Source organism: Juglans regia, chromosome 8 (assembly GCF_001411555.2).
Source record: "Juglans regia cultivar Chandler chromosome 8, Walnut 2.0, whole genome shotgun sequence".
NCBI lineage: Eukaryota > Viridiplantae > Streptophyta > Magnoliopsida > Fagales > Juglandaceae > Juglans > Juglans regia.
In genome coordinates, this window is record NC_049908.1 from 28,816,897 (window position 1) to 28,888,038 (window position 71,142).

The 71,142-nt window shown below is 36.3% G+C and overlaps 6 protein-coding genes across 10 annotated transcripts in view; 3 read left to right on the forward strand and 3 right to left on the reverse strand.

Moving 5' to 3' along the window:
* The first annotated feature begins 17,155 nt into the window (after positions 1-17,155).
* Positions 17,156-17,566, forward strand: LOC109009737 (nuclear transcription factor Y subunit B-4-like). The gene has a single exon (XM_018990337.1). It carries the CDS (start codon positions 17,156-17,158, stop codon positions 17,564-17,566), a length of 411 nt encoding a protein of 136 aa, XP_018845882.1.
* Positions 17,567-26,378: 8,812 nt separating this feature from the next.
* On the reverse strand, positions 26,379-33,199 carry LOC109009746 (cyclin-H1-1). Of its 2 annotated transcripts, XM_018990355.2 has the most exons (14): positions 32,870-33,199; positions 32,507-32,557; positions 32,345-32,423; positions 32,078-32,196; positions 31,910-31,983; positions 31,558-31,678; positions 31,369-31,437; positions 28,938-28,979; positions 28,520-28,597; positions 27,558-27,616; positions 27,218-27,302; positions 26,923-27,011; positions 26,741-26,824; positions 26,379-26,652 (listed from the first exon to the last, which is right to left on the reverse strand). In XM_018990355.2, exons 1-14 carry the CDS (start codon positions 32,927-32,929, stop codon positions 26,649-26,651), a joined length of 1,014 nt encoding a protein of 337 aa, XP_018845900.1. In that variant the 5' UTR covers positions 32,930-33,199; the 3' UTR covers positions 26,379-26,648. The 2 variants fall into 2 exon arrangements, with proteins under 2 accessions (XP_018845900.1, XP_035549121.1); XM_035693228.1 differs by lacking the exons at positions 26,379-26,652; positions 26,741-26,824 and having other exon boundaries at positions 27,218-27,342; positions 32,870-33,184.
* Positions 33,200-33,922: 723 nt separating this feature from the next.
* On the forward strand, positions 33,923-40,226 carry LOC109009745 (cullin-1-like). Of its 3 annotated transcripts, XM_035693227.1 has the most exons (10): positions 33,923-34,013; positions 34,154-34,359; positions 35,166-35,265; positions 37,202-37,639; positions 37,773-37,958; positions 38,089-38,136; positions 38,225-38,434; positions 38,523-38,600; positions 39,094-39,180; positions 39,623-40,226. In XM_035693227.1, the coding sequence occupies exons 2-10, from the start codon at positions 34,229-34,231 to the stop codon at positions 39,704-39,706; spliced, it is 1,362 nt and encodes a 453-aa protein (XP_035549120.1). In that variant the 5' UTR covers positions 33,923-34,013; positions 34,154-34,228; the 3' UTR covers positions 39,707-40,226. The 3 variants fall into 3 exon arrangements, with proteins under 3 accessions (XP_035549120.1, XP_018845898.1, XP_018845899.1); XM_018990353.2 differs by lacking the exon at positions 37,202-37,639; XM_018990354.2 differs by lacking the exons at positions 34,154-34,359; positions 37,202-37,639 and having other exon boundaries at positions 33,936-34,013; positions 35,213-35,265.
* A 7,393-nt stretch (positions 40,227-47,619) lies between these two features.
* LOC109009736 (sucrose nonfermenting 4-like protein) lies at positions 47,620-56,112 on the forward strand. 2 transcript variants are annotated; one of them, XM_035693244.1, is made up of 13 exons: positions 47,620-48,456; positions 48,624-48,711; positions 50,894-51,076; positions 51,736-51,858; positions 51,983-52,042; positions 52,146-52,235; positions 52,900-53,037; positions 53,716-53,857; positions 53,929-54,096; positions 54,387-54,450; positions 54,552-54,621; positions 55,277-55,391; positions 55,472-56,112. In XM_035693244.1, exons 1-13 carry the CDS (start codon positions 48,332-48,334, stop codon positions 55,561-55,563), a joined length of 1,458 nt encoding a protein of 485 aa, XP_035549137.1. In that variant the 5' UTR covers positions 47,620-48,331; the 3' UTR covers positions 55,564-56,112. The 2 variants fall into 2 exon arrangements, with proteins under 2 accessions (XP_035549137.1, XP_035549138.1); XM_035693245.1 differs by having other exon boundaries at positions 48,375-48,456; positions 48,571-48,711.
* A 6,305-nt stretch (positions 56,113-62,417) lies between these two features.
* LOC109009744 lies at positions 62,418-68,166 on the reverse strand. The gene is made up of 5 exons (XM_018990350.2): positions 67,409-68,166; positions 66,220-66,337; positions 65,302-65,654; positions 64,851-64,949; positions 62,418-64,277 (listed from the first exon to the last, which is right to left on the reverse strand). The coding sequence occupies exons 1-5, from the start codon at positions 68,059-68,061 to the stop codon at positions 62,993-62,995; spliced, it is 2,508 nt and encodes an 835-aa protein (XP_018845895.1). The 5' UTR covers positions 68,062-68,166; the 3' UTR covers positions 62,418-62,992.
* Positions 68,167-69,258: 1,092 nt separating this feature from the next.
* The window catches only part of LOC109009743 (probable linoleate 9S-lipoxygenase 5), a 5,821-nt gene continuing 3,937 nt past the window's right edge, over positions 69,259-71,142 (reverse strand). The window contains exons 7-9 of the mRNA XM_018990346.2: positions 70,752-71,059; positions 70,400-70,666; positions 69,259-70,161 (exon numbers count right to left, since the gene is read on the reverse strand). Of these exons, the coding sequence (XP_018845891.1) occupies positions 69,408-70,161; positions 70,400-70,666; positions 70,752-71,059 (1,329 nt within the window). The 3' untranslated portion in view covers positions 69,259-69,407. The remainder of the gene's footprint in view (positions 70,162-70,399; positions 70,667-70,751; positions 71,060-71,142) is intronic.

A 71,142-nucleotide genomic window follows, 5' to 3' on the forward strand; every position in this document is an offset into this window, starting at 1 on the left:
TATCACTTGAGTTGCAAAAAATGAAAAATAGAAAATGATACTTTACACACTATTTGACAATTATCAACAAAAATAAATTTTCAAAATAATTTTAAAGTACTCTTGAAATTTTTTATTTTTTCATTTGAGAAAACATAAATTAAGCATTGAAAATAAAAAATGATTTTTGTTTATATTTGTCAAATGAGATGCTTCCTAAAATTAGCTAGAACCATTCTACGTACTAGTTATAAATCAGTGTAGAGAAAATAACAGCTAGCTTCGACCTTGCTGATATATATGAAAATATTATATTTGTAGAAAGAACTTTAAAATTGAATTCTTTTACAAATCAAATTTTGTCTTATCGAAAAGTGTCACATCATCCTCACTAGCTTATAAATATAATTATTTTACTAAAGAACTTGTAATAAAATAGATAAAGAGAAAAACTTGCAATCGGATGGGTATAAATTTATTTTTCACACCAACCAATCACAGTACGACACGTAAGGTATCTAACAAAAACAAGCCTGCATCTCAAAATACCCGATCTCCTCTACTTCATTTCTCCACACAAAAAAATCTCTCCTTCCCGCTGCACCAAACTTGGTCCTGCATCAAAGAATCGACCACATCTCCCTCTTCCTTCCTCTCCCACGAAACGCTACCAACCTAGAAAATAATATGTGAAAAACCTCTCCCTTCCTCAAGCCTTCCAACCTAGACGCATCACCGATTCTCTCCCTCTCCCTTCCTCAAGCCGACGGAAGCCCCACTCAACGCGACACCGACAGAAACCCTCATGTCAATGAGCTCCACCTGCACTCCACTTCAAAACAGACAAAAAGTAAAAAAAAAAAAATGAAACCCATTTCTTTTACAATTTTTTGAAACCCGACGAGCCTTCATTGCGATTTCCTTCATTATGATTTTGAAACCCATTTCTTGTACAATGTTGCATGGTTCTTTGACAAACTCGATGTACATTATGTCTTATTTTGGATCTATGTTAATGATCTTCCTCTAAGTGGCATCGATTGTAATGCAGTTCAAAAAATTAGGAACTTTGTGGGGCTAGTTGAAGATATGGATTTTGGTATTTGAATTTGATAGTGCTTAGATTTTAGATGTGATTTGTTGAGGTTGATAGAGTCATTTTTTTTGCACCTCAATGCTTTGGTTGCTTACAGAGTGAAGAAAGGAGAGAAAGATGTGGTCGATTCTTTGGTGCAGGACCAAATTTGCTGCAACGTTCGAATATTTTGGGAGACATTGAAAGTCTTTTGAACTCAAGAGGTCTGATAAATAGTATTAACTGGAAGCTTAGGGATTTCCCAAGATTCCAAAACAGGGGGAATAAAAATTGCCTCTACAAAAGAGCAGTCTTCTTCATTAACTATGTACTTATACGCTACACATTATATATATGTATTTTATTTTATTTTTAATTTTTTTTTAGTTTTATTTTTCTTAAACTAATTAAATTCTTCTATTCATTATCTATATATCACGCATTTAGTAAGAAAAAAAATAGTATAATGTGTAATGTATGGAGATGATAAATAGATTTCTTCAAATAATATTCCGAATCACTGTTAGAGGTAGACAGAACTTATCAAAGTAGATTGATCTTGATGATCCTCAATAAATATAAATATAAATATATATATATTTTGCTAGCTAGATCGATCAGCCTAACTATAGCTAGCTAAAATTCATAAGCTGTTGATGACAGCTTTAGGTCTTGTTTACGGTGAAATAACATGAGATGAACTGTAAATAATATTATTAATGAAATAGTTTGAATTGAGATGTTTTATGAAATTTTAAGAAATGATAGAAAAAAAATTGAATAAAAATATTATAAAGTTAAAATATTATTAGAATATAATTTTTATTTTAGAATTTGAAAAAGTAGAATTAAGTTTTATATTTTTATTTAAAAGTTTGAAAAAAATTATAATGATTAAGTAATGATAAAATAAAAAAGTTAAAAATTAAAAATTAAAAAATATTTATTTTTATGATGTTTGGATATTGACGTAAGATAGAAAGCTATTGTTATCCAAACCAGGCATTAATTAATATATATTGTTAATGTATCCCGTAGCTTTCTGTAAATTTACATAGGAAATAGAATAATTCTATGCAGGCCCAGTAGTAGTACTACTGATCAACTCGTGTCAGATTAATTTAGATCATGACGATACTGCATGCAAATTAATTAAGTGGTAAGATCAACGGTAACAGTACTATATTATGATTAATATATGATCTGATCGATGATCATATATAGTAAGTACTGTCTTGATCAAGACATTGTACGTAAAGATCAGAAGCTTTATACGTCGACGTACGTACGTTAAAGGATACCTGCATGCATGCATATTATACATATGCCATACGTACATATATATTTTGTGCATGATAGTTTGAATAAGAACTTAATTAGTTAGTTTGAAAAATATGGGAAATTCTCCGAATTTTTCATGATCAGTACTAGTAGTAGTACTAGAGTACTGTTAGGCATGTGCAAAAACCAGTTTGACTCGATCCGTCCGCTTGACCCGACTCGATCCGCATTGAAAAATCAATTTTAATTACATCTCAAGTTCGACCTATACAATCTACCTCTTAAAATACGAAATCCTAGCCACCCACTTCCCCACTTCTCTTTACATCGCCTCCGTTCCTCCCCTCCCCACTTCCCTTCGTCACGACACTATCATCCACAACTCGAGAATTTGAAATGATTTACTTGGAGCGACGGACGACGCGTGGCGAAAGCTACAAGTTTTATTAGGAGAGAATCAATGGATCGTTTTGTTTGTTTCGTACGGTTTGCATCGACTTCTCTTCTCCTTATTCTGATGTTCAAGTTTTGGTATTTTCGTCTCTGCTTTTCTTTTATTTTTTACCTTGTTTCCTTTCTCTGCTTTCATGCGCGGTGGGCCTTGCTGGCTATGGCATTCAGTGACTTGTGATTACCAGTATCATTACCTTGCATTACGTTTCGAATAAGATGATGATACGTTGATGGGTCCTCCTGCTTTGTTACACATGCTTAATCTAAACATTTTGTCTTGATGTCGTTTAACAAGGATAAAACTTGTTTCTTTTTTCTTTTTCAATAATTGTATGTTGTGGGAATCTCCGATTGATACCGCGTCTCTGTGCGTAAACTTGATATTTTCGACGTAGTACTCGATTATGGGTATATGCTTTTCTTCGACACTAGTGGAAAGCAAATACGTGTGCTTGTTTGCCTCGAAGATGCCGATACTTAGAGGCGAGTCAGTACATACCCAAAGTTCAAACCAACTGCCAAATTTATTAAAAAAAAAAAAAAAGTTTGAACCTGACTAGAAATTGTCAATATGCGGGTCGGGTCGGTCCAAAAACATGGGCGGGTTGTTTTGGTTGCAGGCCTAAGCACTAGTCTCAGGATATGAAATGCTCCAGCTGCATGTATATAAATGACAAAAAATATATATGAAGTTGTAATCTTTGGCAAATTAAGTCCAACTACTTTTTTAGGCCGCATGATCATCAGTAATATATATACATATATATAGATCGAGCTCACGGTAAGAAAAATGGATATTTGTGACTATTTTTTTACGATGAAAATATTATTTATGACGAAAATAGACCCATTTTAACTGAAAATAATAATTTTATTAGAAATAATTAGTTACAAATAAACAATTTTCTTATCGCAAGCTGCTACATGATCCATCATGCGATGCTGCCAGGCCGTCCAAATGGCTTGGCTAGAACTAGCTAATCAAAGCTTTTGAACTAGCTAGAATGTCCTAATTCATATATACTATTAAATAAATATTTATGATAAATTAGTTATAATAAGAATGTCTATTTGTGATGAAAATATATATATTTATTTTGATAAAAAGAAATAACCATTTTAGCAAAAAAAATAATTTATCATAAATAAACAATTTTTTTATAGCGTATATAGTACTACTACTGCCTTTACACATGCAGCAGCATGTTAAATGATTAATTATTTTTTTTTGAAATAACCTCTGTATGTATCATTTTCATTCAAGAAATTGTGTAATTACAATGCTTATCAAAAATAACTTGTTGAACACTATCAGGTGTGACACATTCCATCCACACCCTTTCTGTATCTATTGACACTCCTAACTTGGCAAGGCTGTGAGTAACCTCGTTACATTCTTTGTGAACAAAGCTAAGTTTCCATCCTCTGCAGCTTCGGAGCTCCTTATGCAAATCTCCCACCACCAGTCCCTCCCAAGAGTCATCCTCCTCCTCCTTATTCACTCTATCTACTACCCCTTTTGCATCTCCTTCAAACCATACCCTGTAGAAACCCAGCTCTTTGCATAATTCTATTGCCTTACTCAGAGCTTTGCATTCTGCCATGAATGGTGAATTAACCCACTGGAGTTGTGTACTCAAGGACACTCACACATCCCCCCTAGAGTCTCTTATTACCACCCCTGCACCCATTCTTTTTTCTTTCTGGTTCACTGCTGCATCAAAATTAACTTTGACACTCGGTTCCACAGGTTTCTGCCATATTCTTCTTTGCTTTACCTGCTCAATCTTCCATACTACAGTTCTGCCATCTTTCAAAGCTTCCTGATATTCCTCTAGCCTTACCAGTGCTGTTTTAATGACACTTTTTGGACTAGAAAAGCTACTTTCGAATACCCATGCATTTCTTCTGAACCATATCGAGTGCATTATGGCCACCACTCTTTCTAAGTCTGTTTGAGACAGCTTTTTCACCATTTCCAACCACAGCACCTCAAATCCCCCTCCATCCGAGTTCCATTTCTGCACTGGACTACCCCTTTCTGACCACACATCTGTAGAGGCAGGGCAGGACCACAATACATGCGCTACTGACTCCTCACTTTGAAAACATACCAGGCATCTAGGCTCACCTAAAACCTTCTTTTTGAACAGACTCAACTTAGTAGGTAAAATATTGTGTAATGCTTTCCATACCAAATGTTTCCATCCCCCTGGTATTTGCATCTTCCATAAGTTCTTCCAAATCTCCTTCACCATTTCTGGATTCGAGGATTGCCCTTCCATTTCTTTACACCTTTTGTTTTCAGCATAGTAGGCACTCCTGACAGAGTATTTCCCATCCTTAGTCAAACCCCATATTTGTTTATCGGCTCCTCCCCTTTGACTAAGAGGGATAATACATATTATAGCTGCCTCTTCTTTACTGAAGATGTCTTTGATCAAGTCAGTTTTCCACTCCTTTTTTTCCTCATCGATCAATTCACATACTCTTGCATCAGGACATAGGATCTCAACTGGGGATTGAACTGAGAAAGAGGTTTCCACTGGCAACCATTTCTGTTTCCAAATTCTAATTTCCTTCCCATCACCTACTCTCCATCTCTCTCCATATTTCACAACCTCTTGTACTGACCACAAGCTTCTCCAAATGAAAGATGGCATCATGCCCAGTTTAGCTTCAGTGAAAGTTTCATTCTTGAAATATTTCTCTTTATAGATTTTTGCAACTAGGGAATCCTCCATTTTCATAAGTCTCCATCCCTGTTTTGCCAACATAGCTTTGTTAAAATTTTCCATATCCCTAAAACCAAGACCTCCCACAGCTTTTGACTCCCCCAAAAACTCTCATCTATTCCAATGGATACCAGATTCATTCTTGCCTTGTTTCCACCAGAATCTTGCCATAATAGCCTCCAGGTCATTACACAATTTCTTAGGCAATCTGAATTCACTCATTGAGTATGTTGGGACAGCTTGAAGAACTGCTTTGATCATTATCTCCTTCCCAGCTTTTGATAAAAAAATATTTTTCCAGTTCTGAATTTTCTGCCAAATTCTTTCCTTAATGCCTTGGAATGTTTTGTACTTTGCCCTCCCCACCATTGCTGGAAGTCCAAGGTAACTTTCATAATTGTTACAACCATTCGCATCTATCCCATTTGCTACCTCTTTCTGCACTGACTTCTTAGTATTAGAGCTGAACATAATAGTTGTTTTTTGTTTATTGAGAGTCTGTCCTGAAGCCAATTTATAATTGCCCAAGATATTGACCACTCTTCCCCATTCTTCTGTTAAAGCCCTACAGAACACAACACAATCATCTGCAAATATTAGATGGTTAACCTTTGTTCCCCCTCTAGCCACCGAGACCCCTCTGATTTGCCCTTCAGGAGCAGCTTTATTCAACAAATGGCTTAAACCCTCTGCACAGATCAGAAATAAAAAAGGGGACAAAGGGTCCCCTTGTCTCAGACCCCGAGAGGGTTTAATCAGTTTACCATGTTTTCCATTCACAAGGACTGAGTAGGTCACAGTACTTACACAACTCATTATCAGCTTAGTCACCTTCTCTCCAAACCCCAACTTTAATAACATGCCTTTAAGAAAGACCCATTCAACTCTGTCATAGGCCTTAGCCATATCTAGTTTCACTGCCATACACCCAACTCTCCCTTTCTTCCTTGTCTTCATTGAATGCAATAACTCATAAGCTATCATTATATTGTCTGAGATTAACCTTCCCGAGATAAAGGCACTCTGATTATAGGAAATACACTCATGCAGCACCTCTTTCATTCTGTTAGCAATCACCTTTGAGATAAGTTTATAGAAAACGTTGCAGAAGTTGATTGGTCTAAAATCCCTTACTGAACTTGGACTCTTCACCTTTGGGATTAGAGCAACAAGAGTATGGTTAATGCCCTCACTCATCTCTCCACCATTCAGGAAATCTAGAACAGCTTCACTAGTCTCCCTCCCCACAACCTCCCAATGGTTTTTATAAAATCCCACCCCAAAACCATCAGGTCCTGGGGATTTTAGAACTGACATCTACTTTAAAGCCCTCTCAACTTCCTCTATTGAAAAACTTCTTTCCATCTTTCTCCTTTTTTCACCATCAATTTTCTGCTCTAGTCCATTCAAAGAGTATTCAACTTACTCTAGTGAAGGGTTTGAGGATGTGTAAATCCCCTTAAAATATTCACTGAATACCTGCTCAATCTGCTCCTCCCCCCCTACACTCCTCCCTTCCTCATCTCTGATCTGCACAATTGTGTTTTTTCTCCTTCTTTGAGAAGCACAGGTATGAAAATACCTGGTATTCCTATCACCATATTGTAACCAGTGTTTCTTAGCTCTAACTTTCCATTTCAAGTTTTCTTTCTCCAACAATTCCTCAACTTCCTTACTTTTAACTTTAATAAGAGGCATCTGTGCATTACTTTCATCCTCCTGCAGCTTCTTTAGTTCTCCCATCTTCTCCTTTAATAATTGATCTCCATCTCTCGACCTCCTTTTGTTCCAGAAGCTCAAAGCCCCCTACATCCTGACAACTTATTTTTTATTTTTTCTTGTGGACTCAATTGTCTTCTATCCCTTTCCCAAACTTCTTTTATCACTTCCCTGCATCCCTCCCCCAAATCCCAGCTTATTTCATACTTAAAGGAATGACCCATTTGACTCACTCTTCTACTTTCTGCTCTAATACAAGACACCAGCAAAGGACAGTGATCTGAGCATACAGCTGCCAAGGTATCCACTCTAGTCTCACCATATTTATTCCTCCAAGCATGATTAGCTACAGCACGGTCTAGCCTTTCTCTAATAACAGAATCATTGTCATGACCATTACACCATGTGAATTTACTACCCCTCCAACCCAGGTCAGTTAAGCAACCATCCTCGAGAACCCTTCTAAACGCATCCATTTGATCCTCTCTTCTATCCCTCCCTCCCTATTTTTCACTTTTTTTTACAATTTCATTGAAATCTCCCACCACCAACCACCCCTTATACCTTCCCGGATCAAAAGAAGATAAAAGTTCCCAAGAACCTTGTCTTTTGTAAGCCTCTGGATGCCCATAGAAAGCTGTTAACAGCCACTTGTTACCCCCATCCCCATCATCTATCCAACCATTTATATGCCTATTGGAGAAATTAATTAATTCTACCATCTCCCTTGTCCTCCATAAAAGAAGAAGACCCCCACTATGACCCCTCGGGTCCACCCCAACACACCCCTCAAACCCCAATTTCTTCAATACTATTTCCCCTCTACTAACTTTCATTCTAGTCTCTATTAAGAAAATAATATCTGGCTTAGTCTCCCTTACTGTTACATAAAAGGATTGAACTGTTCGGGGGTTGCCAAACCCCCAACAGTTCCAGCTTAAGATTTTCATGGCTGTTGGCGGGGCTGCCTCACAGCCTCCGCCAATCCATTAGGTACTACCTCATCAATCCTTCCTTTCTCAACTTTTAATTTTTTCACCATCCCCTTTGGAACATCAGCTAACAGCTTTCTCTTTGTGGTTTTTTCCATACCCAAGGTAATAGATTCTCCTTTTTCCCTAGCCCTCCTCTTCCATCTACCCCCATACCCACTCTTCTCCTTATCTTTTTCATGCTCACTAATATGAATAAGGTTCATCTCAACAGCAACCTTCCCTTCGCTCTCCTTCTCCTTCTCCCTCTCCCTCACCCCCTCACCTCCATCACTCTGCAGAAATACTTCCACCCTTCTATCCTCTCTATCCCTGACACACTCCCATTCTTCTTCATCATTCAGTAGAGTCTTTTTCTCTCCTACTCCCTCCCCTTTTTTTTCTGGTACAGAGATCAAAGCCTCCCTTACCCTCCCTTCTACACTAGCTTTTGCAATACAATTTTCCACATATTCCTCCCCACCCTTCTCGATCTCTCCCCCCACACATGGTAGATGTGTTTCCACCTCCACCTCCCTTGTTCCTACCTCCCCCTTTCCTCATCTACTCTTAGCCCCAATACCTTCATATCTGTTATGTTGTTGCCCCGATCTAAAACCTCTGGGATTAGCATTTCTCCATAAACTTCCCTTATTATTTTTCTCAGCACGCAACCAAGCCCCATATTGAGGTCCCTTCTCTGATCCCCCATCTTTTTTACACCTCCCAGCATCACCATGAACCATAAAACCACATTCAAAACACAAACGGGGCAGTTTTTCATATTTGAAATTAATCCAAATTTTCTTACCTTCCATAGCAATCATACGGCCCCTTGTGACAGCTCGATTGAGTGGGATCTCAACCCTCACCCTCAAAGAGCTTCCCCAGCCAAGACCATCCTCAGGAGCATCAACCTCTAGTACCCTTCCCACCGAACTTCCGATCTTGTTCCCACATTCTTCACTCATACTTCCTAAAGGCAGATTCAGCATTTGTATCCAAAAGACCTCTGTCTCAAACACAAGGGACTGTGTCTGAGCTAATCCATCGAACAACTTCAGTGTGAAAAGATGGTTATCAAATAACCATGGACGACCCTCCATTACCCGTACCTTATCCGCGAGAGTTGAAAAAGAGATTATGAAAGTGTTACTCCCAATCTCCTGAAACTCTGCCAGATTACTCACCCTCCAAACCTTGGCCATCGTGCTTTGTATCAACTCCTTCCCGATTCGCCTATCGATCCAGATTTTTCCAACCAAGCTTTTCTCCCCTTTTTCGCACATTCTTTTCCCCATCTCCCCAAGCTCTATCGGAGAGCTTTCCTCCTCCGTCAGACGAAGGTTCTTCCATAAATCTTCAATCCCTTCCATACCTCCACCCTTCGCAGCCATCCTCCGCCAGGAAATTTCCTTTTCAGGCAGTTCCGTAACTGCCTCGTAACAAACTTTCCCTCACAAAAACTCCACCTCTGCTCATGAGCCAGAGAGGATACTGTATTATTAAATGATTAATTATAAGTAGTAATTATCATGTGTATTTTGTCTATATATATCTATCCAATTTTTAACGTCCCGCGTGAAATGTCCTATATATCATGTGGCCGGCCGGCCTATAAAATGATCAAATCCTAAAGCCTAGTACTTTGTTATTTGCATATATAGATCGAAATTAATGTTCCGATAGGAAGATTAACTTGGATAATTAGCACTATATATATATAAGATCCACTTATAACTTTTAAATTAAGTGGCTATATATCTAATCTATTATAATAAGTGGCTATCTAATTGCGAATAGTAACTTTTATTATTTTTCTGTTAACTTTTGTTGTTTTTCCGTAAGTCCGTTAATGAAGGATCATGTAGCTTTTGTAGCTTCCTTGTGAAATTTAATGAAGTATCATGTTTTACCAAAATGTCATCAATAATTTAATAATTTTTTTAATTTTAATTTTTATCACATTTTATAGTTCTACTAATTAAAATATTAATAATAATTATATTCTAATCAAATTAATAATATTAAATATAAAGAATAAATAGATAATCCAATATGGATACAGACTAATGTTCATACTTTGATGAAGTTAAAAATTTTTTATCTTATTTTTTGTCTTTCTTTAGCCTTATATTTTCTTTTCCCAAACAAATAAGCTACTGACTTTTTTAATTTTTTTTTTATTTAAATTATTATGTTAGGTGCACTTCAGAGCTAACGCACCCGGACCATTCCCAAATAAGAAGAAGGTTTTCTATCTCACGAAAATCATTTTCGTCTTCAATTCATATTGTTTCATTAAACGGATGTCTTACATGTCAGTATCGGTGCGCGATTTAGTGCCAAACTTGCTTACAAGAAGATTTTTTTTATATATATATATATAATGTCCGACAAGACATAGTGCAAGCCTTTTAATTAAAAGCACGATCATCAAGTCCTAATTAATGGATCATCCAACTATATATAATCATAAACTTGCATCATGAATATTTGCGGTACTGGTCATCAAGTCCTAATTATGCAATTTATCTTACGTGTCTATCTTTTCCCTCTTCTACATAAAAAATCAAGGAAACCAGATATTGCCATATCCATTTCCCAACATCGATCAATCATTAGCTCCTAATGATTGGTTGTAGGGGAGAAAAAGGAAGCCAAAAAAATAAATGATAATACTGAATAAATTAAAATTTAAATATGGGGGCCATATAAACATGAAAATATCCTTAAATTAATCTGCTCTCTTACCAATTGAGCATAGGACCAATGTCCATATATATATAAAGTCTATATAAATATATATATGAATATAGACTCTATAATTGAGTAATAGGATATGAACCCAACATATATGGGGGGGGTCTACCAAGCCACTATAATGAGATGAACTACACAAAAAAGCTTGAAGATGTAATCATGATTTAATATTTCATGAATAACATGACTAACTAGTCTTATAAGTCGGTGACAAAGTTAGGGAATCACATCCAAATGATTATTAATTGGATCACCCTATGTACCAAGAGAGAGGGGAGAGAGAACTCTTTGGAGTACTGAAGATGTCCAGCAAAATGATGCTGGATTGGACACAGTAACGCTAGTTGTACGTGGGTCCCAAGTATATAGTGGTTCGGATGGTGGCTGTTACATGGAAGGAATCTAGTGGCTCTTTGTCTCTATATATATGTTAGTGAAAATGGGACAAATACCAGTCCAAACTGACAAGGTTTTCGTCCATGATCATGATGTCAAGAACCAAAAATCAGTCTATTAAGTAATATCTAAACAGAATATGGGTAGAACCAAATATTAATATATATATATATATTAATTCATGAATTGAATATTTGTTTTTCATTAGTACTAATTAATTAGGAGGATGATCTCCTTATCATTTAGAGGGTTAATTAGTGAATTTTTATATTTTCATGTACATGTGTATTACACAAGTACTCATCATGTGAAGTTAGATGGAGTAGAATATTAACGTGAAAACAGAATCCATATATTCAATAGTGATTATATTTCATGCATTTCGATCATTTAATCCATATATACCAGCACCATATATGTTGCAAGATAATCCCCAATATTATCCCTTAGTATATCATGAATCTCAAAAGAAATTTGCGATAATTGAGGGAAAAACAGAAAATAAATTAACTCGAAAAGATATGAAAGTAATTCGGGGGAAAATATTGAATTATGAGCTTTCTACACAAAGAAATGAGAGGGCTGTGGACTAACAATCATCATGCATGTAAGAGATCATGCATAAACAATGGGGCTAACATGAAAACAAACAGTAATAATAAGAAAAAAAATACTCCAATAGCATGATCATATTGGAAGTGCACTTAATTGCTCAATTAATATTTCAGAATGGACTTGATTAATATTTAGGGAGTACTATATAATTGATACATATACCCAAACAGAAGAAAAAATCTGTTGTGGTGATATTTCTCTCCAAAAAAGAAGTCATTGTAAGCAACTTATCAAACTCTCGACAAGATAATGTATTTCTAATTTTAAGAAAAATCTGATTGCTTCAGTCATGAAAAAGAGCGAGCTTCTTAGTTATTCATTCAAGAACTAGTCAAAGTTATAATTGGAGTTCCAAGGTCAAAGTGTCTCATTATGTTTTCTAACTTGATTCAAACTATAGTTTGAATCCAATATTTCCAAACCACCACAATAGCATGCACTTTGTAACAAAAGTGAGAGAAGATCAGACTCAATACTCGTTCATCATGATCAGCTAATTAAAAAGCTAAAATAAGCTGGACAAAAAAATTAAATTAATTATTTCTAATAATTTTCACCGGCTGCGTTTTCATTTCCAGATTTTGTGGTTCTCTCACTTTGTTAACAGTACGTACAGTCGACGCTAATTAAACATTACAAATCAGATATGAAGGGACGAAAGACACTTAGATTACACGTTTGAAGCCACTAAGGGAGAAGCATACAAGAAAAATCTCTTTTAATTGGTTGGTTTTTTAGCAGTAGGCAGTAAAGCTCCCGAAAAACATATATATTATTAATTTCAGCATCATGTTTCCAAAACATGATTTATATCCAATACATTAATCTTCCAAAGCCATTATACTTTGGAAAACAGAATTAGGAGTTTGTACCCCCCATTAAAATCAGTGCCCCTTCATCATCATATAGTTCAGTACTCAGTATCAAACTTTTTTACACTAGAAGAAAAAAGGGTTAATCCAGCGCAATGATAAGGTGAGCAAGATTCTTAGCTTCTACCAAAAGAACTAATCAAAGTTATAATCAAAAATCCTAGTTAAAGTGTCTCATTATCTGATCAAACTTAATTAAGGCTGACAAATGAGATAGGTCTGATTAATTTAGAAATAATTAGATATATCTCAAATGCTAGAAATATATATAGTGTAATTTATTAAATAACATCTTAACAAGCACTTGGTATCCCTGTTCTTGATCATTAGTAGCATTAGGACTACATGCACTCAAACCAGTAAAAAGAACTCATTCTAGCACACAAGATGTATATGAAGTCTGTTGTGGGTAAATGAGGCATTTTCTATCTACATTTGGGCAGCAAAGTTTGCCCAAGAGGATTAAAGAAAAAAGGCCCTAGCTAGCACAAATCCAATTTCAAGAGCACAGAAAAATGAGAATATGTTCAGTCTATCAAGACAACATTTATCAGTTCATGAGAATTGGAAACTTGCTCAAAAAAGAACCAAATTCGTACAGGCAGAATGCTTGGGGATCATAGCAATAGGAAAAATTTCCTCAAGCCTTGTCACTTATCCTTAAAAATGATAAAACTTATGACTATAATAAAACTTCATAGCATTCTGCCATCTCAGGCACCTGGCCTATTGTAAACTTGCCATAACTTCTTCTAAAAAACTCCAAATTGCAAATTCTTTAATGCATCGGAAACAACAGACTTAGTATATACATGGTACATGGCATGTATCTATATAGGCACATTATTTCGAAATTATCCTAAACTAATTTTGGAATACCCTAAGAAATACATATTGATATATTTTTTAGCTTACCTATATTGATTCTCAATTTTGACAAAGCAATTTGATTGACCTTAGAACCATTTTTTTTTTCAGTACCTTAATGAGGTGTTAAGTAAGATGATTTTAGATTCTATGGAAGGCATTTTTGTCAATTAAATTTTATAGATGACACGTATTTCCTAGCTCTCATTCTAACCCTCCTATATGTCCTCTAAGCTTCTTTATTTGCATGCTCCTCTTTAATATCTGTAAAATAAGAAATTTTACAGGTGTAAGGTAAGTCTACGACTCGATAAGTATGATTGATTAAACTGGGTGTAATATATGAGCCTCATTTATTAAATAAAAAATAAGATTAAAATAAAAACGAAAACTAAAATCATAGTATTCAATGTAAATTAAAAATCTTGTACTATGTAGGGAAGCACTTCAAAAAATATATCTACATAGGGAACTTTCCCTTCAAGGATAGCTGTCATTCCCACAAACTCTTCTCTATTTGAAATCTACACTTTCTCAATGTTATTTGGTATAATTATCCTTCCCATTTACTAAAAATGTTTAGGGTTTACACATTTTTAGTATCCTCTGGTATCGTTATCATTTCAAATATAACATAGTAATGGTTCCATACTAATATAAGACTCATATATCATATCCCACGATTAATTCCATAAAAAGAACGTAGCACATGTTTTTCATATAAATGTAACCGTACCATAAATCACATGAAGTTTCCCAATAAGAATATTCTTTGAATACGTCATGATAACATATATAAATGTCCACGCTATGAAACCACTATTTTCTTTTAGGCTCAGCCACACTTCAATACTATTTTGTCATGAGATGTCCCAATAAATTATTATGCAATGCAAATAAATTTTACTCTAATGTCACTCTCTTGGTGACTGCACCAGGGAATAGTTCCAGAAGAATACAGATTTCCTACTAATTACCGAAACACTAATTGATTAATATCTGTACATTCTGTTATGAGAACAGGTTCATAGCTCAAAACAAGTAGGACTATAAACTTGAGATTATCTATAATTTAGTAACAACTAATTAGTATAAGATGTATTGGCAAAATAGCAATATTTTACTGGGTCATTCAATGTTCGAGCCACGGACATGAGTTCTGTGAAACACAAAATGCAGATATTGAATGCAAAATTCATGAAAAGAAACCCTAATTACTGGTACATTTCACAACTGCACAGATAGAAATTAGTCTAGCAACAAAGAACTCCTAATTTTGTAAAGAAACCCACGGCAAAATCGATTCATTACCAAACTCCAACTGAGTTGCAGCCATACCTGTGGTGACAGAAGGACCCATGCTATCCCTCAATTGAATCTCGACCAAGCTCAGTTGGAAGCAGCTGACCCAAATCCCACAGGTTCAAAGAGACAAAATCGCACGGCTCCTAATCAGCTTCGAGGATACTATCTCGACCGTAGCTTCCGCGGGAGGAAAATGTGGTAAAAGAGCAAGCTTTGGGTGGTCGGGCGAAAGTGAAGATGAAATCGTTCGGGGGACGTGGGTGGAGTAGCAGCTTATCTCTCGGAAAGGCAAGCTGGAGATGGAATATTGGGGAAGAACAGAGAGAAGTGGAGGGGGAAAGAAATCGGGGGGAAAAACAAAATATCTTTAGGGGAATGGCGCCACTTACTATATTACGGCGAAATCGAGCGTTGCAACAGGTTTTTTCATTTACCGGCGAAATAAATCGCTGTTAAAAAGACTATTTTCGCTGCAACTCGATAAGTAACTTCAATCATCAGTTCTCGCAACGGAATTCAGCGGCGATTAAAAAATCGCCGCAATAAACACTCTAATGCGGCGTTCTATATTGCAACACTATAAAAATTGCCGGTAAAACCCTTTTTTCTTGTAGTGGTACCTCGATCGATCGCAGAAATTAAATTTTTTTTTTTTAGGGAAATTATTTGCCGCCAATTAAATTGATCAAATGAAGACAAAGATCATCGATCTTTATAATATGATCAACATCTCACACATCATATATATATATATATATATAACAGTACTTTTTAGGTACGACGTACGTACTACGTAGTAGTACTGTTTGGTTGGATCCGTTAATGATCCAAAACTTTTAACGTGTCGTCCACTGATCATTTGAATATAATATATATATATATATATATATAATTACAATAATATTTTAGGTTAGATCTATATTAATGCACTACTACTAATACCATCCAAATTGTTATATATATTAGTATGCATGCAATATGAGTACCATGGTGGGCGGGAGGGGATCGAGCATTTTTAATGGATACGTACGTACGTACGACTTTAGAGTTTCTAGGGTACTTTTGCTCATGAATTCGACCTTCCAAAATCAGATGCCTGCCTTAGCTAAACTAGCTAGCTGACGTAGATGATCATCGATCTTGATCTACATGACATGCATTCGGTACTTTTACCATGGGAACGTTTTATGATCATCATCACTGAGTAGATGCAATATATATAACTCAAGAAACTCTTAATATTGCTAGCTAGCTGATTCTCATCATGAGCTTTATAAGTACTCATGATGATCATACAATAACATTGATCAGCCGATTAATCTGCATGCGTGTATATATATATATATATATATATATATATATGTATATATCGATATAACTTGTGAAGTTTTAAGATTAACCAGACTTGTTTTCCCTTAGCTCAGCAGGATGCATGCATGCTAGATTGAGCAGAACTTAACTTTATTAATCTAGTACTATTACTAAAAAACTGACCATGCATACATATATATATATATATACATATATATATATATATATATAGGTACCTGACGTACGTTAATGCTGCATGCCTAGACTCTAGTGCGAGGGCCACCAAGAGGATGATGTCTCTAAGCATTAATTGCATGATCATTAATCTAGCTAGGTAGGTCAACGAACATGGTAAAACTCCGCATGATGACATGATCATCCAACATTGTATATAGAGTTTGTTGGATTTTTTACGGTATATATTGATCTGAGCTGAGAGATCATATATAAGAGTTCTTTAAACTTTAATATTTAATCTTTTTTTTAATTGAAGGACTGTACGTACTTAGGCCTCGTTTGTATTTATAATTCATCTCAATTTATTTCAACTTATCTCATTATTATTCATTACTATTCAGCAATTTTAATTCACAAATCTCATTAATACTATTAATAACTCATCTCACTACTATTCACAACTCATCTCAACTCATATTTGAATCCAAACGACACCTTAGTGTTTATTATCTGATCAGTATATAGATCATGTACATCTATATTCTATATATATTGCCTGCTGACAGATCAAAGAACAAACAATATGCATGTGTGTTCGATAAAAGAGAGTTTGATCGTTATCTATCTCTAGAATTAATGGATGACGAGCAAGAGAGGTTGCTGCCAATTGCAAACGTGGGTCGGATAATGAAGCAAATTCTTCCCGCAACTGCGAAGATTTCCAAGGAAGCCAAGGAAACCTTGCAAGAGTGTTCGACAGAGTTTATTAGTTTTGTTACGGCCGAGGCATCCGACAAGTGTCACAAGGAGAATCGCAAGACTGTGAATGGGGATGATATCTGTTGGGCTCTGAGTACTCTAGGGTTTGATAACTATTCTGAGGCCATGGTGCGGTACTTATATAAATACAGGGAGGCTGAAAGGCAGAAACCTGACCAAAACAAAGCTGGAAGCAGTAATCCTGATCAAGACAAGCAGCAGCTTGAAGAATCAAACTACGGAAATGACCAACTTGGGAAGCAAAATAATGAAGATCCAAGCTCTTGATTACTCCGTTGGAGTTTAGAGTTATTGACAAGTGAGACCACCAGTGATCTTGAGCAGAACCATGTTGAGCTCGATCCACTCTATGAATAAGCTGATCACTGGAAATAGAGGCTCAAGCTATGTGGATGTGATCATTTGTGAAAGATTGAATCTTTCTTCAATATATAGTTAAGTAGCTAGTCTTGAGGTAAATTTACATCTGTGATCTGCTCGATCGACTTAAATTATGTTTCGTCTTCCATATTTCCTTTTTTTTTCTTTTGTTCATGAAAGGAGGAATTGAGGGAACTTCTGTAGAAGGGTGACCATTAAATATATATATATATATATATATATATATATATATATGTGTGTGTGTGTGTGTGTGTGTAGTCTGTCTTGCACTTAATTTGCAGTTTACATATAAAGATCTTGATCATGTGACCATGGTAATTAGCTTATATATATATATATATATATATATGTTGTAGGTGACCATGCATGTAGATTTATTTGAATCTTTGATCCTATCTTGGGATCAAGGAAAAACTTGTGTTTTCTCAACTGTTACAAAGGCCGTTGCCTTTCCTGTTTTTTTTTTTCCTAATCAAATTACAATTTATCAGTTTGGCCGACATTAATATACAAGAAGTCATGAGTACTAGTGTTAGTTTATGGCAGTTCTAGCTAGTACTATTGGACCAGCCTTGTATACCATTAATTCGTCATGATCAGTGTACGTATATCGATCGTTAATTTTATGGTGTTTTACTAAGAAACTTCGAGATTTAGTAACTATTTTTTTTTTTCAAAGCAAGCAAATTCATAGATAAACTAAGTGTTTACATGATACTTGATTTAATGGGGTAGGAGTCTCCAATATTCATCCCAAAACAAACAAATGCAACACAAGTGAAATAAGAAAAGAGCGATTAGGAGTCAAAAATTGACTCCCACCCATTTTCCACTAAGGGGAAGCCACTTGAAGCGGTTTTAGTATAGTTTGATAAACAGACTATAAGCCTGTAACTAAAAGTCTCAGTGAATTGATGTGTGATGCATCTTGTTTGTCTGGACTGGTTGTATGAGACTTCCACGACCACTTTATTTTGATCATCAGTTAGGGAAAGCAGGAACATAAGAACATAGCAACAAGAGGATGCGCCGATATACCGTCATAGGACCTTCACTGTCTGTGGAGGCGCGTGTGGTTCAGGCGCCACTCTAGGAAATAATTAGGGGGTGGTCAGATCTGAGAGATCCAAAGTCACAGATCCCAGTGGTGTCGTGCGTGACAGTGGCAAACTCTCCCTAGCGCAGTAGCGCGTGAAACTCACGGGCAATATGAGCCACGCGTGAGACTCACGTGCCACTCTTTTGATCAGTTTTCTTTGGCCATCTAACAGATCGGCTGTTGGAGAGTCTACTGGTAAGGCGCGTGGTAGTCGTAGGAGGCTGGTTGGTAGTAGATTGGCGCATCTTGGTGCTACAGACAAAAAACAACGAAAAAATCAGAATAAAACACTATAGACAACTTCGGCGTTGGCCAGACAAAAGAAGGGAGGGAGGGAGGAGCCAAAGCTTCAAGCCCCCTCTGGGCGGAGGAATGGAAGGATTGTCGAAAGTTGGGTAGAGAGAAAAAAGGCCTCTGGAGAGAAAGATAACTTGACTTACATAGAGACCAAAAATGGATTGCTTGTGAGATTTAGGAACTAATTATATGCCAATGCAGTACTAATTTCCAGATAGAATAATTTCAAAAAACCTCAAATAGTTAGTTAAGATATTAATGGCCGAGCCAACTATATTAATAATATTGTATGTTGGTTTCCTTGATTGAATGATTTTGGATAAACGTCGTACGTTGCTTCTAAGCCAGTGTAGCGCCGCGCCAGATCGACCATGGATTTACGGTATCAAGTTTCATTATAACTTGCTCGCATGCAGAACATCATTACTTATTGTCGAGCTCAAACTATATTGTACACACAGTGATATTAATTAGTTATGAGAAATTAATCAATGTTCCGCTGCAATTATTGCACCCGTTTTCCAAGGAGGAGCTAGGGCAGCCACTCATGATCATGGGTTATCCGTCAAAGTTCTATGCGGCTAGCACTTTCTTCGTAGATCATGACTAATATTATATAGTATCAAAGCTACCTAGCTAGCTAGCTAAAAACATCCACTTTTAAGGATAATCCTAATTACAAGGATGTCGGGGTTTTGAATGGACGTGAGGATGTTAATACTGATCCATGTAGACCAGCAAAGCTTATAATTTTTCCATATAGAATCACCATTGATATATAATCAAGTTGTTGAGTGGAAATTTCTTGGATATAAACTATTATATGAAGACTTGCTTGTATATTTAACTTGTTGAAAATGTGAACAAGCTATGTTAAGTTTAAACATTATCAAGAATTTTCAATCCATTAGTAGCAGTTTAGCTAGCTAGGCACCTAGAATTCATGCACATAGATAGGAGGACTTTATATGTAGACTGTTTAAAAGTACCCATGCATGCATAAACACAACAGATTTAAAGACTCCTTTAGTATTCATCCCTAGCTATATATATAAGAATTCAGCAGGTTCTGGTCAGGTTGTGTTAGCTAAACCTGAAGCTTTGACCCACAGGATGCACATAACTCCTTTAAGCCCGGACACTAATTGAAAATCGGGCTGCTGACGTGGCGAAACCCTTTTCTCTCTAGCGATTGGCGATCGCTTAGGGACTCGTATGGCTTCTGCCGCCCCCCCTTTGGGGAGGACGGAAGGAGGCATCGTTTCGTAGCCTGATGCTGGGTGTCTGGCGTCGGATTTGAAGGAGAAAGGACTGATGGCGTTGTTGTTCATACCGCAACAACTTTTGGAAGTGGAATTACCGATGAGAGATCCTCAATTTGTTGAAGGGGAGATGTTTTTTTTGTTCTCCAAGGTAGAGATTCAAAAGTATGCGAAACCATTTAGATTTTTTGTGGTGATTAAATTCCTACAAAGGAGGCCCTCACTGGATCATATCAGGGGATTTATAAAGAATCGATGGGGGCTTAAAACAATGCATGTGGTGGGACAGCTTCGAAATGTTAGAAATGTTCTGATTCGAATGGCTAATGAAGAGGATTTCATTAGTGTGATGGCAAGGGGAAATGCAAACATGGTGGGCGTTCCCTATAAAGTTTTTCATTGGATGCTAGATTTCAATGAAGATGATGATTCTCCCTTAGTGCCGGTATGGATTTCGCTTCCTAGGCTGCCTCCTAATTATTTTCATGTCTTTATTTTGAGAAGTGCTGGTGGAGGATTTGGAAGATTTTTGAAACGCGATAATGTGACGGCTTGTGTTACGCGTCTGGAGGCGGTACGAATTTGTGTAGAGATGGATGTATCCAAACCTTTGAGGCATTCTTTCTGGCTTGGGCCTCCAGGACTGGAATTTATTCATTTCCGGGAAGTGGTTTAGGAATCTCTTCTAGCTTATTGTTCTAGAGTTCGGAAGCAATGACACTGTGAAAACAAGTGTGGCCGTCGTGAGCGGATTGAGGGGCATGGAAAGGTGGTCTCAAACGGTGTGGCGGGGGGTATAGATAAAACAAAGAAGACCTGGAAGCAAGTGGGGAATCGTGAGACAGGGGTTAGCGACGTTGTAGTGCTGTCAGTGGAACCGTCCAAGAGGGAGGTTTTGTTGGAAGCATTTAAGCAACGTAGTCATGGGGGTTTTTTACCATCAGCAGAGATTATGTTTGTGGATGGATCTGGAAGGGTTTGTGAGAATATTCAACCTCATAATGTATGGAGTGGAGCCGATTGTTGAAGTTGGTGGGGTCGATAGACTTTGTTTTGAAAGTGGGTGAGCTGAAGGATGCAGTTGATGTGCATGAGCAGCTCAATACTGACACAAGGGCAAGTTGGTTTGAATTAACTAAATTGGATTCTGAGAAAGAAGATCGGGAGGGTCACAGCGGTGATCCTTTGTCTCCTAGTAGTTCGCTGAAAGTTATTGATGAGGCATTGGAATTTGAGTTATTTCACTTGGCTGAAAGGGGGGGTTTTTTATCAAGGCGGGGAGATGGGTTATGCGGATGAGTTGGAGCATTTTTTGTCTGATGAAGAAAGGGGGCAGGACTGTGAGGCTTTCGCCTGAAAATGCTATGAGTCGGATCCGGAATTGAATGTTCCTTTGGGGAAACTTAGAGGGGTAAGGAGAAAAAAGAAACCTATCGTTACCTTTGATAGGGTGACACGGTCTAGTAAATCATATTGATGACTTTGAATTTTTTGGTATGGAATATTAAGGGAATTATTTCGTCGAAAAGTAGGTTTCGACTTATTTTAAATAAACATCGCCCTTCGGTGGTGGCGATTTTACAACCTTTTTTTTTTGGCTAATAAATGTGGAAGATGGGCTCAAAGGTTACGTCTCCCGAATTTTTCTAATAATGCTGAGTTTGGTGGTAAGGTGTGGTTGTTTTGGGAGGATGGGTTGGATTTTGAGGTAGTTTCTTGTTCGGCTCAATCTCTTTCAGGATGGTTTGTTAGTGGTGATATGCAGATTCTGGTGACAATGGTTTATGCGAGCTATTTTCAGATTAATAGACAAGAATTATGGAGCTCTTTGAGAGGGATGGATCCTAGTTTAAGGCCATGGTTGGTGGCTGGAGATTTTAATATAATAAGAAGTGATGATGAAAAAATTGGAGAAAGGTTTCGTGCTCCTCGTGCCAAGGCTGATTTTAATAGTTGCATTCATGATTGTAGTTTGGTAGAGCTTCCTTTTGTGGGCCAGAAAATGTCATGGTGTAATGGGAGGTTGGGTGGTAGACGTATATGGGCAAGATTGGATAGAGTTTTAGTAAATACGGATTTTTTTAGTCTGTTTGCAGATGCTCGATATGATTATTTACCTTGAACTTCTTCCGATCATGAGCCAATGTTAATTTCTTTGTTGCAAGAGTGGATAAGTGGTTTTAGACTATTCAGGTTTCAACGTATGTGGGGTACTCATAATGGTTTTTTGGAGGTGGTTCGGCAAGTTTGGAACCAACAAGTGGAGGGCGGTTTGATGGTTAAAATGAGTAAAAAATTGAAGATGTTGAAGACAGAGTTACAAAAGTGGAATGTTGACACTGTAGGGAGAGTTGACGTGGAAATTAGTTCCACTGAAGAGAATGCAATGGCAGTAGAACATGCGGTTATTTCTGATTACTCGCAGGAAAATGAGGAGGAGTTGCTTCGCTTGAAGGAACGTCATATCCAATATCTTCAAAGGGAGGAAATTATGGGATGTCAAAAATCTCGTATTAAATGGCTCACGGAAGGGGACTCAAATTCAACATTTTTCCATGCCGCTTTGCGTATTAAAAAGAAGAATAGACTCATTGATTAGATGTTGATGGCTAATGGGGTGGTTTTAGATTCAGCGGATGAAGTTCATAAAGGGGCTATTGATTTTTTTTTCGAGTTACTAATGGTGGTTACTGTTGAATGGGATGATTCTGATATGGAATTGATTTCTCCAGTCATTACCGAGATGGAAAATAGTAGGTTGGTGGAGGCACCAACGATCGAGGAGGTGAAGGATGCTCTTTGGTCCATTCCACAGGATAGTAGTCCGGGTCCATATGGCTTTTCAGCTAGTTTTTTTTTTTTATTATTATTATCTTGGCTTGGGATATTATCCAAGAGGATTTATTAGCGATGGCACAGGATTTTTTTGAAGTTATGTCTTTATCTTCGTTCTTTAGGGCTACTAATATTGTTTTGATCCCGAAGGTGGAAGTACCTGGGTCTCTTGCATAGTTCAGACCTATTAGTTTATGCTCAATTGTGTATAAAATTTTATCAAAAGTGTTGGTGAATCGTTTGGCCCCTATTTTAGTGGGGATTATCTCGCTTGAGCAAGCTGCTTTTGTATGTGGAATAAGCATTTTTTATAATATGTCACTGGCACAAGAAATGGTTCATAGTTTTAATCGTAAATCTAGACAGGGTCGAGTGATGATCAAAATAGACATAGCAAAAGCTTATGATTGGGTGAGCTGGAGATTTTTAATGGAAGTTTTGAAGAGGTTGGGTTTTTCTGAGAAATTCAGGGATATTATTTTTAATTGTATATCCTCTCCGGTTTTTCCCATAATGTTGAATGGATGTTCGAAGGGTTTTTTTCGAGCTTCCCAGGGGCTTTGACAAGGAGATCCGTTATCTCCCTACTTATTCATTTTGTCGGAAGAAATTTTATCTCATTTGCTGCATCGTGATTTTTTGTGGGGAAGATTAAGCTGTTTGAGATAGATGGAGGTAGAGTGATTACACATCTATTATATGCTGACAATTTACTTTTATTTTTTAATGGAGGAAGAGCATCGGTCAGAAACATTATGCGCTTGTTACATGTATATGAGAAGATGTCTGGACAAGAGGTTAACCCAACCAAATCTTCTATATTTTTTCTTCAAGATATCCTTTGGCTCGGAAACATGATGTGTTAAACATAACTGGGTTTGAGGAAGGTTCTTGGCCGTGTATTTACTTGGGAGTGCCATTATATGTGGGGCGGCTTACTCTTGGAATGTTTGAGCTGTTATTTGCAAAAGTGGAAAAAAAAACTTGCTGGATGGGAAAGGTAAGTTATTATCTTTTGGGGGAAAGATTATTCTTTTGAAACATGTGTTAAATAGCTTACCAATTCATATGCTTTATGTGCTTAATTTGCCAAAAGGAGTGTTAAAGGGCCTTAAGGTGATTTTTGCTAATTTCTTATGGGGTCGAGTGGGTATGTAAAAAAGCGAAAATGGGTGTCTTGGAGTAAAATATGTTTGCTAGTGGAGGAAGGGGGATTGGGTGTTTGGGATTTATCAGATATTCAAGTCTCGTTGCTTATGAAGTTTGCTTGGAAACTGTTGAAAGAAGATTCATTATGGGCGGATTTTTTTAAGGCAAAATACTTGGGAGATAATCATTTGTTTTTGTTGATTTCGTCCTTAAAAAGTTTGAGGTTTTGGAAAGGTTTTTTACGAGTGTTACCCTTGGTAATTAATAATGCGAGATGTTTAATCCATGGAGGGGGTTCGAGTTTTTGGTTTGATAATTGGTTGGGGGATGGCGTGGTTGCAAGTTTAGAAACGGTAGATGGAAATCCAGATTTGAGTATCTGGGATGTTGTTGTTGGTGATGGCTGGGATCTTTCTTTGCTTAGGAGTTTAGTTGGGGCCGTGATGGTGGAAAAAATTGCTAGTGTCCCGTTGTGCATTCGGGATGGTCCAGACATTTATGTGTGGAAGGCATCGGTTGATGGGGAATTTACCACCAAATCTGCTTGGGAAGTGGTTCGGAAGAGGGGTCCTATTTGTTAATGGAAGAGATGGCTTTGGCAAAAGGCAGTGCCTAAGAAGATGTCATTTGTGTGTTGGCGTACGCGACTCATTGCTCTTCCGATGGATGAGAATATTTGCATGTTGGGTATTCCTATAGTGTCAAAGTGCAATTGTTGTGTTGAAGCACAAGTAGAAACTTTAGATCATGTGTTGTGTTCTAATGTAGGAGCTATCTATGTTTGGAATTTTTTTGCTGGAATTTTTGGGATTGTTCTTCCACAGCATAGAAATTGGCAATGGGTGGTAAATGTATGGTGGTTTCGAGCTTCTACCTCTTCTCAAGTGGGGTGGTTGTGTGGGGCTATACCTATTATTATTACGTGGGCTATTTGGAGGGCAAGATGTGTCGCGTGAATGGAGGGGATGTGTTATGATTGGAAGATGATTGTTAGATCAGTGAAGAGTTTATTTGGGGAGATTTCGGTTTCATTAACTAAACTAATGAAGTTTTCTAGAAGAGCAAGTATTATTTTGTAGGAAATAAATTGTCCAGTGATGCCGATGAGAGTGAAGCCGACGAAGGCAGTAGCTTGGTGAAGGCCTTGTGCGGGGGCTATTAAATTAAATGTGGATGGTGGAGCTGCAGGAAATCCAGGTTTGTCGGGAGGGGGCGGGATTATTCGAGATGATCACGGTAAAGTTATTGCGGGATTTGCTCATTCTTATGGATATACTACTAATACCATTGCAGAGTGTCAGGCATTTCTTGATGGTTTAAGATTATGTCATTAGCTTGGTTTTAAAGATTTTGTGATTGAATCAGATTCAATGGTTATTGTTGGTTGGTTTAGGTCTGGAGTTTATAAGTTTTGGTATTTCTAGGATTTCTAGGAAGAAGCTATTCATTTGTTTCGGTTGATGAATGCTAAAGTTTGTCATATCTTTCGTGAAGCGAATATAGTAGCAGATTTCATTTTCAAGGAAGGTGAAAAAGGTCGGAATTTGGATTTTATTGGTGAGGAGTTTAGAGAGAGACGGTTTTGTGATCTTGTTTGAACGGATAAGTGGGGTATTCCCTATATTAGACGTTAAGGAAAAAAAAAATTAGGAAGAATGTATTTTTTGTTTTTAGGATTTTTTTTCTGGTTGTGGAATTTGGGATTTTATTTCTCTCCAGGTGTCGAGATGTTTTAATGGTATTCCTCCATCATAAGTAAAGGGTTTTTTCTAAAAATGGGGTGAGGTCACTTGTGGACATGTGGCCTAACCTCTTCATTAAAAAAAAAAAAAAAAAACTTGAAGAGGTACCAAAGATGTGCTTGGGGTTTTGCATCAACTTCAGCAAGCAAGAAGAGAGAGAGAGAGTACATATATAAGCAAGCTCACTTCAAATGTATATTGTTGAAAACTGGATCCCTCAAGTACATGATTTTGAGGTCGGTTTAACTCGGTGCATTCTTTGCAATAATTTTTAGCTGAATTTGCCTAAACTATATGAAAGTAAGTCGAGCAAATTGAGAAAACTGTGTGAAACGGATTTAATAACTGTGTTAATAGGTACTTCTCAAAGATGTGAGAATCATTGTAAAAATCTGCAAAATTTCAATACTGAACAAAATTTTAATCAAGTTGTTTGCAAACGCAAACCAAATACATATGAATAAAGAAACTAAGTAAAGAAGATACTGATCAGAGAATAGGAATTAAATTTCACTTCAAATGTAACAATATTTGCTCGAGGACTCTGAAAGGAACCAACTTTCTGGGAGAAATACCAAGATACATTACCTGAAATCAGAGAATAAAGTCAGTCCAAATAATTTAAGAGTGGAGCCAAACCCAGATTGAAAGTTCAATCAAGCAGGGCTGAACATACGTTTCAGTAAGAGAAAGAACATTTTGTGTTTCATTTGAACTCTTCTTTGACTTGTGCTTTGATTTCTTCTCCCGTTTCTTACTCCTGCCAGGCAGTCAAATATGGGTATTGGTACAAAAGTAACAGACCAGGGAATTAGACTGACAGTTTATTTCTTTGTATGTAGGAAGAATAGAAAGTACTCGTCATTTGAGCCAAGACCCCAACAAGATTTCAGTTTCCGGTTAATGTGCTTCAAATCTTTTTCTGAAGGGAATTTATATCTCTTAACCTGCATAGAGAGCCACAAAGAGAGTAGAATGGTAAAGGTAACCGAAACAACACATTGCTCTATCTAATATTGAATAGCACCCACTGAATATTATAAAACAATGTTTCCCTTCCACAGATTCCTTCCCTGGTATTGCTATCAGTGAAGTATGTTACAGGAATCATCCAAGGTATATTCACATTGCAACAAGTAAATAAAATTTGTACCCAAGAATCTATTGCATTTAGTGATTCAATGAGCTCTGAAACATTGTGTGCAGAACTCTGACGAGAGAGGATGTTCCTCAGGTATCTGCAAAGAGGCATGCAAGCAGAAGAAGACTGAATCATTACTGCAGACAAGAAACGTGATATTTGTTATTGGGCCAATAAGAGGTTTAACCCCAAACCCCTTTCTTTCCTACAAAGCAGATTTCTTTATCAGTTATCACTGTGCAAATCACAGTTTGGCAATACAATACAATCATAGTTTGACTATCAAATGCAAAAGAAGCATTGCCAAAACCATTAGTCATAATCTTGAGAAAACTCCAAAGCAGTTTAAGACCTGTCAAAGTCAATAACTTGGTGCACTCCATTTGAACAACGCAAAGCAGCCAATGCTAACTGCATCACAAAAATTATCAACAATGTCAGTATTCTAGTTAAAAAAGCAGATTACAAGATCAAATCACAATCTGAGCCAGACAGGATGAAGATTACATGGGAGTCAACCAAGGTAATTAAAGACAGAAAGAGAAGACATCTGATCTAAATTCAGTGAGAGGTTCATTAGGGTTAGGAACCAAAGGGTGATTGATGAGGTGCTCTGCAAAGTAGTTTTACTAAGCAAAGAACGAGAAACTCAGCAAGTACAACAATTTTCAATTAGAGCATCATGAGGGTACATTTCAGCAGTAGCAGTTGGAATTTATTGAAATGCAACCCACAAGGGTCATTTCAATCTCCTTCATCCCAATCTTAAAAAAATACACCCTCCAGCCCCACTCCCATCTTTTTTACAGCTAAGTCACTATCCTAAGTCCCAACAAGTAAGAGGGTTAAGCGATCACAGATTATTGACAGATTCATTAATTCAGCTCCAAAAGCCATATGGTGTAGGAACTATATTTATACGTATACATGCGGTTAAAAAATTACTGACACCTAAAGCACAAGTTTTTGTATATAGGTAACACCTAAAGCCACAAGCAGAGGACAATAGAAGTAAATTTTAAGTATTCTACTCCCTTTACAAAAAAATAAAAACACAAAAGTAATAAATTAACTAATCAAAATTACAAACAAAAACAAAACCTCATGAATCATGTAGAACTCAAACAGAACCGGAGATATACTGTAAACATTCCAAAGCACCAGGTTTCTTCCATAACAGTTCTACTAATGTGCAATCTGTTACTTATAAAACAAAACTATTTGATAGTTTTTTTGTTAGATAGGCAAAATAATAATAATAATAATAATAACGAGCTATCTGCAATCTAAATAATCAGGGAAGCATCATCGTACCTGCCCGGGAGGGAATAGAAGTTGTGCATCAGTGAGCATGATTTTGTCAACTTCCATCCTTGCAGTTTCATGTAAAGCCTATGAAACATTAAGCACCAGAAAGATATATAAACACAAGGAAGAAACTCTTTGTGAACATGAGAAGTGACAATAAATGCTAGGCTGTTAAAATGTTTGCTTCACTGGAAATATTTAATAATTGATCAAATTAGATATCAATTATTCTTACATGGTAATCATGCACTAAGATGTTGCATATGCTCAACTAGCTATTTTAAAAACTTTAATTACTTGTCATCTTTATGAACAAGTTTCAATTTGAGCATACAAGAAAAAGTAGTCAAGCAATCAAGAATAAGATCAGAGAGCAATAAATATGCATAGACTAAAAAGATTAAGTAGCATACAAGCAATTCACCTTTAGCAGATGAAGCTGGTCATCTTTCACTCGGCAGAATTCCTGGGAAACAGCATCAATTGTCACCAATTGCAACACAGAATATGCAAGATTAATAATAAATAAATGTGGCATCACAGTGAAGCAAGAAATGGGAATTGAGGAATTGCAACAGGAATAACAATTAAACCTATCAAAAAAATATCACATGCAAAGATGGAGGGTGTAGAAGTAGACAACACTCGCAAAGGCCAAGTCATTTCAGAATTAGAAAGGGTGACCCTAATGGAGGAGATTTCTTGGAGGCAAAAATCAAGAGCATTGTGGCTTAGGGAGGAGGAAAAATGCACAAAGTTTTTTCATCAGGTTGCAAACTCACATAGGAGGAATAATGTCATTGAGACCATGACCATAGATGGCTGTGATTCTTCAGATCAGTCAGCGATAAAGGGTTACATTGCTGGACATTTTGAAGATTTGCTTTCAGAACCCTTTGAAAGGAGGCCTAGATTAGATGGTCTACCTTTTGAGGCCATTGATCAGACTAGTATGGTTTGGCTGGAGAGACCCTTTGAAGAGGAAGAGGTACAAGAAGTCGTCAGAAAATGAATAACAAAGCTCCGGGCCCTGATGGTTTTACTATGGCATTTTTTCAGACGTGTTGGGAGGTGGTGAAAGGGGATGTCATGCAGGTTTTTCAATGAATTTTTCACTTTTGGGAAATTTGAGAAGAGTTTAAATGCTACATTAATTGCACTTATCCCTAAAAAGGCTGGTGCAATAAAGGTGCATGATTTTCGGTGTATCAATCTTGTGGGCAGTATGTACAAGATAATATCAAAAGTTCTTGCTAATAGGATGAGCACGGTTATGGATTAAATCATCTCAAGGTCTCAAAATGCATTGTTAGGGGTAGACAAATATTGGAATCGGTCCTTATCGCTAACGAATGTTTGGATAGCAGGATCAAGTCAGGAGTCCCGGCTATTTTATGCAAATTAGACATGGAGAAGGCCTAAGACCACATTAATTGGGAATTCCTTTTTTATTTGTTGAGGAGATGTGGTTTTGGGGAGAGATGGAGGGTGTGGATGAGGCATTTTGTGTCAACGGTTAGCTTCTCGGTCTTGGTAAACGGTGATCCCGTGGGTTTCCTTAACAACTCGTGGGGGTTATGACAAAGCGATCCACTATCACCCCTCTTATTTGTTATTGTCATGGAGGCCTTAAGCATAATGTTGTCGGCTTCGGTGGAGGGTGGCTTTTTCTCCGGTTATTCAATGGGGGATACTAACCATGGTGCTACCATTATATCGCATCTTTTGTTTGTAGATGATACGTTGTTATTTTATGAGGTAAATCCAGGTTATCTTCAATCTTTAAAGGCTATCTTGCTGTGTTTTGAAGCGATCTTTGGGTTAAAAATAAATCTCTCTAAAACGGAGACGGTTACTGTGGATAATGTGCGTAATGTCAGGGGGCCGGCTAATATATTGAGATGTGTGGTCTCTTCGCTGCCTATGAAGTACCTTGGCCTTCCGTTGGGAGCATCAATCAAAGCCAAGACTATTTGGGATGAGGTGCTAGAGAAAATAGAGCATATGCTGGCTGGGTGGAAACGATTGTATTTGTCTAAAGGGGGTCGGATTACACTAATAAAAAGAACCCTTTCAAAACTTCCCATATATTTTTCGTCATTATTTCCACTTCCAGCTATTGTTGCCTCTCGAATTGAGAAGCTTCAGTGAGATTTTCTGTGGAGTAGACTTGGCGATGAGTTTAAGCTTCATTTAGTTGGATGGGACAAGGTGTGCTCTCCTTTGAGGGGTGGTGGATTGGGGGTTCGCAATGTGAAAGCCTTCAATAAGACTCTTCTTGGGAAATGACTATGGAGATATAATTATGAGAGGGAAGCACTATAGAAGGTGGTGGTTGATACTAAGTATGGGAGTATAAGGGGGGGGGTGGTACTCTAATGGGAGCAAAGTGGAATTAGCATGGATTATGCCAGAGAGGGTGGTTGAACTACTAGCTAGTTGGAGAGGGATCATGGGGACACCATAGATTGCAGTTGTGTGGACGATGGCTCCCATTTGTATATTTTGGTGTATCTAGAGTGAAAGAAATGATAGACATTCCAAGAAGCGTGAGCACTCCTTGGAAGAGTTTAAGCTTTTTTTGGAAGACCTTATTTATGTGGGCCATTGCTATAGATTTGAATGGTCTCAATTTCCATGATTTCCTTGTAACCGTTTCTAGTTCCTAAATAGGTATAATCACATGTATACCTCCTGTGTACTTGAGCTATTCCTATCTTTATATCAATAAAATATCTTCTTACTTATAGAAAAAAAAATATCACATGCATCAACGAACAAATGAGCTTTTTGTACAAATCAGAAAATAAGAAGTCTATTGAGCTTTCTTGTAGAATGGATTAATAATACTTAACCTCCATGTCATTCAGAAAACCATCTATTGAGCGGTACGGTGCATAAACAATAAGGTCAAATTCTAAACTCTGTGAAAACAAAAGAAAGAAGATCAAGGTCCAAACTTTGGCAAAGGAAAGGATGTACATAAGAAAAAGAAAGCAAAAACAATAAAGAGAAAACACTAATATGAACAGGCACATCCATGCCTGATAAACTATCATCTCATTATTGAGAATCAATTGATGGTCCTGCGAGATCCCCTTACCGAGCTCCTCTGCTGAAACATGATTTTCTTCTATCTTACAAGCTGCATATATGCACGTTAACCTGTGCATGAAGTAACTTTGTAAATAATGTCACATTTGAGAACTATCCACCAACAATTTACCATGCCAAGCAATTCCATGAGCACATGATTTTCTACTCTGTCCAACTATTTTTATTAATAATTTCCTCATGAACTTCTACCATATTTTGATGCAAAGCATATTCAAGCTTCTATAGTGGATCATGTGGCCATTGGGAAGCTTCAGAGATCGTATGCAAAAGTAATCTTACATAATGTTTTTCGGGTGATGTTCCATGACCGACCATTGAAGGTAAAATCTTTTAAAATATATAAGAGCTGTTGCCTGCAAAACATGAACCAATTCCAGAAATTTGACGGTAAACCTCAACATTTATCTTTATTTTTGTGCTTATTTTATGCAAAAGATAAACAAATACCTGAATTTTATGAGGAAAGTGGAAGTTGTTACAAACTTCTTGAAGTTTATTCTCATAGAACACTCGCATATACCGCTCTTCCTCAATATTAAGGGGTTTTGGACGAGAATGCTTGTCAGCTAACATGAAAAGAATGTAACCATCAGAGAAAAAAAGGGTTAGAAGTCTTAGCCCGAAAGAAAAACACACACACACACACATATCGACCAGACACTCAATTCAATAAGAAAATGCTACAAAGAATGTGACTCTTGAAAAAACATTTACCAGTATCTTTTGGGTTCATCGGAGGTTCGGGATAAGATAATGAGCCATCAGCATCAACTTCCATAAGCGTTGCTCCATACTTTAAAACACATTAGTTAATATGAACTCCACAAATAGGAAGAAAAAAAAAAAAACAAATTAAGAGCAAATTTTGTACCACACCTTCTCTAGTGCTTGTATTGCTCTTTGATTAGAGGCTTTGTATTTTTCAGCCTATAGACAAAAATATGCATACAATTAAACTGAATATTTATATATATTAAAAAAAAAATTATTTTTCTCCATCAACCAGGCAGAAATGAGAAAATCAAATTCCGCCGCTCAGACCGAGCTTCATGGGAGCATATAAGCAAAATCGAAGTGAAATTTTCATATTCATGAACCAAAAGCAAAGCCTGCGACTCCAAATGTTATTTCCTCGTTTCTACCATTCAATTAAGTTTATTTTCCTACGATTTCTGGGCAACCAAACGGGAAATGAATAGTAATAAGGGCAGAAAGAGAATAGTAACCAAAGAAGCTTACCAGCTCTTGAGTAGAGAAGATCCACTTAGCTCGGTGAGTCGAGGTCAGGAAATCGGCCATGGCGACTCGGAAACCGAAATTCTGTTGCTTTAAAGAAATGCAGCAGTTATTATTACTATTTAGCACCGAATCTTTCTTTGGATTTGTGATAAACTCCGATAATGGTAGAAATGTTCCAGGCTCAGAGTAACGCCGTACCCCAAGAAAACAATACTTTCTATTCTTTTTTCCTCATGAGACTGCTCTCGCCTTTGCTGTAGAACATAAAAGGCAAAAGAGAACACGGGAAGAGGAGAACTCTTTCTCGAATTAAGCCCTTTCTTCCATTGTGCAAATTGTGTTTGCAAAGTTCCTTAAATTAAATTTGAATAATTAACTCTCAAAATTATGCTATTAATTTGTAGGTTATATATTTGAGATAAATATACTATATATCCTTTTATTAGAATTAAATTTGAATAATTAAATCTCAAAATCATGTTATTAATATATTATGAATAATTCTTCTCTTAATTTATTACTTACTACCTCACACTCCACACTTTATAAAAAAAATAAATAAAAAAATTGTCAAATATAGAATGTAAAACTAAATAATGGCTGGTGTATAACAAAATTTATATATTATATATCGAGATTGTGTTGCAACTCACGTGAAAATACTCTAGCTATAAATGAATTTATAAGTTTATTTTCATGAAATATTTTTATCACAAATTATAAAATTATATCATATAATCTATTTTTTATTTATTTTAATAATCGAGATTAAATATTAGTGTAAGTTTTATTGGGATTTAAGTAAATGATTAGACCAAAATACAATAATTTTTTTTTTTAGAGAAAAATGTTTAGCATGAAGTTTTTATTGCAAGCTTGCTCCATTGATAGTGTTTTTTAAGGAATTTCTTCGTCATTATTACATATCTCATATCACATTTATTTTTAAAATTTTTTTTTTCTAAATTAATCGAATTTTTTTATTTATTATCTATATTCTACGATAAAAATAAATAAATAAATAAAGTACGTGTAGTACGAGTGTGAGGATGAATTGAGTAAATTTTTCTTTATAGGATGGATGTAACGGGCTCCATTCCACAGTCCCCTCACTCTCCGCTCTCAACTCCGTTATGCACTGGAGGTAAAACCCTAAAAGCCCCTCTCTTTGTTTTCTCTCTTTCATTATCTTTTCCAAATGTTTACAAAACTCCATTGTCATTCATTATTCTTATCACAGCATCTTCTTTCTTCGTTTCACTGTGCATGGTTGAGCTATTTTAGGTAATTGTGGATGAAGTAGGTTGATAATTTTGTACTGGGTACATGGTGGATTTTTGAGATTGTGAGGAGAAAAAGATGAGGCAGGTTGTAATGCTGGATGAGGGGTTGAGTATTCTAGAAGAAGGGATTGTGAAGGCAAAGAATATTCTAATTGGACACCCACCCAAGGCATTGTTCTCCAGCGAAGACTATATGAAGTTCTATAAGTATCCTATTCCTTTACAGAATTTTGTTGGTTTCTCCTGGTTTGTAGGCACTTGTGCAGTGTGCCGGGTATGCATCTTCATATATATATATATATATATATATATATATATATATATATTAATTCGAAAATTAAATGGGTTCTAATGGTTTTCTTTCTAATTTATCATTCTGCAAATTAGTTTAAAATAATATTCACGGAAAGAGCGTCGCTACTCTGCTGCCTGAGTACCACCGCTAGTTGTTTTTGCAACTTTTTATTTTTATTTTTCTATTCACATTTTTTTAATATATTTAAATATTTAAAAAAAATACACCTATACACTTAAAATCACTTCCTTAATCACTAAGTAAAAAAAAAATTATCAAGCGGTACATTTGAGCGGTACAACTTGGGAGGCAAAATAGCTTTTTCCTTCACGGAAAATCTATATGTATCCTTTTCTTGAACTATGATGTGCCATCTTGGTATCTTAAATTAAGTAGATACATCCTTGATCCATGTATGTTCCCTTGTGTGTGCTCACATACACATTCATAACTAGATTATTCTTCAGTGTTGGCTGTTGAAGTAAAGAACTGTTAAATTTTTCATAAAATTTAAGAGTTTTTATGACTTACGAGGCAAAAAGAAAAAAACTTGTAGATTTTTCAGAAAGGTTTCTTATTTGGCTCCTGGTTGGACGTATGTTAAATGACTTCAATATCTAGTAAGCACAAGTTCACGTTTGTCACAGTATCATTCTTCTGCATTAACTGTGCTCCGGAATATTTTTAATATGTTGGATGTCCTTCACTTGTTGGATAGCTGTGTTTATACCATGTGTTCTCAGAGACCACCTTATGACTATTCAGGGGAGCTTTATGAAAGATACAAAACCGCTTTGGAAGAGAGCATTGTTTCAGTGGTGAGATTCTTAATGTTCAGACAACTTGTGCATTGGTTTATTCCAATTTGCATATCAGATTGCTTAATGCAGAATACAAAATTAGATGCTTAGAATTTTATTTTATTTTATTTTTAGTCTTGCCCCCCCCACACACACCAAAAAAAAAAAAAAAACAGAACAAAAAAAAACACCAAAAAACACAAAAAAAATATTTTTAATTGTGTTATCATGACACAGAACATGTACAAAATCAAAATGCACATTCAAGGTGGTTGGAGTTATATGAAATATACATATTTATTCAACTTAGATGGGTTATTTTTGTGTATTGAACTTGATAGCCCTAACTGTCCCTATAGTGAAGCATTACGTTACCTCCATTTTCTATGAAGTGGTAACTTGGTGAAAAGTAAGGACTAGGCAATACCTTGGAAATCCAAGTTATCCCTTACCTGAACCTGAGCTCTTGCAACAGGCCCTTTGGCAAGCAGGTGCCCATTTTTTTTTTTTTATAGGTAAAAGTAAAATTTTATTGAAATAAGGATAGTAACAAAGTACACCAGAAGTATACAAGCAGATCATGAAACCTAGTTACATCTAGGTACTGGTGAGAGATACAAGCAAGTCATGAAAATTGTCCGTATTACAAATAATGGCCGAAGCCCAAGAAAATAAAGTATTGTAGAAGAATCGTTTCAGCTCCTCCAAAGAATGCTCCATGTCTTCAAAGCACCTCTTATTTCTCTTTAGCCACAAGCACCACACAATGCAATGAGGGATCATTCTCCACACAGTAGCTATTCGTAAATTCCCCCTAATTCCTGTCCAACACCCGAGAATATCCCTAACTTTTCTGGGCATAACCCAAGCCACCCCTGTCCTATTAAGGATCTCATTCCATAAATACCTTGCCACCTCACAATTTAACAAGAGATGATCCACTTATTCCCCATCACTCTTGCACAAGAAGCATCAATCTGCTATGATAAGACCATGTTTTCTCAAATTATCCGACATGAGGATCCGCCCAAGAGATGCAGTCCATACAAAGAAAGCTATCTTAGACGGTACTTTCCATTGCCATATGGCCTTCCAAGGAAAATTATGATCATTAGATACTCCCAAGAGGGCATTGTAGAAAGAGCACACTGAAAATTTTTTATTTCCATTCAAAATCCAGATCATTTTATCCTCCATCTCACTGCTCATTGATATTGCATATGGCAAGTCAAAAAAATCAGCAAGCATATCCAACTCCCAATCATGAGCAGCTCTCGAGAAACTTACATCACAATGGACAACACCATTAGAAATTACCACTAAGTCAGCCACGGCAGCCTCTTTGTCGCTGGAAATCTGGTAAAGCGTAGGAAACACCTGCTTTAGGACCTGTTCACCGCACCAAGTATCATGCCAAAAGTAAACTCTATCACCTCTTCCAATTGCAAATCTAAAGCACTTGGAGAATCTACCCCATCCCGCTCTCATATTTTTCCACAAGCCCACACCATGTGTCCCTCTAACTTCCTTAGAACACCATCCCCCCATCATACTCTCATACTTAGCATCTATGACTTCTCGCCATAAACCCTCCCCTTTCTTATGGTATCTCCACAACCATTTCCCCAAAAGTGCTCTATTGAAGACCCTCACATTGTGCACCCCCAACCCACCACATTGAATTGGTAAGCAAACTTCATCCCAACCCGCAAGATGGAACTTAATTTCTTTTCCCATGCCTCCTAAAGAAAGTTGCAAAAAACTTTCTCCATACTTTTTGATAGGGTTGCAGGTAATGGAAAAATGGATAAGAAATATGTAGGGAGGTTAGAAAGAGTGCTCTTGATAAGAGTCAAACGACCACCTTTGGACAAATATATCTGTTTCCACCCAGCCAATCGTCTTTCAATTCTTTCTAACACACCATCCCAAATGGTTTTTGTCTTGAAAGCAGCCCCCAACGGGAGGCCAAGATATTTCAAAGGCAGCGAAGCAACCTTGCAACCCAAGATATTCGCCAAGTCTTGGATATTATGTACACTACCCACGGGAACCATTTCAAACTTTGAGAGATTTGCCTTCAAGCTTGACACCGCTTCGAAACAAAGTAGTACAGCCTTCAAATACTGCAAATTATCACTGTGCAGCTCGCAAAACAAAAGTGTGTCATCAGCAAAAAAAAAAAAAGGTGAGATATAGAAACCCACCCACTGAAAATCCAGCAAGAAAACCTCCATTCATCGCCACTCGCAACATTCGACTGAGTGCTTCCCTAACGACAACAAATAGCAAAGGGGAGAGTGGATCCCCTTGCCGTAAGCCCCTAGAGCTGTTAAAGAATCCTTCCGGTGCTCCATTCACCAAAACCGAGGTGGAATGGTCACCAAAGCAGGTGACCATTCCACCTTAAATTTAGTCTTGAGCTGGCAGTTTCTGTACCAGCCTCCTGATTTACTCCCTGAACCTATATTTAATTTCTATCTTATTCTTTGTTAATCCCCATCTTTTTTCATTTGTACTGTTAGGTGCTGCCATCTCTAAATGACAAGCATGATGCCTGTTTACTCGCAGACCTACAGCAAATGTGGACAAATTACAAGGTGATGACAAAGTGTTTATCAGGATTCTTTCTGTACCTTGATCATCACTTTGTTGTTAGAAGAAACCTTCCATCACTAAATGATCTTGCAACTATTTCCTTCCACAATCTGGTAAGCACGCTATCTCGTATGCATAAAATAGTTCCCCTGTTTTGTGTAGTTCTCACGCATCCTTTTTTCTTCTCATCTTGCCTTTTCAGGTCAAGGTTAGGCTAAGTTTTACTTCCATTTTGAATTTCAGGTCTGGAGCAAGCTGTATGGCAACTTTCTAGACGCCGCTATTTCCCTGGTATGTTGACATGCTATGTTAATTTTGTTTATTATTCTTGGTTTCTACAATGTGGATTTTAATATATGCTCATGAATTGTGTGTCCAGATCAATCAGGATCGGAATGGGAAACAGGTTCAACAAGATTTGCTAAAAGATGTCTTGACTTTTTCGACTTTCTTTGCGGAAATTGGAGAGCAAAAGATAGAATACTACGAAACGTTCGAGCAAATCATGCTTAAAGAAGCAGCCAGTTACTATGCTCAATTAGCTTCAGAGTTGCTTTGCTGCAGATCATATACAGATTACATTCAAACGGTTGTTTTTTCTAAGCGTTAGCAGCTTTGAAAAGTTCATACATTTAATTCAAAGTAAAAATATGGGCTCACTGTTCTGAATGATTCAGGTTGCATGGTTATTAATACAAGAGAGAGAGAGATCTGGCCGGTACTTGCAGCAGGGTTCTGTAGAGAAGTTACTTGAGGTCTTTCTATCATTCCATCAACTTTTTCTCTCTCTCATTAGGTAGTCACAAATCATTGGGTCTCCTGATAGTCCGTCAAAGTAACCATATATGAAATTAAAGAGGTCAGCCAAGTAAGTAAAAGGCTGAAACAACATTTTCAAGTAAAAAGTTAAAACAACGCTGTCACTGTGCATAGATCATTGATTTCTTACGGGAATTGGTCAGTTTTCAATGATGAAAGGGGAAAGATATTCTAACCATGTGGAGATTTTCTGTGCTTTCACAAACGCCCTCAACATTTATAACTTGAATTGCCTGTTATAATCCCACAAAAGGACGACAAAATCCAGCACATTTTATGAACTATTTTCTCTTAGAAGCATATATTGGTTTTGCACTTTTGGATTGATTTGTATTGCAAAGGAAAATCTAGTCCATGTTATGTAAAGAATGGTCCTTCTTCTGAATAAATTGGTCCATTTATGTTCTGCTGTGTCTGCATCTCGTTCAGATTGTAAAACGGAAATTGATGGATGAAACTGCACTGTTATTAGTTGAAAAGCAAAAGGCTGAGTGCCATGACACAGCAACTTATCAGGTATTCTTCATTTTTCTGTTTACCTACCTTTGAGAAATTCAAATCTTAGATTCGCATCCAACAAAATAATGTGTTGTTTTGATAGTCTGATCATGGTTTCTTGATACTATTAAGTTTCAATTTGTTACTACCACTTTCTTCTCCCTGGCACATTCATGACCACATCAATGTTTGCTGGTTTTTACTCATGTTTTTTCTTTTCTTCTATTTGTTTTCATCTTTTGGTAGAGATAGATGTATTTTTCCAGTCATTTATTAATCACCTTCTTTCTGACAAATGAAAACCATAGATTTTGTTTTTCATGTTCTGACCACTTGATTACTTGATACATGTCTTTATTTCTGCTTGTTAAAAGAAGTCTTACCCTTACTTCTAAAGAGAGAGCTTACTTGGTTCCGACAGTCTCCTGAATGTTGTGCTGATTTATGCATGCTTCTGTAGGATCTACTGTCAAAATGTGCTGGCATGAGCCTTGGGGAGGAAAGTTCTGTATCACCATTGACTCAATGGCCCTTTCCACAGTAAAAGTTCATTTTCTAGTAATTAGAAAGGGTTGATGAAACATTCAAGTTGTCAACCCAAATTCACTGATTTTTGCTCGCGAGTTAATGAAGAATAGTTTGGACTGGAAGAGATAGGTTTTATCATTCCATACTAAAATCAAAAGTCGATATCTGTTACTGTGTATGTGTGTTCATTTTCTTCAGCAATTGAGCCAGCTTGGTTGGGATTCTTCGCATGGGGGGACATGCCAGTTCTTTGCTCTGGAATTTGTCACTGAAGGTTATATAACACACATGAAGGCTGATGCGTTCAGTTTTGGCCCAGTTATAGTTGAGCTTTTGAAAGACTGATCTACTGGTTAACCGCAGAGGTGAGAATTTTAGGTTAGGTTAGGGGATCGTATTAAGAGCCATATGTTGAGCAAAGTTGGATTTTTTAAATTGTTGATCCTTCAATATTGAAGGAAGGTATAAAACAGGAACATTGCTGTGAGTTACATTTGTGAAAGAATAAGTGAACAATGATTGTTGTTGCAAATCAACTAAGGCGACATCTGAATGTATGTTCCCAAATGCAGATGCATCTGTGCAAGTTGGAACTGTGTCCATCAATTATATCACACCCTTTTTCATTAGGCAGACCACAGAAGTGCTACAGTTACAAAAAGATTTTATAAAAATAAATCTACAAATGGGCATGACTCTTGTAATTGTTAGAGTATTAGCATTGGCTTCATCAAAGTCATCTCCAAAATTTGATAAAAAGTACATATTTTTTATAAATCTAAAACTTCCTTAGTTATAATCTCACGTTGGATTAGCTATTGAATTCATTAAAATAAAAATATTATATTAATTTTTAATAATAATTTTTTTAATTTTTTTTAAATTTTATAATTACACTAATCATATGTTAATTAAAAATTTAATTTGATTTTTACATTATTATTACAAAACGGTTTTTGTTTTTGGGATACTGGACAAAATCACACCTATCTGCGCTATTATGGGATATTGCATGCACAAAATTAAAGAATATTTATATAGATTAAACATCCGTTGAAGATTAAACGAGAATAAAAAATAGATTTGCTTGGTGAACAGTAGTCTTTCAAATTTAAAGAAAATCATTCATTTACTGTAGCTCAAAGCTTTTCACTTATCACTTTGGCTAATTCATTGCAGTTGTATTTTGATGAAATTTATCATATTTTACATTTTATTAGATTTTTTATGAATTCAATGCCAATATTCTAACATTGATTTTTAAAGTGAAACCAAGGGGATACCATAAATCCCATTTGACATTTCTCTTGCCTGTTTGAGGAGGGGAAAGTAGATAGAAAAAGAAAGAAAGAAAGAAAGAAAAGGAAATAGAATCAAGAAGTTAGGTACAAAATTAAAGAGCAACATCGATTGAAGAGTTGAGCTTCAACATGGGAACATTTGCAAAGGCTGGATGATAAATATGCATGGCTAAACGCCTACAACATACATTATTTTTGTACATATTTCGATCCAAACCGTGTTTGGTTAATCTCGGTTTGACGCCTCCGGCAAGATATTCGCGCATAGCGTACCCCAAATGGTCAACGAGGTACCATGCATGGCTAGACCAAAATTAACAAAACAAAACAAAAATCATATAAATCAAGCAACATTGAACAATAACGGAAATACATACAGTATTTTTACTTGCAAATGAATGAGGTGTATGACACATTTATTGGATTTATAGAATCTGAAATCGCCAAGATTACTTGTCAAGTCTGTTTAGAAATTTAGCAAAAGAGAGCGTATATGTAGTCATTGGAGACAAGAGTGCAACTGTATGGTCTTTCACGTCCAAAATTTACTATTTGAAAACTCACATCAATGAAATGTGTAGAGTCAATATGATGAATTTGGAATGGGGACCATGACCTATATATAATATCCAAGTTTTGATTTTGGCTTTCATAAATAATGGAATTACATGGGTCTTTAATAGGTCTCTACACATAAATTGAGCCTGTACCACTTTAATACCCATGATCTGATTAAAATCATGGGCTTCTAGAGATGTGTCAATAACCCGATTATGTCACTTTATTGATCACACTTATTAGGCATTGCAGACATTTTCAAAACCTTATATTTGACAATTATATAATGTATGATTTATAATCTATGTAGTAGGTCCATTAATTTAAATAATTCTAACAACATTCTATCACTACATGACGAGAGCCAATTTGTTGAAGAAATCTTAGTGATGCGAACTCCGAATTGCAAATTTGATTTATATATATATATTAGGGGTGTCAATATATGACACGACTCATTAACCCAATACGAACACGACACGATAAAAGCGGATTAGGGTTTACCCTTAACGAGTTCGGGTCAAAACGGGTTGACCCGTTAAGACACGATAGCTTAACAGGTTGATAACGGGTCAACCCGGTTGCCGTTATGACCCGTTAAGAAAGTTAAAATTACAATTATACCCTTATACCTAAAAAATAAAATTGTTGGGATTTTAATTTCGATATTTTTATTGTTTAGATTGTAATTTTGGACTTGTAGTTAGTTTTATATTTTTTATAGATATTGTGATTTTAACATTTATATAAAATTATGCTAAACTTAACTAGATTAAAGAGATTAATTTTGGGTTTGTTTCAATCCATTTACATAAATAGGTCAAAACGGGTTGACACGACACGACCCGTTATATTATTGGGTCGTTTTAGGGTTTGAGATTTTGACACGATAAGCTTAACGGGTTGGGTTAGGGTTGACCTATATAATATAATATACATGTCTTGACACGACACGAACACAACCCATTAACACGATTTGACACCTCTAATATATATATAATACTAAAATTTGTAAGTGGCTTACTTTAAGTAGGTTGGTGGAATGTTTAAGGGATTTTTCTCTTATTAGCCGTATAATAAGCCCTCAAAAGACTACGAAGTGAGTAAGTCAAAGAGCCCAGCTATGCCTATGCCCAATGGCCTTTCTTCAAAAGGAGTTAGTGAGCCTCCTCAAAGTGAGGGATAAGCTGTCCCCATCAGAAACTTAGTATAAAAGTCGATCTCCAGATACGAAAAATTCTCTCTAATTTCTCTATCACACATGAACTACTAAGGAGATATATATACTAACTTTAGAATTGAAGACTCCTCGACTTCCACTAAAGCCTTCCACTCTATGTGTTTTCTCAGTTGTACAGGTGAACGACTTAACATCCGAGTTATTGAAATCCAACCCGAATGCTTATGAAAGATGACATTACCAGGGCGTGTAATTGAACTTTTTTATAATAAATTATGACTTTTATATTTAAAAAAGAAATGTTTCATTCACAAAGGAGCTTTATAAAAATTTTGGCACTCAATGGTTGCCCACACAAGCTTTGACCACCTGACTAGGCTAAACATGCTTTGACATATACGGAGTGGCTAGATTTGGAGTCCTCCGTGGTGGCTAGAACTTCGTCATAATAGATCGCCAAATTTGAGCTAACAAGACGGTCAATCTCTGGATATCACGAGTGGCCCGGATCCATCTCTTTTTCAAAATTCTTTTAATGCAAAAATTACTTTAGTACGAATATTTTATTATTTTTAAAAATTCAATTTAATTCTGGACAAACTCATAACACAATGAAATATTTTTTAAAAAACTACACAAAATCCGAATCTAAATATATATTTGATAAACATTTCTTAATTTAATCGAAGGCGTGTGCTTGTTTGTGTGCAGAGATGCAAAATGGTGATTGGAATAGACATCATTTAGGAAGAAGAAAAAGGCGGTTTTGGTATTAATCATGAGATTAGAAGTTGGTATAAAGGCAGCTTCAATCAGGGTCTCTTTCTTCTTGTACTCCAACGACCCGACCAAATTGCTTGAATGAAACCCCTCCCAATATTTTACGAAAAAATATATTTTTAACTATGAATTATGTAATTGTCACATAATCGTTTTGAAAAAATTAAATAAAATATCGGACTCATATAAAAAAATTAATTTTTTAATAGTGAATCCCACTATTTTTCAAAACGATTATGCGGTATTTACCCACTTCACGATTGTATGCAGAATTATTCTTATTTCATAGTAGCATTTCACACCAACTCTACTTCTATTATATTCATATACAAAAAGATTATACAAAAGTAAATTCATAAAATAAAGTGATTTTATGAGATCCATTAGATCTATTTTACAATAAAAGTAATTTTACAATCTGACGTATTACATCAAGTCACGTCTACTTTTATGTAATATCTGAAGTATCTGATAAAAGTACTATATTTTAAAAAAATGTTTTCGTTAAAAAAAACTTGTATATAAAAGTACTGTTAAATAATAAAAAATTTATAAAATATTTTGTTTGAAGGAGATTCAAGTCAGATTGTGAATGCTACGAGACAACACAAACAACAACATGGGATGCTTAGCTACCTAGTAGATGATGTCAAAACTACCTTGGTTTATACAAGATGGGAAATAAAACATGCCAAAAGGAATGCAAACAAAGTGACATACCAACTCGCTCAGCAAGTTGTTTTTTTGTGTATTGAAATTATAGACATTCATCATATAAATCCACGTATATTGTCTCTTGTAATGGTTGAAAGTCATAATACAGTTTGATGCAACGAAGGTCACTAAGTTTCAAAAAAAAAATAATAATAAAAAACGGTGATGACAATGATAATTTAGTGGAATATTGATCTATTGATTTAATTCCTTCCTTCCAATAAGGTTAAAAAAATAAAACATATTGTTCGAGGTCTTGGTAAAAAAAAAAAGTGAAATTAAATTAAACCCATTTTCTCAAGATATTTTTTAGGAAAAAAAAAAATATCCTCTCTCTTGTCCACCCATAATGGCGGAAATATCCAAAATTACGATTTGCACCTTGGCCCAACATAGAATGCCATGATTCTTAGGGCCCACAGCACATCACTTCATCACCGTCCAATCCAATTAACGGTTAACCCCAGCTCCATTAGCACTCAGTTAAAGATCCCACGCTTCATTAATTATTAATTATACGAATAATCTCCTAATGGGAAGCTTGAAATGATCATCTAAACTCTAAAGGCTTACTTTCCATTGTTTACTTAAAGGAATGAGATGCATCGAATCATCTCCATAACTTAAAGTGAAATGCGAGATGTGCTGGAGAGAGTAATCAAAAAAGAAGAAAAGGAAAAGAGAATGAAAGAGATATCATGAAAATAAATTTATAAATTAATATGATTTTATATGATGTATTAAATTTATTTTATAATCTAATATATCATATCAAACTACGTTAGTTTATATATTTACTTTTGAAAATATCTTTATGGCTAAAAGAAATGATCAATTTTGATGCCAATACATCAAGGAAACTGCAAATTGCTTTGAATTTGGTGGTTTTTGAATAAAGAACTCTCGTATTTTGTGATTTTTTTAATTCTTGAATATTGATAGATTAGTGAAGCTGCCAAAAGGAAAATGGTTGCACTTCGATAAATAGGCCGTCGTGGATGTTGGATACAAAGCGTAGTAGAACGTTATGATATTGAAGGTTAAAGACATAACAAAACTAGTATCCAATAATTTTCGGGCTTTTGAATCAATAGATGGATTTTTAACAAGTTAGTTGTTTTTTGTTGAAATTTCGGTTGTTTGGTTTGAAATGAGTTGTTTTTTTTATGGTAAAAGGGTTTGATTTTCCTTGTGGTTATATTGGTTTTGAACTGATTTTATAAAAGGCAGAAAGGTCACGTTCTTAATTTAGAATTTAATTGCAATTCATTTGAAGTTGTGTGTTGAGCTAATCAATGATTTTGTTATGTGGGAATATATTTATATATATATATATATATATGTATATATATATGATAAATGTTATAAGGAAGGCTTGGGATGTTGGATGTTGAGATGAGATAATAAATATGTAAATGGTAATGAGATGATTTGTGAATAGTAGTGAAATAGTTTGAGTTAAAACATTTTATGGAGTTTTGAGAAATTACATAGAAAAAGTTGAATAAAAATGTTATAAAATTAAAATATTGTTATAATATAATCTTTTAATATAATTTTTGTTTTGAGATTTGAAAAAATTAAATTATTTTTTGTGTATTGTTTGAAAGTTTGGTAAAGTTATAATATTTCGATAAAAAAATTAAATATTTGAAATTGAAAAGTGTGTTTGAGTGATATTTGAATGTTAAGATGAGATCAAATGAAACCATTTCAACATCCAAATGGGGCCTTAAACGACACACATTCACCAAATCAACATATGATTTATCATTTTTATCATTCTATTTAATCACATACATATTTAAGCATTAAAATAAAATGACAAAAATAACGTAATTCTCTATTAATGGAACACTTATCTTATTTAAGTTGCTATTTTTGTGTTGCATTTCTCGAGGTTTAGATTGTGTTTAAATGTTGAAATGAGTTGAGTTGAGATAATAAAATATTATTAGAATATTATTTTTTAATATTATTATTATTTTAGGATTTGAAAAAATTAAATTATTTATTATATTTTATGTTAAAATTAAAAAAAAATTATAATAATAAATTAAGATAAATTAAGATAAATTAATCAACCAAACGAAGCCTTAATCGTTCTCAGGTTAGTTTTCACTTTGCCTTTTGTACTTTTACTTTCCTTCGTGGCAAAGAAATATGAGCTCAATTTTGGAAAACTCTTATTGTTTGCTTTTTTTTTTTTAATTAATAAAACAAAAACTCTATTGGCCTCCCGCCGTTTCAAAAGGTAAAGCATTTGAGCTACGAAGAAATTAGAAAATGATTACGTGTCTCAATTTTTTTTTTAATAATAAAAGATTGACGTGTCATCATCATTTAATGGTATAAACTATAAAGTCTTGGCTAGCTTAGGTACCGTTATTTATTATTTTATTATTATTATTTATAAAATATTTAAGATCATCTCACTATCCGAACAAATCTTACTTGCACTATGTTCATACTAAAGATACAATCCAATTATATTCTTCTTAGAGAGAGAATAATAAAGATAAATAATATTTATAATTTTAGAGTGTGCAAGTTTCGCGTATTTCATTTAAAAAAATAAATAAATTAAAGATTTATATGAAAAGAGTGTACAAGATTTGAACATTCTAAGACTGTATTTATCATTAATCAATAATAATAATATTTTAAATTTAAAAGAACCATCATGCATAATGTCGCATATCAAGGGGAAAAATTCGGATATTTCCAAGTGTTATTGGACATAATTCTAAGATAACTAACATGTATATTTTCTTAATTTATTACATGAAACGTACGTTTCGATTAGGATGTATCACATTAATATTGCTAATTATACATGATTTTTTTTAATAAATAAAAGCAATCAATCTCTTGATTAAAAAGTATATGGAGGGGAAGTGTTAAATATTAATTAAAAATAACTTATTTTGTAAGAATCAAAGTAATTAATTAAAAAAACTATAAACAAAGTCAAAATATTAATTGAAAAATGATCGAATCGTTTATATAAAAAAATATATATATTCCGGGTGTCTTTCATAAAGATTGAATCATTTAATATAAAAATTTCAACAAACAAAAAATATATTTATTAAATAAGAAGAATAGTCGATTAGTACAAGGTTGCTTAGTTGGGAGTATTGTCCTTTTGTTGACAACGTTCAGTAACAACGTGAAAACCGACGTTAAAAGTGTCGTTGATAATGATGACTCACGGCAACGTTGCCTCAAAGGGTATGACATCGAGTTAGGTCGCTTTAGTTCTTTAAGGTATTGTCGCTGCAATTACTTTTCAGAAAAGGTAAGGGACTTCCCGGGATCTGGGGAACTCAAAACGACGACGGGTCTATTCTCTCACTTCACCACTTTCATAATTTTACCGCAATTATTATCATCATTTGCTTACCTTTATACTCTCTCTCTCTCTCTCTCTCAGATTCTTCGCCCATAGAGACTACAAAACAATCGAAGATCCAACAATGTCACACCTCCTCCCTGCTTCTTTTGCTTAATTACGGTTTTTCTCTCTCTAGTTCACACTTTTTGACCCCCTTCGAATTTCCTATTATTTATACAATAGAGCACTCTCTTGCGTTCTTTTACTCCGCCAAGTTTCAAAATTGTGTTCCTGAAATTCTTTAGGTGGGAATTATTCGTCTTTGGTTAGGATCGGAGCTCAAATTATCTAAAATTTGGATTGTGTTTGCTGCCTTTTCGAGTGCAATTTTGGGGTTTTATATTTGTGGAGCTTTTGGGGGTGACTGATCAGAGGGTGCTGGGTTTTGTGGTTGCTGCATGTAGAAGATTGTGGAGCTGGTGGTGGAATTTTCAGTGCTTTTGAGTTGAAGACTGTGACTGGGGACGGGTGGTTGAAATTTAGGGTTTTGCATGGTTTGGTTTTGATTTGGTAGGCTCTGCATGTGTAAGCCTTTAGGGGTCCTCTGCTCAGTTGTGGAGGATCCCTGTTGTAAAAAGAATTGACTTTTGAGGTGTGATTAGTGGGGGTTCATGAATTCTTCGATAATTGATTATGCTGGTTGAATTGGGTCGATAATCAAGTGAGGAGGTGTTGAAATTTGCATTCGTGGTTATACAGATTTGGGTGAAAATGTTTGGTTCGGTTCAGGATGGGGGACATGATAGCAGTGGAGTTTCGGTACCAGTTCTGATTCCTTGGCTATTCGAGTGGCGTTATGGTGGAAGAAGTGTGTCACTTTGTGGCTCTTTCACAAGGTGTGAGGCTAAGATGATCATATTTTGATCTTTTTGTTACTACCCAGATCTGAACTGTTCTTGTTATTGATATTTGATAGTTTTTTGGTGATCAATATATCTTTTTGTTTTCAGTTTATAGATTGGATCTGTGATTGGAGTTTTTATTGGATTCCTCGTCTAAACAGGTGGTCGGAAAGAATACCTATGTCTCTGGCGGAGGGACGCGATGATGTATTTCAAGTTGTTTGGAACTTAACATCAGGACACCACGAGGTTAATTAACTCTTTTGATTGATATAGTATAGTAGTATACGAGGCTCAGACACAGCCTTAGTCTAACTGCCCTTGTGTATATAATTGTTGTGATTGGCTTTAATATAAAATCAAAATAGGATGACATTTTGAGCCCTAAAATTTGAGCCTTAGGGCACGTTTAGACACTTGAAGTATCTCAGAATTCTGTGAATAATAGTGAAATGATTTGAGTTAAGAGACTTTATTGGGTTATGGGAAAAGAGAGAGAAAAAGTTGAATAGAAATATTATAAAGTTAAAAAATTGTTTGAATATAATTTTTTTTTAAGTTTGTAAAAGTTGTATTGGTTTTTGTGTTTGGATAATAATTAGGTAATGATTAGATGAAAAATTTGAAGATTTGAAATTAAAAAGTGTTTTGTGTTTGAGTGATATTTGGGAATGAAATTAAGATAAGTTCTGAGAATTTTGAGAATTATATGTCTTATCTCTGTGTCCAAATGTCCCCTTAGTCTAATCGTTGTGATTTTCTTGTATTTTTTCCTTTGTCTCTCTCTCATATACAACCTGTGTACTTGGAGTACGCATTTTGAGCTTTTTAAAAGTTTGTATTTCTTATAAAAAAAAAAGGTTGCATTATTAACTCAAAAATAAAAAAATCAAAAGCGCATTTAGATAGTTAACGGTCAAGTCAACTATCAAAGCTGTTGTGTATTACTAAATTTTTTATTATGATTTAATATACGATGCAAATTATTATCCTTCGACTTTAAAGCGTGCTAAACTGGCATCATGGAAATAACATACAGCATACGTGGTGTCTGAGTTAAAGTGGATGTGATTGAAGAAGTTTGAAGCATGCCTTTTTGGACATTGATGGTTCTTTGTAATGGATGAGCCATATGGTAAAATCCATTGTAATTGAGCAAAAACTGGATCATGGAATTAGAGTTACAGCCTAGCCAGTATCTGATTGGAAGCAGAGAATGATTGGAGAAGTTTGAAGCCTACAGTTGTCTCAGAATCAATGGTTCTCTTTTAATAGATAATTCAGAATCTTATTTGCTGAAAATGTCAATATTTGCTCCTGACGACAGTGTGCCAGTGATTGTTAGTTGCCATTCATTGCTACACAGTAACTAGTACCGAGTGTACTTGGACTATGCCTCCTCCTTTTCTTATGAATAAAAACTCTTGATTGCCTATAGAAAAAAAAAAAAAAAAAGTAACTAGTACCGAGTTTCTGTAAGGCACAATTAAGTTTCCTGATATTACTCAAACTGTATTTTTTCCTTCCTCAATCCAAGCCTAGCTTTTTTTCTTTAGTTCTTTTATAGAATATATAGGTTGATGTAAAATCATGGTGGAATTTCAATATGTCACATAGTATACAAAAGTGTTCATTATGACTGCATTTAATATACCTACCATTGAGGATAAGCACAGTAGCTAAATGGAGGTCAATTCTCTTGTATGGAATACTTGGGTGGTCAAAGTTTTATTAAACCATGCTAATATATTTTTGAAAGATATACTTATAAAAATATATATATATATTTTTGAAAGATATAATTTTGAAAGAGCCATGAAAAGATTCGTATGCACTAAGAAGCATCTCTTATCTTATTTCTCAAGCCCAAACACAATTAAGATATTTGAAGGATATGAATTGTGGCCAGCAAAGATTCAAGGCATGTCCTTTAAAGGGAATATGAGGCATGGGCATGGATGATATGTTGGATGAAAGTGAATTCCCATCTCTACCATATATCAATAAGAATAAGCTGTGTAATTATTGTTGTACACACTAATCAGGAAGGACGTTAGCCGATAATGTACCCGCCTTGGACTCAAGATGAATCAAGCACTGACTGTGGACTGAATGATAAAATATTGAACCTTGTGTTGTTGCTTAGATTAATTATGATTCGAAGCCCTAGTTTTTTGTTTTACCTTATTTTCCAACACTGTTGAGGCAATTTGACAATTTATGGTGGGCATAGAGAGAAAATTCCTTGCATTTTTTTTTTTTTTTATAAGTGAAAATTCCTTGCATTTATTCTTGTTTTTTGATGCACTTTAGAATGCTATTTGGATGTTTATTTACTATCAACCCTAGATATGCATGCACAATGATGAATAATGTTGGTAGTTATTCAGATCCATTGCTGTTCAAATTTGTTGTTTCAATTCACTTGCAGTACAAGTTTTTTGTCGATGGAGTGTGGCAACATGATGAGAACCAGCCCTTTGCAAGCAGGAATTATGGGTCAGTAAATACCATCTTTATTGCTAGGGAACCAGATATGATTAATTCTACTTCTAGCTCCCCGACACCTGGCAGATCCAACATGGATGTGGATTATGATATCATTACACCCACGGTAAGGGATTTTCTGTTTGAGTTAAATTCTTTGTCCAAAATGCTGCTAGCATTTTGATGGACTGTTTTTTTATTATTGTAGCATCCAAATTATTGAATAATTGCCATAACTATTAAGAACGTGGCACTTAGCTTTTCCCATCACAAAAATGATTAAATCAAGGGAAATATGAAAGTCATTTTAGGTTGTGAGCCACTTCTCAGCCAAATAATCTGTCATGTAGTGTGCTTCTAGGAGGTCCCAAAAGAACAATCGAAGAGACTTTTTTTGACAAGTCAATTTTATTGAAAACTCAAAAGAGGCACAACTCGAGTACACTGGATATAGAATAACAAGAGAAAACACCCACTTAGGGGAAAGATTAAGAATAAAGTCATAAGTTCTAGAAAAAGTAGAATAACATGAGCTGTTATGAGCTTTCATCCAAATGTAGAGGGTTTTTAGCATATTGGCTCTAATACATTGCTGATAATATTGCTGATCTTGCATGGTAATGTTTTAGCCGTTCCAGTTTCTTGGATCATAGTGAAGCTTTAATAAAAAGGTGCAGCTGCCAGGGGTTGGAGGGTTGGAGAAGGGTGGGGTGGGGTGGGTTGGGTTATTACTTTATGCACTGTTATTGTTTTGTCTTAATGCCTGATGTAAAATATATAAAATAGGTCTCGATGTCACATGGTGCCATTCCAATGATATCATCAGTTGATTTAGAGGTCTCTCGCCACCGTATAGCTAATTTCTTGTCTACACATACTGCTTATGAGTTGCTTCCTGACTCAGGCAAGGTTTGGATGCTTTACCCTTTTTAGAAGCTATTTATGTTAATTGGGATTTGACCACTCTAACTAGGTAAATGCATCACAGTCGTGGTAATTTATCTAAAATACTTCCAATTGTCTCACGCTGTAGATCATCGCCTTGGATATCAATTTACCTGTGAAGCAAGCATTTCATATTCTTCATGAACGGGTAACTGTCTTTTTACACACAAAGCCACATGACTGTCTTTCTTTTTGGTAATTCATTTCTGAGTATTAGCTTAGATTTACTTGGTTATATAAACTACTTCCAGGGACTCTCTGTGGCTCCTCTCTGGGATTTTTGCAAGAGTCAGTTTGTTGGAGTTCTCAGTGCATCGGACTTCATTCTAATTTTGAAGGAGGTATCTCTGGAATAATCTTCTGTCTTTTGTTGAACTGTGGTAGTTATGAAGAATAAAATCTTTGTATTTTAAAATGATATGTACAAGGCCTGACATCATAAATATCAGAAAGACTTTGCTCCGACAGATTAAGAGAAAACATTGATTTTGTTCTAAAAATGAAAATATACAAGGATTTGCATCAGAAGTATTCGAAAATGATGGAAAACCATCCACTCATTTAAGCTTACATCCTTTCTGGGGTCTTAGCACCTGCCCTTACCCCAAATAATGCCATAAGACCATCGATTTAACTATTCTTTTTCCCTTTATTGCTGACCTAGCTTGGATAGGGTTTCTTGCACTCTTCAACATGTTAATTCTTAGCTCTTCAGATTCCATAGCTACTAATAGCTGTTTATGAAGGATGGCTATCTTTACCCAAAAAAGAAGATGCATGGCTTAATTGTTAGACTGACGTTGTATATAGTATTATTTATTTATCTGCCCTTTGTTCTCCTAGGTTTTAGGTTTTCTTTTTTTCTTTTTGTGTGGACTGCAGTGCTGTGCACATTTGTCTTCTGGATGCTCTTTACCTTGTCCCTTTCTTTTTCTTTCTGGAAACACAAACAATATGAGAACAAAACCTTCGTCTGTTTAACATGTGTGACCGTTTCCATTTTAGCTTGGGAATCATGGATCACACTTGACAGAGGAACAACTTGAGACACATACAATAGCAGCTTGGAAAGAGGGAAAACTACATCTTACCAGAACAATGGATGGCAATGGGGGGTCATTTCCCCGTCGACAGCTTATCCATGTAAGTGCTTCTTTCGATTTTGTGCCAAAGGATCTGGTATGCAGAGGACTTGTTCACCTATGCACTTTTTCTATTACTTTTCTCTATCAAACAATTTGGTTAGGTTGGTACTTACCTCATTCTCACTTCATTTTATTCTGTCAAATGAGCATCCTTCAAATGCTGCTCAGATAGAAAGCTTTAGACATAAAATTTTTTGCGTATGCATCTTAAGGGTGCCCAAATTTGCATGTTCTGTTGCGACTATTAATTTTAGAGATCTGTAAGCACCCTATCTGATTCATTGGAGTTGGAGAGAGATGGTTGGGTTAACTGGCCTGGACAAACAGTGTTCCCTGCAAGATAAAGTTGCATAAGTTTTGGAGTTTACTGCTTTTGGTCCTTCCCCCCCCCTCCCCCCCCCCCACCAAAAAAAAAAAAAAAAAAAACCACTTTGTAGGCTCTTGCTGTTATGCTTTTGTTAATCTGAAGTTGAATATCTTTATTGTTGTGGTGATCATTAGATAACGATTTTAAAATTTTTGGTTAAATTTATCACTTTTTTGAGTACCAGTTTTATAATAAATATCATTATTTCTGATTTTTGGGAACTTGAACTCTTTAAACTCAAGAGTGTCTTGTATTTTGATGTTGGAATAAGATCATGAGTACTCTAATATATTAGTTCCATGATGCCAGGCTGGCCCTTATGATTGTATGAAAGACGTCGCTTTGAAAATTTTACAAAACAAGGTGGCCACTGTTCCCATTATCCATTCTTCACAGGATGGTTCTTTTCCACAGCTATTACATCTTGCTTCGCTGTCAGGGATACTAAAATGTAAGCTTCTTTGAGGGATTGTCACTTGAGGGTCAATGACTTTGAAACTAATCCATGGGCTTAATTTTCAGGTATCTACAGGTTTTTTAGACATTCTTTAAGCTCCTTGCCCATTCTTCAGCAACCCATTTGTTCAATTCCTTTGGGTACATGGGTTCCAAAAATTGGGGAGTCGAAGCCATTTGCAATGTTAAGGCCAAATGCGTCTCTTAGTGCTGCTTTAACTTTATTAGTTCAAGGTGATTTTCCTTTTCTATCTTTGTAATTGACATTTGGTGATTTAATAAATTTTATTTTACTTATAAAAAAAAAAAAAGTTCAAGGTGATTTTCCTTCTTTTCTCAAACTACTGCAGAAAGTAAATGTAGCTTTTATCTTGTAAGAATTGACATATTTATCTCAACCATAAAGTCTCTATGTAAACCTGAACTTGCTGTGTCGTGATTTTGATCTCATCTCATTGCTCTATGTTTAATAACATTGGACTTGTATTATACTATTTCAATTATAATACACCTTCCCTTTGCAGCTGGAGTTAGTTCGATACCAATAGTGGATGATAATGGCTCATTGCTGGATATGTATTCACGAAGGTAATTGGCTCTCTCTCTCTCTCCCCCCAGTTTTCTAAACAGCTATTATTGAATGATCCATATGTTTTAACCATATCAAGATGTGCTTTGTATTTTCTTAGTGATATCACTGCTTTGGCAAAAGATAAAGCATATGCACAGATTCGCCTTGATGAAATGAGTATTCACCAGGTAATTTCTCAATCTTATGTATTTATCTGACTCCATCGGGCATGCTGGCTGTATGGTAGATAAAACCTCTTTTGAACATAGATATATCCTGGGTTGAAACTGGAATTCTTCCAGTCCAATCTTTTACCGCTTCTACTGGTAGAGAAATCGTCTGCTTGATAAAGCTTAGTAGACAAGGAAAATTTAAGGGAATGCATCATCTGCCTGAAACATCACTTAATATAGACATTATAAGTGCATATTTTCACTAATGGCTTATTGTTGGAAACATGTGAAATTTGTTTGTCATCCTGAAGACAGGTGTCACTAAATACTGGCAACTTAGGGGAGAGTTGCTATCTGGTGCAATTTTCTTTCCTGTGCAGTCCTTAGAACATGAAGTGTAGATTGAAGGGATTATTTACAAAATTGCTTGTTTATCTATTAAATAAATGCACATCATCCTCATTTCCATATATTGTTTTCCTAATTTTGAGGGCCAATTAGTAATGCATATTCTCCCAAATGACTTGCACAAATTGCTGCAGTATCTGCACAAAGTGGATGTGAAATGTTCTGTCATCAAGATAGCCGAACACTAATGCAGTGCATATCAGACAAAATTGTCTATATATGCTCCATCTTGTTTCTGAGTGTGCGATGTCTGTGCTTATAGGCATTGAAACTGGGGCAAGATGCAAATTCTCCTTATGACTTCAATGGACAGAGATTTCAGATGTGTTTGCGTTCTGACACTCTAAACGAAGTGATGAAACGGTTGACAAATCCTGGTAATTTGCCTAGCTCATTAAGATTTTTTTTTTGTTGCTCCACTTTTCATGACGTAGCTTGTTCACTTGAATCCTTTCAGGGGTTAGGAGACTTGTCATTGTGGAGGCTGGCAGCAATCGTGTGGAAGGTATAATTTCATTGACCGATGTGTTCAACTTCTTGCTAGGCTAGCTGGACTTTGTTGACCACCATTTCACTTGAAGGGGTTATGGGGAAGTCCCATTGTTTTTTGACATCTTGTATCTTGAGCTACTCTCTTCTTCCCATTGTGCAATGTCTAATTTGTTTCTCCAAGTCGTCATTTGACAAGCATAGTGCCTCTGAGCCCAATCACTCTTTTTAGGATAGAAAATTTTAAAGAGAAAAATAAATATGTATATTGTGAGGATTCAATTTTTCATTTTCAACGCCACGGCCTAATTATTATCCTTGTTCGTGGCATAGCTGCCATGTTTGTGTCAAGTGCTAACAGAAAGCAAAGAGAAAAGAAAAAACTGAAGGTTGGTTGGTTGTGGAACACCATGAACACCATATGATATGTCATACCTTGCCATTTGGTGGGGCTGTAGTTAAAAAGCCTTGGTTGCTGATCCTTGCTTGTAAAGAAAGAGATGTTTGCTTGTCGTTTGTATTGTGACACTGTCGTTCGGTGGGTGCTGTGTGTGTGACAATTTAAGTCACAGGTTTTACGTTTGTATAAAATTTAAGATAGCTTGTTTATTTGTTTCTCTTGATTAAGGCCTTTCCAAATTTGCTTTATTGTGATGTACACATAAGATATGTTTCTGATTTATGTGGAACCAATTAGAAGCTATCAAGTATAAAAATGTCGTGACTCGTGAAGCACGATTATGATATCGAATCAGGTTTCAACCTCTTAGAAGTTACTTTAGTTAAAAAAATGTCATTGCGCCGTGATTACGCAATCCGAGTTCTAATTACGGCATAGACCTTAGTTTGTATCTTGGGAATTTTTGAGTTTCTTACGTTGGGTGCTACAGAAAAAGCAGCTCTTGGATTTCCAGCAACCCCCGAGGGAGGCCAGAAGCCGATATAACATACTAAGTGGATCATTTTTAATCGTTCATTTATCAGAGTCTACAAATCTTAATCATGCATGCTGATGGATTTACAAGGGATGAATTTTGTTTCCAAAAGGTAATATTTCAAGATTGAAAAGAATATGAACATAGTTCGTCACATTGTCTCGGACCTCTGACAAAAGCATTTGGTATATCGGGTGGATTTTTAGGTCCAAGAGAAACCAAAACCATTAGGACGTGGAATCCTCTATACAAGGAATTGCATTCATCTCATTGATTGAGATTTGGGTGTTTAGGATTTAGTATGAGAAATACAGATAGATATAAAGCGAGTATTTTTGCATATATTATTATTATTTGTCCAACTCTAATAGACAACATTAATAGTTGATAATTATTTTTACCCGAATATGTATTGAGTCTCTTCTCATGTCTGACGATTCTAAAGGAGGTGAGAAGAAGGATTTTTGTGGCCTAGTGTTTAGTCCTCGGTGTGGAGGGGGTTAAGAGTCTGTAGCATGGATGATATTGAAGACTTGTGGAGTAACCTTAGGTTGACAGAAGAGGAGGAGGTTGTGATTGAGAATCCTCAGGGCAGTGAAGATGAAGTTCAGCGGAAAGGAGAGAGAAGTATCATTGGAAAGATTTGTTTCGATTGTATTGTGGGAAAGGACGTCATTGCCAATATTATGGGAAAAATTTGGAGAATTAGTAAGCGTGCAATCTTCCAAGAGGTAGACAAAAATATTTTTTGTCATAACTTTTGCTAATCATGCAGATAAATAGCGTATTCTTGATGGGAAACCATGGCTTTTTGAAAATGTGTTGTTCATGATCTTGCCATATGGAGTTCTACAACCTGGAAAGGTAAATTTCGATTATGAAACTTTCTGGCTGCAAATTCATAACTTGCCACTGGAACAAATGACAAAAGAATGTGGTGTACAAATAGGTGCTTCTGTGGGTTGTGTTCTAGATGTAGATGTGGCAGAGGATGAGATTGGTTGGGGAAAATTTTTTAGGGTGAAGATGGAGGTGCAGTTGAAGAAGGCAATCACGATGGGAAGAATTATAATGGTGCATGGCAAGAAGGTATGGCTTAATTTCAAACATGAAAAACTTCTGAAGATTTGTTTTAACTGTGGATGGATAATATATGGGGTGAATGGTTGTTCGAAGGAGGGCTGGGGAACATGTTCAAATAATAGTTCTAGTACTCAGTTTGGTCCTTGGCTACGTGCTGAGAATAGTTACCGGTGGAGGTCTCCCGTTACCTCTACAGAAGCTAGTTCCGGTGGTTGCGAGGATGTTTCGAAGGATCCAGTGATGGAAATGATGACTAGAGAAGCGGAGGGTTTTGTTGGTAGCACTGTCGATTGTCGGTTGTCAAAGGATTCAGGCCAGGGGCAGTTTAGGAATTTTGATGGTAGAGACATGTATGGAACTAGCGGAACGTGTGGCATTAATGTTGAAACAGCTAAATTGGGTACGTTACAGGCGGATTTAGCGGGCGACGTTGGAGGGAATTTGAATATAGACGAGAATGCAAGGATACATGAGCAACGATCGCAGGAAGTGGTTATGTGTTTTAAGGGTGATGAAGTTTTAAATGGGAAAGAAGGGAAGGGTGGGCGGGAAGCCGTTACAAAGGAGATGGGCCAAGATGGGTTGGGTGACTCGGGAAGGGCCGCTACGAAGACTTGTATGGATGATGGGCCAAATGCCACTTGTAGGGAAGGGTAAGAGGGTTGCAAGCTTGTGTTCTAATGTTATGTCTAGTGAAGCGGCAGAGGCTGGTTGCCAGCCCGGCTGAACATTATGAAAATATTAAGTTGTAACTGTCAAGGGCTTGGGAACCCTGAACAGTTCAAAGCCTTTGTTTACAAGTAAAGGCTAAAGGTCCTAATGTGATTTTCTTGATGGAAATCAAGTTGACTCAGTTGCGTGCTACAAACATTGCTAGGAAAGCTAAGTTTGAGGGTTGTGTAGGGTGGATGCAGTGGAGAGAAGTGGGGGTTTGATGGTTATGTGGAAGCAGGAGGTTCACTTAGAGCTAGTGAATCTCTCAAAGGCATATCAATGTGTTTATTAAGAGTGAGGATGATGACTCAAGATGGTTGCTCACCTGTTTCTATGGGCATCCTGATACTAATCAGAGAAAGGAAGCTTGGAAGCTACTGAAATCTTTTAAGCCTGTGAACTTGGGATGATGTGTAATAGGTGACTTCAATGAGGTGCTGTCCAATGATGAAAAGGTGGGTGGCAGATTGAGGTGTGAAAACTAGATGAGATTGTTTAGTGGGGTTATTGAGCAAGGAAATTTATTTGATTTAGGCTGGAAGGGGTCAAAATACACATGGTGCAATCGACACGAGGATGAGTCTTTTACTAAGGAAAGGCTAGATAGAGCCCTGGCTAATAAAAAATGGATGGACTATTTTTATGAAATTAGAGTAGAAACTTTGACTGCTCTATGCTCAAATCATAGATCTATCCGTCTTGAGTGTGTGCATGGGAGGGGCTATGATGTAAGGAGTCTGGTTCATTTAAAGTATGAGGCTAGTTGGAGTAAGGAAGAGGTTTGTAGTGACACAATTGAATCAGCATGATAGAGAGGGGTTGGTTTGTCGAATCAGTTGGAGAATTTGCAAAGGAAACTTGAAGGATGTAGTAAAGGGCTTCAGAAATGGAGTAAAGACTTAATTAGAGAAAGAATAGCAGCAATTAGAGAAAAGACTAAATACTTAAGTCAGTTACAAAGGAATGAGTGTGCAGAAAACATGATGGAGTTTAAAAGGCTACAAAGTGAGTTGGGGTTTTTGTTAGACCAAGAATATACAAGGTGGAAACAAATGGCCAAAAAGCATTGGTTGGCACAAGGGGATAGGAACACTAAATTCTATCATGCTTGTGTTAATCAAAGAAATAAAAAGAATTTTATTAAGAAGGTGGTGGATTGGGAGGGTAACATTTTGTCAACTAAGGAGGAGATTGCAAAAGGATTTTGGATTCATTTTTCTAAGGTCTTCAATCCTCCAAACCCACCAAAAGGTCTATTCAGCAGTGTATGTATGAAGTAGATCAAAGAATCACATTAGAAATGAGAGAGCAGTTGGATAGAGGTTTTACCAGAGAGGAAGTTGAAGCTGCCCTAAAACAAATGTCCCCTTTCAAATCTCCTAGACCTGATGGTTTCAGTGCAAGATACTTTCAAGACCATTGGGGAATTGTGGGCATTGATGTGGTTCAGGTAGTGCTGGAGTTTCTCAGAAGTGGGGAGATGCCTCGAGGTTTGAATCATACCCTCATAGCTTTAATTCCTAAAGTTAATTCTCCAAAATCAGTACATGAATTCAGACCAATTAGTTTATGTAATGTGTGGTATAAGCTGATTTCTAAAGTTTTGGCAAATAGATTAAAATTGGTGCTATCAATCATAATTTGTTGGGACCAAAGTGCTGTCATTCCTGATAGGTTGATTATAGACAATATCATGGTAGCTTAAGAACTTCTCCATACTATGCAGTTAAGGCAGAAAGGAAGGGAAGGTAGCATGACTATCATATTATATATGTCTAAGGCTTATGACAGGGTGGAGTGAGATTTTTTGGAGGCTATGTTAAGAAGCTGGGTTTTGGTGGGAGGTGGATAAAGTTGCTGATCGAATGTGTTAAATCTATTAGTTTATTCAATGGTAGTGAATGGGGTCCCAGGTGATGTTATCTTGCCTTCAAGAGGGGTGAGACAAGGGGATCCTTTATCCCCTTATCTGTTTTTGATATGTGCTAAGGGGCTTAGTGTCTTGCTGCAATAAGTTGAGTTAAAGGGACTTATAAAAAGAGTTGCAGTCTCAAAGGGAGGCATAAGGATCAACCATCTTTTATTTGCTAACTATTATGTTATTTTTTGCAGATCAAAACAAGAGGAATGATTTAATATCCTTAACATTCTAAAGCAATATGAAGGTGCCTCAGGACAGACCCTTAATAAACAGAAGACCTCTATTCTCTTTAGCTCAAATATAGCGGCTGCAAAGATGTTTATTTCTCAACATGCTGAAAGGGTTATTTGTGACAAAAGTATTTTGGCTTACTTACTGTGGTAGGAAGGTCCAAGTATAATACATTCAGAGGGCTCAAAGACAAGATTTGGAGAAGAATAAACAACTGGAAGACAAATTTGCTATCCTCAGCAGGGAAGGAAATACTCATCAAGAGTGTATTGCGGGCTATTCCAGCCTATACTAAGAGTGTATTTCGATTACCAAGGTCCTTACTTAAAGAAATTGAAGCCATGCTTGTAAGGTTTTGGTGGAGTCATAAAAAATATGAGAATGGTATACATTGGAAATGTTGGGATAGGCTTGGTACAACAAAAAGCAATGGAGTGATAGGCTTTTGTGATCTTAATTGTTTTAATAGAGCTCCGCTTGCTAAACAAGGGTGGAGAATCATTCAGGAGCCCTCTTATTTGGTGGCGCTGGCGCATATATATAAATAAAAATATTTTAAAGATGATCAGCTAGTGGATGCCAAGTTAGACTATGGTCCATCACATTTTTGGAGGAGCATATGGTTAGTCATGGATTTGGTTAAGGATGGATATGTTTGGAGGGTTGGAAATGGAAAGAGAGTTTGGAGGGACAAATGGGTGCCTAGTCCCTCTTCTTATCAGATCCAGATTCCCATTAACAAGCTTAAGTCTAATGCCATAGTGGATGCTTTAATTGATAAGGAGAACAAGACTTGGAAAAAAGAGGTGATTGATGCAATTTTTAGTCCAGAAGAGGCTCACAGTATTTGTAGCTTTCCTATCAGTGCAAGGGGATCTGAAGATAAAATTATATGGGGTTTACCAGAGAATGAGGTTTTCTCTGTGAAAAGTGCTTATTATACTGATTTGGTGAAGAAAAAACAAATGAGTGGGGAGTCCTCAAGAGGTGTCTAGGATGAGGAACAATGGAGGAAACTGTGGAACTTAGTAGGCACAGGTAAGGTCAAACAACTAGTGTAGAAAGTTCTCAATGATATCTTACCTACCAAAGGTAATCTGTTTAAGAAACAAATTGTGGGGAATTCAATTTGTCCAATCTGCAACAGAGAGGGGAAATCAATCATTCATGTTTTATGGGGGTGTCCAGCAACAACCGATGTATAAGGAGGAAGGAAGTCCAGTTAAGAAGTGGAGAAGGAATTATGATGATTTTTCAACTTTGTAGTCTGATCTCATTACTAGACTCGATTATGATAGCTTGGACTTGATTGCAATAGTTTTCTATCGGTTGTAGAGTATGAGAAACGAGTTAGTTTTTGAAAATAAGTTTAGAGGTCCTACTATTGTGTTCCATTTGGCAATACAAGATTCCGAAGCTTACACACTAGCCCACTTTAAGAGTTGTAATACACTTGAAAGGGTGGTGATATTTGCAGAAAGGCAGATTTGGAGACCACCAGCTATATTTTGGTTGAAGGTGAATGTTGATGCTGCCTTTGACAAAGTTGGGTATGTATGATTAGAGATACGGGGGAGATGTGCTGCTCTAAAGAAGTTTGTCATATCTGCTTATATTATTGAGGTTCTTCCTATCATCTTTATTGAAATCAATAATATTATTTCTTACTTACCAAAAAAAAAAAAATGTATTGTTTGAGTTCAATGAATTGAAGTTTCCTTTAAAAAAAAAACATTAATAATTGATAAAGACTATAAAATTCGTTCTCACATTCTAAATCCTAAAATATAAACGAAAATCCTACATATTGATGATCAATGGACAATTTTCTAGCACTCTCTAAGTAGAAAATTGCCATTAAAATCGCCTAAGCTAAAAGTTATAGTCAAAATCCAGCATCCCACGGTCCACTTATCGTTGTTGTTAATTGATTGCTTAACGAACACAACTAGGTGAACAAACTAATGAAATGTGAATTGTACGTACCTCAATTGGAAAAGAAAAACCAAAGCTAAACAAACGAATGGAAATATGTTTTGGTAGTTTGAGATGATCATTGATCATTAATGACGTTCAAATTCTGTAAAGGTTTAAAGTGCGGTAGTTAGAAGGTACAAACTATATTTTATCAATTATATTAAGAAGAAATGAAAACACCAAAAAAAAAAAAAATGCTAATGAGACTACAAAATTTGTCAATGAGATTTACAGAAACAGGACCCCTTGCGTTAAAACAATTATTCAATCGATTGAACAACAGAGCAGGCTAAAGAACAACATTGAACTGAAGCACAAGGTAGAAAAAGTGTACACTCAGTTCATAGATCTTACGCGGATTGATGCCAAACCTTCTGGGGGCAAATTCTCATCAGACGGAGGAGGAAAATCAGGAGGAAAATCCATGCCAATTCATAAGAACCACAAAGATTTAGACATTTATTTCAGTGTTGGGTGAAGTGGCAACTAAACATGTTTCCCTTCTGATTGCTTTTGGTCTTTTTCATGAACATGAATCTTTGCAACCATTCCCTTTCCGAACTGACTGCAAACTATATGAGGTTAGAATAAGCAATTAGTGAGCTTCTGCTTATCCCATAGCCCTGATCTATCTTTCTATAACGCGCCTGCTGTTTTTAAATCCACCAACATCGCCGTCCATATCCCTATCATATTCATTATGCCTTCCACGCTGCTGCTTCCCAAAACTATCTCCTCTTCTACGCCCCTTAAAGTCCCGCATATCACCCTCCCTGTCATTCTTTCTCCACCCATCATGAGAAGTCTTTCGAGATCCTCTACTATTACCTCGAAACCCTTGTGATGGTTCATCAAAATCATCATTGAAAGAGTGCCTTTTGCCACCCATCTTACCACTGGATCTGAATTTTGCGTCTCTTGTGAAGTTCTGATTGGCACGACCTTGAGACTTATTTCGTCTTGTATCAATGCCTACTTTGTCTTGTCTCACTCTACTTCTAGAAGAACGTATATCATCATCGTCTTCATCAGAAAAGAGTGTGTCTTCAGCGACGAAACTTCTTTTCCTCTGAAAATCCCTTCTCTCAGAACCCAATCTATTCCCTTTCTTATGCTCAGATCTGAAATTCCGATCTAAATCATCATCCACATCAGAGTTGAGGCCAAGTTCCTCATCAGAACCAAAACTTAATCCCTTGGATGGACTCACTTGACCTCTCCGCCCACCTCTCTGTCTAAAATCAGCAACATGACTAGATTTCCAATTGGGATGAACTGAGAGATCATCATCTGAATCCAAATCATCCTCAGATCCAGATAGAGTAACTTTTAGACGTGCAGATTTGGATGGCTTATTGTAAGATGAGGAAGTCGTTCTGCGAACAGAATGCACATTATTGCTAAGGCCATCAAAATCCTCTGATCCAGAGTACTCTTTAACCTCAGAGAAATCATTTGCAGAAGCCTTCTGAGTGGAATTGTTATTAGGAGTGTCGAGCTCATAACTATCAATATCATCTTCTTCATCATCAAAATCATCAAAGCCAGGCCTATTAGTATCGTCATCAGAATATTCATTTTCACGGATCCTTGGAGCTCTGCTAGTTCGATTGAAATCGCCTTCAGGCCCTCTTAAATTGCCTCCATGGGCCTGGCTATTTAAAGAAGAACCTTTAGCCATAATGGAAGAATCTGCATACTCAAAAGCAGCAACATCTGCTCCATCTGATTCATTGTCATCAAAATCAAAATTCCATGCATTAGAAACCTCTTGCCGGTTAGCAATCTTCTCCAACCTTGTCCTAGGACCATGTTGCTTTTCTTGCATCCTGGTCTCCATTAATTCATCAGTAGGGCGCTTACATTCACAGTGGAAACATGCCATATTTCTCCTATAATTTAAGAAGTTGCACCTGCCAGATAACAGAATTAACAATAAGGGATGCAATAAAATCTTCATAGAAGCTATGCGGATGGATGTTCATCCAGAATACACATTAAAAGAAAGAATGGGGAAGGGGGAAGGGAGGGGGAGCCAACTTTTTTAAGTTGTAGGGAGGTGAAAGTGAAGAGAAAAATTCTTTGACAATAGTAAGATTTTTTAACTTTTTGTAAGTAAATTATACTACTTAAAGAAAAGGACGGGTAAAAAAGTTATGCAATTAACATTATGGGGAACTGATGTAAAAGCAGGCAGATGATGCAGAACAAGGTCAGAAACTTCTTAGCAATTAACATTGCCAGTTATCCAATTCAGTTACTGGATTGTGTTCAAAAGTTCTCTTGCAAAACCAATATAAAATTGATAAGCCTTTGCTTGCAAGCCAACAAACCTAAAACCTATGATCGTACACAACTGCACAAAATAACATGCAATCATCATAGAAAATGAGACTTCAAAACAGCCAACTAATCTTAAAAGATTTTTTCAAGATGATATCAACAAGAGCAAGGAAAGAAAATATAGCTGTAGAAATAAATCTTACTCGGGGCATTCCCATTCTCCAGGAAGCAGCTGTCTCTTTGGACGTTTGGCATCACATTGCAGGCATATGGTATTCTTTGCAAAATTCATGAAGTCACACCTAGGAAAAACAAGTATTCAGCATCTTTAATTGTTGGTAACAATCTGCCTTGAAAGTATATTGCAATGGGTAGTATATATTTCTAGGAATCCACAAGAATTCACGTGTAAAATCACTTTAACAGGGTTACCTATAAAGCAGAAAGAAAAACTAGTAGGTAGATATATTTTCATTTAAAATCTGCTAAGGAATTTATTCTTCTCCTATGAAAATAGCAACCATTGTGTTAATAACAATACAAAATAAACTATCTCTATATCAATAAAATATCTTCTTACTTATAAAAAAAATAACAAAAAAACAAAAATAGTCCTGGCCATGAGCAGATAATAAAGTCTCAGATAAGACATACTTTGGACATAGCCAGTCTCCTTTTTTCATCTCAACATCGTCACGCCCAACTCGTTTCTTTGGAGGGGGCGGGGGCTGCTTGACTTTTGGAGGGGGCTTTTTAATTATTGGAGGAGGAAGATTTGGGTCTATTGGAACTGAACTCAACTTGACAACCTCGTGAAGCAACTTACGGACAACAGTCCTGACAGACTTCTGTTTCAGAAGAGCCTTATTGATCACTGATCCATTCACAGGGTCAAAGCCAAACATCAGTAAAACACGCATAATATCAATAGTCCGTGCTTCGTCCTCTTTGTTTGTAAGCAGATATCCTCTTTCACAGGAGTTCCTCAAACTGCAGGAACTGCAAACCTGGCATATGAATGGTCACCATTTATATACGCTTGTCTACACATATAAATGTGTACATAGGATGAGGCAAAGAACTGGAAGCACGAAAATCAATAAAAAGAAAAGTGCATAGAATTGAAGGATAATCAGATAAAGACTGCCTCGCATCTTAGATGGGAATCACTGACCAAAAATATGTTTTCATAGGTAAAATAAATTTTATTGAAAGGAAAAATAGACGTGGCCCAAGTACAATCACTAACAAAAGATCTTAATAGATATGAAAAGTATTATTTTTTAACTAAATAAAAAGGAAACAAAAGTACTACTATATTATCTTTTTTAAAAAAGTTGGTTGTTTAAATCCATGATGCAAATAATTAGAGCATAATCTTGAAACTAACAATAAAAAATCTCTATTGAGCTAGATTGTATGAAAAGCATGTTGTGAGCATCCAGAATCCATAAGAGACGCAAAAGAAAGCCCCCCCACCCCGGGCAGCAATTAACTCCAATTTTATATTAAATCAGCAAAGAATACACACAAAACACACAAAACATAATAAGGTAAGAAAGTAGCACTCACATCTCCTTCATCGAGGTGGACATACTTCCTTAAGAGTTTTGCAGAGAAAACCACCTTCTTGTCCACACTTGGGCATCCAAAACCAACCAAAATTTGAATGTCCTGTCTCGACAAAGACCTGAAATTAATTTTTATATCTCAGCACTTACAAAGCAGACTTTTATGAAATAACAAGTATTGCGCACCACATGCATGACAACATTAACCTAGGCTCCTAGGCGATAAACTGGCCACTTCTCAGATTCAATACTCATTATTTTTTTATGAGTAGATTCAAGACTCATTATTAAAGATTGAGTTTTTTTTATTTTTTATTTTATTTTATTTTTTTATGCAAGTAAAATAATACTAAAGAATATGAGTGATGAAGTAATACTTTCCTATGCACTTTAAAAAAAAAAAATGTAATACTTTCTTAAGGTCCATTGAATGCCCCATTGGGCCTGTGGGCTACACAGCGGGTGTAAGACCTTTCCTTTCCCTCAAACCGCTCCCCAACAGCAGGTTTCTTTGGAGCAACAAGAGAATTCATTGACTAGCTGAATCCAACTTTGATCCATATGATTTAAGTCGTTTTGGTTTAAGAACAATGATAATCAAATAGAGTCCTGGGTCAACACGCCTTGAGTCATGTGGAGGTTTCAGATTTTCCAAACACAAATTTCTAGACTCAAAAGGTGGAATTTTGGGTGATGACCTTTCAGGGATATTGGTGATCACAAACAGTTCTTATGGCGATAACCTTTCAGGGATTTGAGGGATTTGATCATGACCTTTATTATTGTCTTCAAGGCTCAGTTAATTAAAAAATTCCAAAGTTCTATACACGCCAAGCCCACAAAAGCGTTTACACAGAACACTCAAATTCGAAATTTTCAAAACCAAAAAACCTGAACTCCATACCAAATCCCTTTCAGCACAATACAACACCCCCTAGAGCAAACTAAGAGTATTTTTATGCAATGCTCACTTAAACTACGTATAAGTCAGTCATTAAAATACCGATAAAAAAAAAGTCGGTCATTAAAATTAATCCAAATTAATGTCATCACTAATATCCACATTACCTACTAGATACATAAACAGCGTTTCAATTCAAACCCCATCTCTATGCGCACAGCCACACGCCCACACCCTTAAACAAAGCACAAAAAATCCGTTGTCCAAAACAACACTAAAAACCACGCACCTTAGTATGTCAAACCGATCTTTCCCGAAATTGAGGCACGCGGTCTGTACCACTTTGTAGTCGGTGAAATCTAACTCCACCTTATCGTCTTCCGCTGCAAATTTGGACGCATCGAACCCCAAATCTTCGATCATTCGGTCCTCGTCCTTCCTCCTATGATCAAAGTAGTTCTGCTTCACCAACCTCTGCATCAACTCAATCCACTCCGGCCACGGGTGCACCACCTCCACTACTGCCTCCTTTTTCTCCTTCACTACCTCCAGTCCCCCCTCGGCCAAGATGGAATCGGTATAAACCTTATCGTTGTCATTGATAGCTGATCCTAACCCAAACTGCGATGGTTCCGATTGAGGTTGGTCGACTTGGGATTGTTTGGATTGGCGCCAGGCGCGGATGCGCTGTAGGGTTTGGTCCTTTTGGGAGATAAGATTTTGCTGTTGTTTTTCAATGGCGTCGATTTGGTCGAAGACGAAGCTGAGGCGGGCGGAAAGTGAGGAGGGTTTTGGTGGTGGGTCCGAGGAGGAGGAGGAGGAAGGGGGGACTTGGGAGGTGGAGAAGGATTTCAGGAGTGAGAGGCGGAAAGGGGGTTCAGGGCTATGGGATGAGAGAGAGAGCCTTCTGAGAAGGAGAAGAGAGAATGGGGTGTGCGCCATTGGAGAGACGGAGAGAGGCTTAGGTTTTGAGTTGAAATGTTAAACCCTGCATGGAGGAGGGAGAGTCGAGACAGGTAGCGAAAAATAAGAAAGGCTTAAACCCCTTGCTTGGTTCCACTGGGAATAAATGCAATAGCATTTGGGTATGAAACAAATATATTTATATTTATATTAGTTAATATATTTATTTCATATGGTAATTTATATTATAAAATTAATTTTATTATAAAATAAATTTAATGTATTATATAAAATTATATTATTTAATAGATTTATTTTTATAAAAAAATTCTCTGACCGTAACATTTCTTGATTTTTTTTAATAAATATCATCCCATAATAACAGAATTTAAAGCTGGTTAGAAATTTGACTGCTACAAGGAATTATTTATTTTGGAGAAAGTATTACCTACTCTCCTTTCTTATTTTGAGATTGTAGGAGGATGATAGTAAAGAGAAATGTTATATATCAGTTGCTATTCATTCTCACATCTCATACTTACGATTTTATTAAGAGAAATGATAGTTGCAGTCGTAAATGTACAAGCACTGCGTAATCACTTTGAAAAAAGTGAATAAATACCGGATCTATATGGAAAAAAATAATTGTTTAATAATAGATCTCACTCTTTTTCAAAACGACTGTATTATACTTGCGCACTTCACGACTGTATGTAGTATTACTCTTTCAACTATCGTACCAAGCTTTCCTCGTAATAGATAATTCAAAGACTGGATGCATGCACAAATCCTCTGTTATCCAGAAAATAAAAACAGTTGCTTTAATCCAGTTTCAACTAAAAAACAATGTGTTTTAATGTTTTCATCGGCTATATCTACTTATAATTCTAATAAGGTCACCCCTCCAAGTCTAAAGTTCGAATCTTCTTGGGTACAAACAATTTCTAGGGACTATCAGACTGAGAGAATTGTCTATTGAATTAATCGAGGTGTACTTGTAGAAAACTCCTTATCGAGAGCCTGTGCATCCCTGGGATTAGTCGGGACTCTATTCTCGGATACCCGGTACTATTTAAAAAAAATTAAGAAGAATCAATAGATTTCTTTCTTTAACCTATCAAAAAAATAATAATAACATTTCTAACAATGTCACAACAAATGCTGACAGTATGCAAAAACTAGAACAAAAAAAAAAAAAGTGTAAGACTGGTTTTGAAAGGCAGTGTAGGAAATCAATGAAGCATAAATGAATAAAAATAGCATTGAATATGATGCGAAGTTGGTATACTGGAAAATAAAATGGGGGCAAAAAAGACTCTTGATGTAGATAGTCAACAATTTTGCTGCAACGAAAACGCAGAAACAGTGTAGTACACGGAAAATCATTAGATTGTGACGCTGTTGGGAATGCCCTTGCCAGTTAGTCCTTGTCCACTTGAAGGATAGAGCAAAGTGTATGGCATCTTGACAGGGCCAACACGGTTCCTCAACTTCTTATCCTTGTTCCTTCTTGTTATTCTATCCTCAATTTCTGTCAGCTTCATTCGAAATCTCTCAGAGGCTTCCAATGGTTTTGTGTCTGAAGTCCACTCGGGAGTGTCTCTTTGCCCGAGATAAATCTCATCAGATGAGTGCTTTGACAAGACTTCTATGAGAGCCATTCCAATAACAGTCAGCAGCTGGGAACTAAATCTTTTCAAGAAAACCTTTTCGGGGTTAGTCTTAAGATCTTTATAGTCAGGAGTGCCTTCTTCAGGCATGAACTGACGGCTAATTGCTGGGCGGTTTGGCGGGTAGCCTCCCAAAGGGTACTGTCCAAAGTTGATAGCTGCATGTAGGGCTGAAGCGATCCATATGATGATAGTGCATGTTTCTACTAGCTCTTCGCGAGTCTGCATTTCGGGCCACCAGAGCTCATCTTTCTTGTCACCATGACCCTCCTCTCTGAGTTCCGTCCACCAGGACTGCAGTTCAGAGTCATTTTGGACCATGTCATCAGTCTTGTAATAGAAGGAGCAGTAGTCTTCGACCCATTCTTTGATTGCTGACCATATTTCCAGCCCATCAACAGCATAAGGATAATCCTCTATCACAAGGCGGACACCATGTGGGGAATTCTCATCCTTAACTGCCATCCCTCTGAGTAGAAAAAAGGAGTAGCATGTTAATGAAATATGATCATGATCGTTTATAATTTCAGTGTTTTATTTTGGGCATGGACCAGCCATTTAAGCAGTTTATTATTTAGCTAGGTACTAGGAGTTTCACCGATGGATATGTTGACAAATGACAGTGCATTTCTCTTTGTTGAGTTACTATTTCCATTGTTATGTAAACCATCAATATCGTCACCAACTTTCTGGAGAATAAGCTTTACCTCTTTATGAGATCAGCTGGGAGAGCTTGCTCAGGAAAAACCCAGGACTCCTTGTAAATTACTGATGAAAACTCCATGGAATATTTAGCTGGAAATACTGTGTGCTCCAGGGCACCACCAGCGTTGATGAGGATCTCCCGGGCCAATGCATTTATATTCATAGTGTCACGGAAGTGAGGATGCAGCAGTTTATAAATTGGGTGAAGCACGCTCAACTGCCTATTGGTTGCTATCACGAATGGCTCCATTGTTGCATGGGTATGTAACCTGTGACCAAAACGAAAGATATTCAAAACCCATATCAAAATATGCACTGAAATTATTCTCTTAGCTTTCTTCAACAAAACCATACCAGTGGCTGATGAGCTGATGATAGCCAGTGTCATTCACAACCACATAACCTTTAGCCAGTTGCCAAATGTTGCTCTGCACACCTTCTTCGGCTGGGGTGTATACTTTGCTAACGGCTCCAAATTGATATCCCTTAGGATGAGGCAAGCTTAATTCAATCGCCAATGGCTTCAAAGTCCCATCCTCTTTCAAGAAAAGGAGTGTCCTGCTGGCGTAAATCTTTGTGGAAGTGCAGCAGTTTATCCTCCACAAGTATGGCATTAGTGCATCATGGTGATCTAATATGAATAGCTTGTTGTCCCTGATTGCCTATTTAGCCAATTTAATTTGGTTATCATGATTTATTGGCTGTGGAATAACTATAAGACTATTGTGAGCTAATAATCAGTAAA

Coding starts and splice junctions, on each gene's coding strand:
- LOC109009744 (XM_018990350.2), bottom strand. CDS start 68,061: ATGGCGCACACCCCATTCTCTCTTCTCCTTCTCAGAAGGCTCTCTCTC. Junction 66,338..67,408: donor GATCGGTTTGACATACTAAG/GTGCGTGGTTTT, acceptor AATTAATTTCAG/GTCTTTGTCGAGACAGGACA. Junction 64,950..65,301: donor GGAGACTGGCTATGTCCAAA/GTATGTCTTATC, acceptor TGTTTTTCCTAG/GTGTGACTTCATGAATTTTG.
- LOC109009746 (XM_018990355.2), bottom strand. CDS start 32,929: ATGGCCGATTTCCTGACCTCGACTCACCGAGCTAAGTGGATCTTCTCT. Junction 32,424..32,506: donor CAATACAAGCACTAGAGAAG/GTGTGGTACAAA, acceptor TGTGTTTTAAAG/TATGGAGCAACGCTTATGGA. Junction 27,303..27,557: donor CAAGTTATTGACTTTGACAG/GTCTTAAACTGC, acceptor GCCTCTTTGCAG/ATACCTGAGGAACATCCTCT.
- LOC109009736 (XM_035693244.1), top strand. CDS start 48,332: ATGTTTGGTTCGGTTCAGGATGGGGGACATGATAGCAGTGGAGTTTCG. Junction 48,457..48,623: donor CTTTGTGGCTCTTTCACAAG/GTGTGAGGCTAA, acceptor TCGTCTAAACAG/GTGGTCGGAAAGAATACCTA. Junction 48,712..50,893: donor TAACATCAGGACACCACGAG/GTTAATTAACTC, acceptor ATTCACTTGCAG/TACAAGTTTTTTGTCGATGG.
- LOC109009745 (XM_035693227.1), top strand. CDS start 34,229: ATGAGGCAGGTTGTAATGCTGGATGAGGGGTTGAGTATTCTAGAAGAA. Junction 37,959..38,088: donor CTATTTCCTTCCACAATCTG/GTAAGCACGCTA, acceptor TTTGAATTTCAG/GTCTGGAGCAAGCTGTATGG. Junction 38,601..39,093: donor CTGTAGAGAAGTTACTTGAG/GTCTTTCTATCA, acceptor CATCTCGTTCAG/ATTGTAAAACGGAAATTGAT.
- LOC109009737 (XM_018990337.1), top strand. CDS start 17,156: ATGGATGACGAGCAAGAGAGGTTGCTGCCAATTGCAAACGTGGGTCGG.